Here is a 72,089-nt window from a genome sequence, read left to right as displayed (position 1 = left end):
GTCTACTAGGTTGAGCAGGCATGATCTACCCTTCAGAAAGCAAAATTGCATGGGATCCAGAGTTTGGAGATTCCCTATATCCTTATTTATTAGGTCCATGATAATGCATTCCATAGCCTTACATATCAGACTCGTCAGGCTAATGGAGCGATAGTTCCCAGGGTCTGTAGTCGCTCCCCCTTTAGGGAGACGGATGACCATAGCAGTGCGCCATTTGGCAGGGACAAAGTCTGAGGTGAGGCTGTGATTGAACAGGGTACATAGGTGTGGTGCCAGTTCATTTTGTAGTTCATGTAGAACACAAATAAGAATATTGTCGGGTCCCATGGAAGCTGTATTCTTGTCCTTGCACAATGCAGTCTTAACCTGTGCAGCAGTAATACTGGGTGCCTGGGAATCTGATGGTATTGTGATAGGTCCTTTAGGGGGGACGAGAGGGGTAAAGTTGGGACTGAATCTGTTGGCCAGTATATTGGCAATATCTGTTGGCTCGGTATAAGAGGTAAAATTGTGCAGCAGCTCGGAACAAACCTGGGTATTGCTGTGGAGATTCTTGACATGACCATAGAAGGTCTTGTGATTATCTTTAGTATCTGTTGTAATCTTGTTTTCATAGCTATCTTTAGAGGATTAAATGAGGTATCTCAACTTTTTGTTCATGCTAATAAGAGAGTTTTTCCAATCTTGGGACTTCACCTTTTTCTGCAACAGTTTTTCTTCTGTTGTAGAGTTTGTTTATGACAGGGGACCACCAGATTGGCTTCCTTTTTTTGGAGCAGAGCATCTTGATTCTGTTGGTTATGACCAGCTCTATGCATTTGTGTAGGTGTTTGTACAGTGCATCGGTGTATGATTCAGCAGTCATGCACCCATTCTCCATCTGCATGGGTGTTTTGAAGTTTGCCACCTCTTTTTTTAGGAATCCAAAGTTAGTTTTGTAGAAGTTTTTCACTTCTGGCAAAAGCAAGTCAAAGATGGCGCTCATACTTTTATGACTTTAACATTTCTGCTGAAGATACATAAGGTGTTGCATGTAGAACAAGTCTGTAACAAAGCAAGAAAGAAGAAACTAGTGTTTTAATTTTCTTCACCCCCCCCCCCCCATTTCTTAAAGATATATGCAGTCTAGTCTGCAGGTCTTCTAGTGAAAGGATGAACTGATGCAGTAGTTATATGATAAATTCCATCTTTTCATAAAATAAACAGATTCCAGGTTAAAGATCTACTGTCTGGTGCTAGCATTTCCAGAACAAAGTATTTTCTCAGGTTTTGTCCCAGTTTTTCAGCACATGCACACAGTATAGCAAAGCTAAAAACATAAAAAAATTATCCACTTTGAAGAAGTGCCTAGTTACATGAAAGGGACCATTATAATCCACACACAAACTAGGACACAGTATCATGCATTATACTGTTTTTTGATATTTAAAACAGATGTTTGGTTGCTTTTCCATATTCCCATCAATGCCATGCTACCATACATATGCTATGGCTCAGCACTTCATTGTAAAACATTCCAGTATGAGCATGTTGCAACATGTTTTAGTATTAAAATTACCTTGCAAAAGGACTATGACTGTAGACTACCATAGCACATGACCATCTTTAACGCTCGATGCTTATCTTCTAGAAGAGTATGGTATATCTTCTACAATATTATTGCATAAACTTGAAAAACCTATTTTAGGCCAGATTTTCCACACATATTCATGCACTTATGATAAAGTTACATCTCTGGCAGTCCACCTTTTGACTTTCTCTGTTTGTGTGTATGTATTCTTCACAACAGCTAACATCAGTACTTGATCTTATATGAATAGATTTGTAGTCTTTCAAGAAACAGGTAATCAAATTACAGAGGGAAAAGTAGTGACCTAACAGCTTCCTAGTCCAAAAACAATTATGATAATATGTAGCCAGCTCCATGACTTAGAGGGATGAAAACCAGACTTTGATTCAAGTGACAGCAATTCACTTAGGGCCACAGGTTCCTACAGGAGCTTACATGCGGAAAAACATAATAGTGCTTTATCTGTTTTCCTCTCTTTTTGGGAAAGGATGTTAAGTTACATGGTGGCCATTATTGTAATCATACGGGAGTCTGAGTTTCAGAAGTGCATCTGTATTAAGGAAAGAGCATGGCATGTATATTGTCACTGCTTAGTCGGTGGCAAAGAAACATCCAGACCACATTTCATAGATCACAGTACCTTATATAAGCATGTCCTAGCATATAAGGGAGAAGTTACTTCACTCCTAAAGATACTGGCCTTGTATAAGCTTTTGTGTCAGCTTTCTATCCCTCTCACTTTCCACTGCATTCATGTCATAAAGTGATAAAGAAACATCAGAAAAAAACTTCAAAACAATATATAGTGCACCATCACAAACAAGTCACCTCAAATGGACATCTATAATCATGTGATAGCTGTGCACAATGAACAAGCACCATTTTCAAATGAAATTATTATGTGTAGTCAATATGGGATTAATTCTAAGGTATATTTAAACAAGAAGATGCATTATGCATATTACAAATCCATATAACAAAGTTTCTTGGTTTCAATGTACTTTTTTTTCTTTTCAGATGTGGAATAGGTTTGCTTATTCTCTATTTTACATTTTATGGCTAATAGTCGAAATATAATTTGGAGGCCTCAATATAATTCCTTCAACACAGATCAGTAAAGATCATTGGCTTGAATATGATTGTGTAAATTAATATTGATTGCTTTGAATTGTCCTTTGAAATAAACTTATTGCACTGCCTCACATATTTGTGATGGACTGGCTGACACATACCCGTGTTAGTGATGTCATGTATGTTCATCTCTCCCAGTCTTTACCAGAACAAACAAGAAGGATAATGACTGAACTACACATATATGGTACTTTTGGTATAAATGTGCTCTCTGTCACTTTTTTGAAAATGTCACATTACTCTGTTGCTCTCTTTGTTAAATATAAACATTCAGTGACTTATCAAATTTTACCTCTTATATGGGAAATGTCTGTGGTTACCCCTGTACAGAAATTAGAACCTTTAAACCTGCAAGCAATTACTGGTCATTGTCTCTTGTTCTAACTTTTCAGTCTCTTGCATTTCATTCTGGATAAGCACATTGAAAATGTTGCATGCTTATCATTTGAAGGAATGCACATCTAATGCACCACTTGCATGTGATGTTAGTACAGGTTAAAACACATCTATAGCACAGGTTCTAAGACAGGTTAAAACATTTATTACCATTGTTTAGCTCAACAACTCACTCCTCAGGAATATGGATAACATGTCCCTGTGAGACACGTACGTCTGGAGAGAAGCAAATTACAGAGTGTTAGCTACTGTGAAGCCAGTGGTGCTACTGGCTAAGACCACATTATTGTTTTAAGATGTGACGGAAGGATGGGATGGTAGTTAGTGTCAGTAGCACAATAGCTGGTGCACTCACCTTTGTTGCTGGAAGATTAGAAAGCTGTGGGATCTATTCTCAAACCAGGTAATTGGACTGACACTGCAGTACAGCATAAGTAGAGTGCTACACTCCTGAGTGTTCCATCCTTCAAAACTGAGGTTCCATCTACCTATGTTGGTGGTAGCTCAGGTGTACTTTTTGGGAAAAAGAGAAGAGATTGCTTTATTGCATTTATACGTTTCCAGTTTTCTTTCATTATTTACAAATTCATCATATTTACACTTTATATGACACTTTATACATTTTATAAGACACTTAACATATATTCACTTTCCTACATGTATTACACAACATTTTCACCCCACCCCTTTTACTATAACAATTTTATCACATATTACTTCTTCATCATATCTTCTCTTATCATGTAGCAGTTCTTCACATATTTTTCCCAGAAACAACAATAAATAAGATTTTATCCAATTCTTCAATTTCTTTTTCAGTTCCAACCTTATCTTTCTACATAGCAATGAGGCCATATCAATGTTTTAACTACTTTCCAGACAAACATTTTTTTAATAATTTCAAAAACCCTTCATTTTTAACAATCCACAAAACAATGTTGGGATGTCTCTTCAATATTACAGCATTTTATATTTAATGTTGCTTTTTACTAGCAGTTTTTTCTAGAAATAAATGTAAAAAAATATTTAAATCTTTCCTGCCTGTTCCTTATTACTTTCTTGTGTACAACTCCATCTTTCCCAAAGATCGGCATAGTTCTGTTCTGCTATTTTTATACCATTATTTTCATTTCTAGTTTTACTTCCTTTATATCAATTTCTATGTCTTTGTTTTTCTTTCATATTCTTTCTCTTTCAAACTTTTAGTTTCTTTTTTCTTTTCTTACTCCCACCCACCCCCATACCATTAATACCTTTTAAGTAACAAATTTCCCAACGTTGTCTTTTTTAGACACATTTCAACACTTAAAACATATTTATTAATGCTAAGAAAATTATTAGATTTATTAAGTTCACACCCTTCTTCCTTTTTCCATTAGAAACTATTCCACTTTTGATTGGCTTCAACTTTGACCTACACAAAAAGTAAAAGAAAAATGCCAACAATCTGCTTTCCATGTAATTTGGAAAAATATATGTGCTACTTACATATGCTAGCTTTCCTAAAATGTATGTGTTCAGCATATATACCTTTTTTCTTAGGGACAACTGGAATGTCTTCCTCAAAATGCCACCCTTCTTATCTTTTACAACCTTTCTTCATTTTTTTATTATTGTTTATCCCTTCTCAAATATACCCCCAACAACTTCAATCTCACTTCAAGTAAAATTCCTGCCATTTTTACCACTTTCTGAAATCCTTACTTTTTGAGTTATTTAACAATAATTTAACAATATCTAGAATATAACAATAAAAATAAAAACATAGTGGTGAAAACCAAGTGGTAAGCCCTCCGTTGCTAAAATAAAAATAAAATACTAATCAAATACTATAATATAATATAATACGATACTAAATAATAATAATAATAATAATAATAATAATAATAATAAAATTAAAATACTAAAATACTAAAAGAATAAAAAATAAAATACTAAAAAACTACTAAAAATAAAATACTAAACTAAAAAAAAAAAAATAAAATACTAAAATATGTTCTGTTCTGAAAATTATCTTTCATCCAATGTTTGTTCTTGACTACTAAGACCAAAACCAAATCATCTGCACAAAGTAACACTGGCCTTTATTTTGTTTAATCTTCAGTGATCCATCCTCTAGTTCTAATCAACATGTTTGTATAACTACATTCATTGCAATCACAAAGAACGACATGCTCAGTGGACTTCCCTGCTTTATCCCTTTTATCCTGTCTTAATATTTTCCTACTTGTCCATTTACTATTACAGATCACAGGTATTTTCATAAATCATCCTCATGGTGCTTATTACACCTCCTAATTCATACCTTTGTAAAATATTAAGCATTTTCCTATGATCATTGTTGTCAAATGCCTTAGCCACATCACACATTACTTTTTCTTTTCCTCCACTCTTAGCTATATACACAACTACTTTTAACATCGTTAGCATTTTGTTTACTCATTTCCATTAAATCACAAATACGCCCTTCATCCAGCCCTTCTTTCATAACATCCACCATTCTTTTCTGAATAGTGTTTATGAACATTTTATAGTCAGTATTTCACAATCTACTTGGTTTCCATTTTTTTATTTACTTTCCTTTTTTTCCATATAAATTTTATAACGCCTTTTACAAATCTTTTATTTTATAACCCTCCAACCATTCATTCAATATTTATATAAAAACATTAATTTTTATCTGGCATTTCTTTATAAAAATATATAGCTTAATCAATCTATACCTTCTGCAGTTTTTTTTTTCTTTCCCTTATAGGACCCTCTAGTTCTTTTCTTTCAATTGTTTTGTTTTTCCCATTTCTTTCACTATCTCCCTTTTCATCTTCTTTACTTTCCCTACACTCTCTCTTCTTGACATAATCTGTACATTCCTTTTAAATCTGTTTGTAAAGATTGGGGAAAGATGGGCGAAGGCTGCCAGCCTAGTCAAATAGAATTTGATACATAATTCTATTATTTTGTATAAATGTAAAATACAGGCTTGTGTTCTTAAATGAAAGAAAACACTGTACAATGTGAACTTCAAGATTGTTGTAACATTGCCATCTGCTGTGAGGAAAATCAAGCCAAGCATTTCAAATGTACTTTGAAGTTACAATTATCTAAAAAGTGGTGCAGAAGTGGATGGCTGAATACATTTTTTCTATTGTCTTAACTTTGTCTTAACTTAAGGAATAATTGTTAGAGTATACAATCGAAATGTCTTTTATTGTTGTAGTTTCCTGAGCAAGTGTTAGCTTGCTAAATAATGCAGTTTGTTTGCCTGGGAACTCCAGACAAAGTGTCAAAATGATGTAATGTGAATACTGGGAAAACCTAAGTGTTAAAATTATGTAATTTGGGAGGGCCTTAGCAGAGCTGTTTGTTAGTGAGTTTAAAAACTATTGTTGAGAGAGAGAGACTGAAAGCATTTTGTCTTGAACCATTAACCCCAGCACTGCTTATGCTCTTTATATCTGTAAGTAGAATTGTAGCACTGTGATTTCTCTTAAGAATAGCTAAAGATTAGAAAGTTAGATTTAGTGTTTTACTTTGATATCAGACCTGTCCTACTGTATTATTTTAAGTTCCTGTGTGATCTCTGAACTCTTAGATATCTCTGTGATGTAGTAGTATTGTCTTGTGCTTTTAATTATTTATTTTTAACTATTTTTAAAACTTTTACCTGTCTGGTTTATGTAGAGACAAAGTAAGCTCTAGAGTACATTGCATAATTGTAGATTATTGTAATAGGCCACTCTAATAATCCTTAGATTGAATAGTCACATTACCAATTGGATAATAATATTGCACAGTAATAAATGGACACCCTTTTAAGAGCCTTTGGGTAGCTGATAAATATTAGCTGGTGGTGGCAGGAATTACTACGGTATAGTCTGGGTAAAGGGGCACAGCTAGATAATCTGTGTCAGTCTTTCCCAGGAGTGTCTGTAAAGTTGTATAAATAGTTATCCCAAAGTGTGGGTGTGTGTCAGCTACCTGGGCAGGGACACAAAGCACTGGTTGGACAGAGAGGGTACTGGAGGTTAGCTTGCCAGCTAGGCTGTGATCTGGACCCTCTAGCTGTGTAAGTGGGGAGTCTTATTGGGGACCTGGAGAGCAAGGGAACAACCAGCCCCAGACTGACTGTGACCTCTGTGTGCACTTAAGGGAAATGGACTTTATTGTGTGCAGTTGTTATCCTTTCCTCTTCTATGAGACAACCTCCCTGGTGTTAGTGGTGAGGATTGAGGCTCCTTGATTGCTGGGCCAGGGCACGGTCATCACATATCTGGTGGCAGTGGTTGGGATAAGATATCCTTGCATATCTGTTTGGCAGTGGTGGGGGTAGAGTGAATCCTGTACCTTATGTACAGTGATCTCTAAAGGTGTTTTGTACTCTAAATCAGCCACGCAGTGTATACTCAGAGTTCAGATCACAATTGTTTTATTTCTTTTGTTAGCTTAGTTAGTCAGGGTGAGCAGGCAGCATGTCAGCACAGGAGTATGTAAAGTTGACAAGGAGCCAGCTGGTGGATATGTGCCAGGCTAGGGGACTGGTGCATGAAAACCTGACTATGGCAGACCTGATTGCAGCCTTGGTTACAGCTGCATCTGAAAACAGCATCCAGGAGGAGAATCAGACTGGCAGTGGAGATACAATACCCTCGGAGAATGGACAGCTCAACCTTTCTGCAGTGGACTTAAAAATCCAGCTGGAGCTAAAGAGACTTGAGTTGTAGGTGAGACGTTAGGAGATAGAAGCCAAAGAAAAGGAGTGTCAGAGGAAGCATGAGAGGGAAATGCTGACTCTTCACCAAAGTCATGGTGGTAATGGGGAAGGGAGTAACTGGACCCCAGAAGCACAAAATGTCAGTAAATTCTGCAATTTAAAGAGTGGGATAATTTTGATAGTTTCATTCACATGTTTGAAAGGGGTATGCAAACAGTATAGTGTTGACCAAAGGCTCTGGGTATGGTTCCTGACCCCCTTACGCCATGGGAGAGCTGTAACTTGTATAACACAAATGCCTGATTCTGTCTGTTTTGATTATACTGCTGTAAAAAAAGTCTGTTAAAATGTTTTAAGCTAACACCTGAAATGTATAGGAAAAAGTTTTGTGAGCATAGACGCAAGGCAGATGAAAATGCATGTGACTATGTTGCTGAACTGAGCACTTATTTTCATAGCTGGTTGAGTGGATGTCAGGTCACCACTTTTAAAGTGCTGGCAGACCTTTTGGTGAGGGAATAAGCCTTTAGCACTTTGCCTGAGGACATGAGGATCGGGTTAGCTGATGGACAATGTGCTACTTCAGAAGAGTTGGGGAAGAAGGGAGACCTATACCTGGCCAGCAGGCAGCTCTGCACAGGAAAGGGGCCCCCAGTACTGCTCATGGGTATAAAGGAACCCATTGTGGGAAGCACAGACTGCCCCAACAGAATCTGCCAGTAGCAGGGGAAGCCACTAGTCCAGGTACACGTTCAGGAGCTAGGGTTAAATGTTTTGAATGCAACCATTGGGATCATGTGGCATACAGGTGTTCACGGAGGCAAGGTGGGGAACCAAAGGTGAGGGAGCCAGTAAGTGGGAAAGACAAAAAGACAGCGGATTGTCATGAGACAGCAGGGGTATGGAACTACCATCCTGCAGATGTCCTGAGAGGGAAGGATTCAGATGAGGTAGTACCATGTAACTATGCAGTTATACACAGTGAGAATAGTTGACAAGCATGTGGGTCTGGTAGCCTGGAGGAGACCCAGACAGACTGCATATTTGCAACCAGAATTGGTAAGGTGGTTACTTCAGGGAGTGAGCTATGCTGTAGCAGTGAAACTGAAGGTGAGCCACAGCTGCTTGTGGGTACTGATGTTCCCTTGGACAGGGTAACTGCAAAGGTAGAGGTGAGTAATAGTCCCCTGACTGACAGTGAGGCACCACTGTCAGAGGATGCCAGACTTCCAATGGAAGGGGAGCTAGGAAGGGTTACAAGGAGAGAGTTGAGACAGGCTCGGCTCTCAGACCCTACATTGCAAGGCCTGAAGCAGGTAGCTAAGGAGGCACCTGATTCTCAAGGGAAGGGGGAATCTGTATACTGGGACAAAGGGTGACTATACAGAGAGTGGACCCCTGAAGGAGGGCTAGAAGGTGAGAGAGTACAGCAGTTGGTAGTGCCTAGAACCTACCATCTGGCGCTTCTAGCCGTAGCCCATGATATTCCCTTTGCAGGTCATATGGGCATAAAACATACAAAGAGGCATATTATGCAAAACTTCTATTGGCCTGGAATTTCCAGAGATGTAACAGGGTACTGCAGGACCTGTGAGCAGTGCCAAAATGTAGGCAAGGTGGGAGACAAGGTGAGAGCTTCTTTGATGCCTTTGAATGTGATTGAGGAGCCATTTCAGAGGGTAGCTATGGATATTGTGGGTCCTCTGAGTACCCCAAGTTCCACAAGGAAAAAGTATATCCTAGTGGTAGTGGATTATGCAACATGATACCCTGAGGCAGTGGCTTTGTCCTCCATTGAGGCAGAGAAGGTGGCAAATGCTTTGTTAGAGATTTTCAGCAGGGCATGTTTCCCAAAAGAAATACTGACTGACTGAGGTGCCAATTTAATGTCAGACCTGCTGGCTTGTCTGTGGTAGTCCTGTGTGGTGAAGCACATAAAGACCACCCCCTACCATCCCCAGACGAATGGTCTTGTTGAGAGGTTAAACTCTACAATCAAGTCCATGCTACGGGCATTTGCAGATCAGTTTAAGAGGGAGTGGGACAAATATTTGCCCCATCTGTTTGCTTACAGAGAGGTTCCTCAGGAATCCACAGAGTTGCTGTATGGGCATAGGGTGAGGGGACCTCTAGATTTAATTTGAGATGAGTGGGAAGGTGAGTGTGAGTCACATAAGGAGTCTGTTGTGGCATACATCCTAAACCTCAGGACAAGGCTCAGGGAACTCATGGGCTTGGCTCAGGAGAACCTGGCAGAATCCCAACAACAGAAAAAGGTGTGGTATGACAGGAATGTTTGAGCTAGAGAATATGCTGTGGGGCAGTAGGTAATGGTTCTCATTCCAGTCAGACACAACAAGCTGCAAGCAGCTTGGGAGGGACTCTACAAGGTGGTAAGAAAGTTAAGTGATGTTAACTACAAGGTGGAAGTGCTAGGCAGATGGCAGAGGCACAAAAGTGTACCATGCTAACATGATGAAACCTTACCATGATAGGGAGGCCCTTGTGCTGAGCATTTTCAGTGGATTGCAGGAGGAGTCTGAGGGAGATCTGGGGACTGATCTCCTCAGTGAAGCTCGGGCTGACACCTCGGTGGAAGAGGTAGCAATATCCCAGCAGCTATCTCCTACCCAGGTTCAAGAAATCTGAGCAGTGTTGCAGGAATTTGGGGACATGTTCACTGGGAAACCAGGGAGCATCCACATGCTGCAGCACCAGGTGGATACAGGACCCTAAAGGCCTATTAGGCAGGCCTCATATAGGGTGCTTGAGAGAGTCAGACAGACTCTGAGGGAGGAGGTACAGGAGACATTGGAACTAGGGGTGATTCAAGAGTCCAACAGTCCTCGCCAGTGGTGTTGGTGCCAAAGAAGGATGGCAGCACCAGGTTCTGTGTGGATTACAGGAAATTAAATAGTCACACAGAGTCAGATGCTTACCCCATGCCTAGGACAGATGAGGTCCTAGAGCAGCTGGGTGGGGCTAAGTATCTTACAACTATTGATCTTACCAAGGCTTACTGGCAGGTGCCCTTGAATCCCAGTGCTAGAGAGAAGTCAGCCTTTGACTCCTCTTGGCTTGTATGAGTTCACAAAGATGCCCTTTGGGATGAAGAATGCCCCAGCGACTTTCCAGAGGCTGGTGGATAATATCCTAGCAGGAGCAGGAGGGTTTGCCCTTGCTTACCTAGATGATATTGCCATCTACAGCCATTCCTGGCCAGAGCACCTTTAGCACGTCAGGGAGGTGCTAGACAGACTACAGAGTGCAGGGTTGACCATTAAGCCGAGCAAATGTCAGGTGGGTATGGCAGAGGTCTCCTACCTAGGACATAGATTGGGGAGTGGTAAGACAAGGCCAGAACCTGCAAAAGTGGAGGCTATTCAGGCATGGCCTGCACCTGTTATCAAAACGCAGGTGAGGGCATTCATAGGGACAGCAGGGTACTACAGAAGGTTTGCCCCCAGTTATAGTACCATAGCTGCTCCTCTTACAGACCTGATGAGGAATAACAGGCCAGATAAGGTAGTGTGGACCCCAGCATGTAAGCAGGCATTTCAGAAGCTTAAAGAAGTTTTGGGAGGACCCCCTGTGTTAGCCAGTCCAGATTACAACAAAGAATTTGTTGTGCAAGTGGATGCTTTGAACCATGGAGTGGGGGCTGTACAGATTTCTTCAGAGGGAGAAGAGCACCCAGTGGTTTATCTCAGTCATAGGCTCCAACCCAGGAAGGAATGCTATGCAGCTATAGAAAAATAATGTCTAGCCATAGTGTGGGCACTGCAAAAACTTCAGCCTTATCTGTATGGAAGAACATTCAGTGAAACAACAGATCACAACCCTCTAATATGGTTAAACAGAGCCAGTCATCAAAATACCAAATTGCTAAGATGGAGCCTATGATTACAAGCATACGATATGTCAGTGCAGCACCGCAGTGGGATTAGCAATGCCAATGCAGATGGGCTCTCAAGACAGGGAATGGGATGAGATATACCCAGATAGACCTAACCCTCTCAAGCAGCATTTTCCAAGGGTCACTTGAAAAACTAGCTTGAGTTCTCCAGGGGGGAAGAGATGTGAAGATTGGGGAAAGATGGACGAAGGCTGCCAGTCTAGTCAAATAGAATTTGATACATAATTCTATCATTTGTATAAATAAATATAAAATACAGGCTTGTATTCTTAAATGAAAGAAAACATTGTAAAATGTGAACTTCAAGATTGTTGCAACATTGCTACCTGCTGTAAGAAAAATCAAGCAAAGCATTTCAAATGTTCTTTGAAGTTACAATTATCTAAAAAGTGGTGCCGGAGTGGCTGGCTGAACACATTATTTTTACTGTCTTAACATAAGGAATAAGTATGCATGTGAAATGTCTTTTATTGTTGCAGTTTCTTGAGCAGGTGCTAACTTGCTAAATAATGCAGTTTGTTTGCCTGGGAACTCCAGACTAAGTGTCAAAATAATATAATGTGAATACTGGGAAAACCTAAGTGTCAAAATGATGTAATTTGGGAGGGCCTGAGCAGAGCTGTTTGTTAGTGAGTTTAAAAACTATTGAAAGAGAGACTGAAAGCATTTTGTCTTGAACCATCAACCCCAGCACTGCTTATGCTCTTTATATGTGTAAGTAGGATTGTAGTACTGTGATTTCTCTTAAGAATAGCCAAATATTGGAAAGTTTGAACTCTGAACCCAGATAACTATAGACCTATATCTCTCCTAAATATTGACACAAAAATTCTGACATCTATTTTGGCCAACAGACTGAAGAAAATTTCTAATATAATTATATCTAATGAACAAGCTGGCTTTTTAACATCTAGGCAAGCCAGTGATAATACTCTAACACTACACACATTAATATCATATGCTATTCAAAAGAATCTAAACATGTATGCACTCATTATAGATGTACAGAAGGCCTTTGATAGAGTCAATATAAAATTCTTATTTCAGATCTTACCCTACTTTAATATACCTCAAGAATTTATCCTAACTTTACAAACATTATACACAAACCCTTATACAACATTATATATAAATAAAACATGGTCTAACAGAATTCAAATCAGAAATGGTACCCGACAAGGATGTCCTCTATCTCCTCTATTATTTAACCTATATCTAGAACCCCTATTCTTAAACATTAAGCAAAATATATATCATAATGTCCCAATAATTTATGACACAAGAATATCTATGTCAGCTTTTGCTGATGACCTTAACATATATTGTACTACACCAATCTCAGACACCAAAAAAATACTATCTGCTATGGAAGACTTTGCAGCAATATCAAACTATAAAATAAACCTTAAAAAAAAAAACATTTTTCCTCTGAGAACCCCAAAACCTTTCTCACTTCTACCATTGATAGGACATCTAAAATCAGAGGAAAAAATCAAATACTTAGGAATCACATTTTCTACAGATAACAAAAACTTTTATCTTAATAATATTAAACAAATTTGGGAACACATTGTATGTGACCTAATGAGATGGGTAAATCTGAAATTACCACCACTAGCAAAAGTGTCGATCATTAAAATGAATATCTTGCCCAGATTATTATACATTTTTACGTCTTCACAGGTGCTAATACCCCAAAATTTTTTTAAACAAATCCACACTGAACTCGCTAAATTTATATGGAAACCAAAAAAAAGTAGACTATCATATGATAAACTGATGACCCCGAAAAACAAAGGTGGGTTAGATCTACCTAACTTTGAAAACTACTATTTAATCATAAATGCCAACAGAATTCTAAGAATTGCAAATTACGATGCACAAAGCAATAACTGGTCCCCACACTGGTTAAGATTAGGCTTTAAACACATTGAAAGCCAGAATATAAATCCCAAATCACTACCCTTTTTAAATAGAGACAACTATAAAACATTAATGGAACCTATCAGAAATCAGATAACACTAACACAAAATCTTTTTAGATTAGTAAATCTATTCCAACACATGATGATTCTACAACCCTTCCACAAAAATCCTAACTTCAAAATTAATAACCAGCTAATAGACCTGAGTAGATTCCCACTCATAATTAACTTAATAATACAAGATATATATCCATATCTAAACTTCTCCGCTCATGAAATAAGACATCAACTGGGCCTTCCCAAATCATATCTACTGATCTTAAGACAAATTAAGGAAATCTCTACAAGCTACCTTCAAAATATATCCATTAATAAAGATGATTTATTGAAATGTACCTCACTAACTCAAGCCCTTCTACAAAGTAGCAAATTTATAACATGTTCATACAAATTGATAAAAGACATGCAATATCAAGACCATTTACTCCTATCTAATTATTGGAAAAAAAAATACCATTGATTGAGGAAAATAAAATAACACAAGCATTTAACTTAACGGTAAAATCCATTTCCCTCCAAAAATTAACATTTACCCAACTTATGATATACAATAATGCATACTATACTCGCCTTAGCTTGCATAAATTCAATCCTAAAAATTCTCCCAAATGCCCACATTGTAAAGATGAAATTGTTGACCTTTTGCATATGTTCTGGAGCTGCAAATGTATATTTAAACTATGGAACTCCCTGAAACTACAACTACAAAAAATGGGCTATCAGACATCAACACTTACTTGGGAATTTACGATATTACATATCCCCCCAAATAACCTATCCAAAACCCAAATAACCATCCTCATCAATATTTTTCTACTAATGAAACTTTACATAGCTACTAACTGGTTGACCCCATATAAAACTTCATGGGGAAATTTCAAGATCTTAGCGATAAAACATATATTAGCCCACAGAAACATAATAAACAAACAAAACAAGAATCCCTATAACCTGAAATTATGGGAACACATTTTCAATATCATACTGGCATAAAACCTTGAATCTGTAATAAATCAACAAGATACGCAACAAAAACATAGCATTATTTGGAAATATACTATTTTAAGATATGAACCCTGGAGAAAACAACCTCATCTTCTATTTTTAAGAGAGAATATGGAAGCATTCATGTAAATAATGTAAATAGGTTTTAAAAACACTGCTACAAATATTGTATGAGCATCACCTATGTTTTTCTTTGTAAATGTTTGTAATAGAGTAAGTAAAACAATAAAAAATACTATTGAAAAAAAAAGTGAAATTGTACTTTACTGTGTATATTTGTTATCCTTTCCTCTTCTATGAGACAACCTCCCTGGTGTTAGTGGTGAGGATTGAGGCTCCTTGATTGCTGAGCAAAGGCACGGTCGTCACACTGTTCATAATTTCTTCTTGTTTATATCTTAAATGTCCTTTATCACCTTTCATTGCATTCATTTTTCTCTCAGTATCTCAGTTCCTTACATAAAAATTGGGAAGTTTATTTTCTTCTCACTTTCAAATAATATTTTCTCTAAATGTCATTCTTTCCATTTTTTTACTTAATTGCATTCATATAATTACCTTTCTTTTTCAAGACTCCCCCTTTCTTCACTATTCTTTCACGTTTTTTTTAATTTTTCTTATGTCACATTTTTTCCTTCCATTGGTCCCTGCCTATTTTAAGTATTTTAAAACTGTTCTTTATACACCATCTACCACTGTACCAAACTTCCACAAAATGGTCTTCCCACAATTCCCATCATATGTTTTAAGACATTCCATTACTGTAATTTTGGCTGTTAACCTTTTTAACCATTTTCTACTTTTATTACATTTTTATTCTCTTCTGTTATTGACTTCACCACCCTGTGTTCTGAAAGCATTATTTCTTTAATTCTGTTCCTTATTTCTGTTGTGTTAAGAAAGCAATATGTAATCAAGCTCTGTTTTATGTCAACAGTTCTTATAAGTATATTCTCTACCTTTACCTATTGTTATCCTTGCATTATGTACATCTCATCAATTTTGCATCCTGTGCTATTTTCTTAATCCTTCCTTAAATTACAATTAATGTTTCCAACTACCATAACACAATTAGTATCATATGATTTTGATTTTCTTCAAACATTTTTTGTTTCATGTACATTTGTATATGCATACTATAACAGACATTCAATAATATTATATTTATATTAACTTTCTTCTTTTTTACATTTTCAGACAATATTTTTTGGCCTCTTTTTCTTCATTTTCATCCCCCAATAAAATCTTCCATTTTTTTACCTATCTGCTGTTTATTCTTTGTTTTCACCCTTGCCACTGGCTTTTTCCTCGAACTTTACACAACTCCAGTCTGTCTCTGCTGCAGATGTACATCTATATCTTTTTGAGTTGTTTCACAAGGACCTGCCACTGGTGCTGCATATGTTTTTTTCCCTGGTAACACTGCTCTCATTCTCTTTGCTTACCACTCTGTACTTTATCTTCCACTAGCCCAACTCAGAATATGCCTTACAAACAGTTACTGCAGTAGCCAGTTTCACTCTTTCCTTGTCCATACAATTATTTACAACATCCTTCTGTTTTTCTGTTGTCTCCTTGTAAACAAATATTTTGTCTATCACCACACTCCAGTGCATGGCTTCTTATTCATTTGTTTTTCATTTAGCTATAAGATCTCTCATGATACCAAAACATTCACTTCAAGTCCATCATTTTCCTTCTGAATCCCACTTTCCATTCTCTCCTTCTCAATCTCAACCCCACTCACCATCTCCATCTTGGATTCAGGGATCACCAGTAACAGCACTCCAGATGTTCCTGAGATTCCCACCTCCATCTTGGATTCAGAAATAAGCAGTAATGGCCCCCCAGATGTTCACCAGTTCCCCACCTTCATCTTGGATTCGGAGATCAGCAATGGCCCTCTGGATGTTCCCAGTTCCCCATCTCTTCTTGGATTTAGGATATCATCAGTAACAGCCCTCCAGATGTTCCATAGTTCCCCACCTTCATTTTGGATTCAGGGATCAGCAATAATGGCCCTCCAGATATTCCCCCAGTTTCCCACTTCCATCTCGGATTCAGGGATCAGCAGTAATACTCTGGATATTACCCACTTCCCCACCTCCATCTTGGATTTAATGATCAGACATAACAGCCGTACAGATGTTGTTCAGTTCTCTGGCCAAACTTCCCCTAATAAGTATGAATGTCATCTTAGGTCTCTCCTGAATAGATGACACTGGCTTAGTGAACAAAACCTGACCAACAAATAGTAAATGAATGATTAGATAAATAAATAAATAGTCATGGCAGTAGGAGATGGTATGAGAAATAACATACCATGAACAGCAGACTGCACTATTTTATTCTCTAACTGTACAGAAAAGCAATAGTCAGTGGCACAAAAAAGAAGTAACATTAGACTGATTTTAAATAATTTATATGTATTTACTGTGTCAGAGGAAAATACCATCCTCTAATACTTAATACACACAATGAGCAGGCAGTAATGCAGATAAAAATACTCAGGTGACTTGCTTTTGAAGTCACTTTTCTGGATGTAACAAGCAGTTCAGTATTTGGCTAGAATTTGTCACTATTAACAGCACTGCAACTGAGTTACTTACCATTTCTTTGTGTTTAATTTCTCCAAGTATTTTGGGTTTCTAATACCATGATGGGAATGGACTCCATTCATAAGTCAAAGTATGATTAAAGTTCATGAAATTAATGTTTCAATCTTTGATGTTAGCCAGAAGTGCTCTTCACAGTACCCACAATGTGCCCAGTAAGATTCCTTCTACAGTTTGTATGGAGTTACATATATCAGTAACATATGATTGTAAATTCTTTTTATAAGACCCATTGCTCCTACTACTATTGGACATGTCTGGGTATCCTTCTTCCACATCACACTTGTTTCTGTCTGGAAATCCTGAAATTTTATGACTTTGTGTGTCTCTGTACATAAGACGCTGTAGTCATTGGGTGCAGCAATTTCAATGATCAATGTCACTTTTGTCTTCTTTTCATGGACCACTATATCAGGTTTTCTCCCATCTATTTTTGAACTGTTGGGTATGGGTGATCCCATGTAATATAAACGTCATCATTTTTCTCTAATGCTTTGTGGCTCATGTCTCCAATGCTTTTCAACTATTTCAATATTATAATGTTTGTACAATCCCCAATGCAACAGTCTTGCCACATATTTATGCCTTTCAGTATGCAGTATCTGCCATTAGTAGATCACAATCAGCAGCAAGATGTGCAACTGTTTCCAATTCTGTTTTACAAAACCTACATCTGTCTGTTTCTCCCACATGTTCAATGGACTTTGCAAACCAGCATGTATGTAGTCCACTATCCTGGGCCACCAATATTAAATTTTCATCTTTTGTTTTAAATTCACCTCTCTAACTATTCCTACATTTGATCCTGATCAATATGAGGTTGTTCCAAGAGTGTTCTGTACTTACAACTATATTTATGCATTTTCCACATTTCTTACCTTCTCATCTGATGCCTCACCTTATATTCTTTCTTTTGTTTTTTGCCGTATTCAGTTGCTGCCTGACTTTTATCTTCTTCTGGATTGATTTCCATTCCCACTTAACACCATTATGCTTCTACTAAACTAAGCAAGGGAGTCATCTTAGACCTATTCTCCTAAAGTTTTAAAATTTTCACTACGTTTGGGTTTTGTGAAGCCAACAGATATTTATGCAGTCTTACTTTTGCAGATCTATACATATAATCAATTTTGAGAAGGTCCATACCTCCTCTAGAATGGGGAATATATAATCTTGGTATACACTGATTTTTATAAATCATTTGATAAACATGAATCTGCACTGTAAATGAGTTACTAACCATTTCTTTTATGTGAGATGAGCTCATGTTACATTAGATTCTTTAGCTTAGTAGTACTTCTGTGATGCCCCAGCATTCGCCCAGCAATATCAAGGAGCCTTAGTCCTCACCACTGGCAACAGTGGGGGACGTACACACTGGGAGGATAAGTACACAGTAAAGTGCAATTTCTCTTAAAAACACACAGAGACTACCGTCAGTCTGAGGCTGGTTTCTCCCTCTTTCTCAAGATCCCCAATAAGACTCCCCACTGACACAGCTATAGAGTTGAGATCTCAGCTGAGTGATCAAGCAATGACCTCCAGCACCCTCTCTGTCCAACCAGTGCTTTGTACCCCTGTCCAGGTAGTTGACACACACACACACACACACACACACACACACACACACACACACACACATACACACACACACACACACACTTAGAGGTTTAATTTATACACATTCACACACCTGGGAAAGTCTGGCACATAGTTACTAGCTATGCCCCCTTCTGTCCAGACTATAAGCTAGTTTAAAGCCCTAAACAAAAGGTGTCCAATTGTACTGTGTAATGTTACTATTAATCCAAACGGTAGTTTGACCAAGAGCAAGGGTATTAAGAGTGGCCCACAGTGTCGCCAAATAGATATGCAAGTACTCTATGAGCTTAAATATGTTTCACAAATAGCTACAAAGATAAGTTTAAATATATTTAATAACAAACAATAAAAGTTCAAGACAATACTAAATATGCATTCACAGTTACTTCTATATCTGTACAATATGACACACAGTTCTAATACATTTGTAACACAGGCATATGAATCATGCTGATATACACAAATGACGCATAACCATTTACAAAATTCCAGATAGCTGGGCTGGCAGCATCTCCTTTTGTCACATTTCTATTTAAATCATATTAATATTCACAAATGACATATAATTATTTATAAAATTCCGGATAGCTGGGCTGACAAGATATCCTTTTGAGACAACTTCAAGCAGAGCTTTTGAAAGCAGTGAGTTTTAACTTTCCCATTTCATAGGTGCCCGTTTAGAGTGCAAGGATTGCATTGCAACTGCAGAACTATAAGTGAGAATGAAGTGGATTCATGATAATTCAAGGCTTGGTGGATTTCAGAGTATTCAGTGACTATCCAACTAACTAATTAACTAAAAATGAGCAAGTCATTTGAGAAACCCATTTACTGAAATGTAATAAAAATTTCAATAACACCTCAGCTACTTTTTTAATGCTAAAGTTTGAGTTATGGATAAACTGTATTTAGGAAATGAAGACAGCCTATATAAAATTATCCTAGTATCAGAAGAATATGCTTTTTCAAATTAAATTACCATCTCTTTTAATGGAGAATTTGAAGAATTTTTTCATGTTAAATAAGTATCACTTTGATCACCTATCAGAACAATATCACTCATAACATGATTTATATTACATTTTCTGAGAATCATTTTTAAATTAATGAATATGTATCCGAGGTTCACTCTCCTGAGTGGAACAAAAGGGAGCCTAAGATCTTATTTACTATGTTACTGAGGGGAGGTTGGTGTTAATGAGTGCATCAGCATGTAAGACAGCTGTGTTTCGACACTTGTCTGATGAGACCACTTATAAAGATGTCTGTAAAGAATACCGGTCTTGACAGTCAATGTCTTCTATGGTAATGTACATGCCTAAGGAATGTTGTTATATTTAGTCCGAGTGCCCAAAAAAAATATCTTATTTGAGATCCCCAAAATGCATAGACATCTTATGTCCCTTGTTTAGTTCTATAGTTGCTGCTAGATGCTATAAGACTGGAACTCTATTCGTGTTTGTTGTTGACAAAATATATGATTGTTCAACTAATTCCCTCTTTGGGTAGTAAGTCATGGTATTTTCTAGAAAATAAAACTGATATCAATTAATTTTGATGCACTTTAAAGCATGTGACACATGGTGTTACTTACCTGTATGCATGCATAGTTCTGAAAGAGTGTATTTATATGAGGAGGGGCTTTGTTATGCAAATGCTTGGATTATGTGACATTTGACATTAATCTAATCTGTGCATCATTGGACTTGATTTTTTCTAACATTTTTTTTTTGGTTTAGCAATAAATATTTTCAACAACTAAAAGGGGTTGCTAGAGAATCAGTAATGATCCCAGCTTCTGTGACTATAGTTTTAGCTCAAATAAGGTAAACTTTTTTTTAAATCACCATATTTTAAATTTATGACATTTTATGTTAGATTTATCAGTGCTTCTTGTTTTGCATAGCCTGGTCAGTGCAAGAATTGATGAACTTTGTAGCCTACATAAATTCTACCACTAACGTTTTAATATTCACATGCTACTGTTCTGTTGGCAGTACTGTATCTTTTAATATTAAAATTACTAAAAGCAAAGAAAAAGATAGTTTTCAATCTGCTATGTATCAAAAGCCTACTTTTGCAAGTAAGTATCTCCATGCTCAGTGAACAGCTTCAACACATTAAAGCTAATATTATGAAAAATCAACTTTTTTGAATAGTTAGGTTCATGTGATGAAGTGTCTTAGGACAAAATGAAATATTCAAAACAGATGTTTATACAGTGAGGAGACAAGGCAGAGCTCATTTATAATATTTTAATTAGGTAAAGGAGGAAAGACAAACATTCCTCAGATAATCAAAAGGGCAGAGAATGCAGTGCTAGAGAAACTGTGATATTATCAAAGTAATCATTTTTGCTGTGGAGGTATTATTTATTATAATGAGGATGCATTTCAAATTAAAGTGTATATTACTGTGAATTGGTTGAGTCTTACTGGGGTATGAACAGAGAGATGAGGGGTCCAAATTGAGAGATGATAACATCAGCATGAAAAGGAGAATAGTATGGTCATCCTAAAGCCTTGTTGAGTGCCTTCATGTGGTGGACCCTGTTTTTACAAAATCGTACCAAGACAACACTGATATATAGAATACATTTTATATGGCATATATCACAGAGAGGTAGGTTAAAAAATAAAAAGACAGCTGGGTGCACAAATCCCACGATAGAAAAGCGTCCAGTCCCGGTGTACCAGGACTGGAAAGAAATATCACTGTAGAATCCTTAAGGCATGGAAAGATTCCTACAATGGGATTAGGCAAGACTAGGGGGAAGATAACTCAAGGGTTGTAGAAGGAAGTAGTAGTCCACAAAAATCACAAAAAATGATAGCCCAAAAAAGAGCCATTCCCACCCACACCCAGTACCCTTACACTTATACTTAGTTAGCCACTCCCACCACTTCCACCATCCAATCCAACCTACCCATCATACCCCCAAAATCTCCTCCCACAATTCACCCATTATAGTAAGCCTACCTTTCAGAGTTTACTGCCAAACACAACTTATCCTGATAAACTACTAAACAATTAACCTAAACCATAATCTCTTACTCAAACTAACTTCACAGCTTAACTCACCTCCTACTTCTACTCTAATAACCAACATCATGACCCTCAAATCTCTATCCCTATTACCTCAACTTACCTAAATTATATCACCTAATCTACTAATGCAAACCACTCCCATCATTTCACACCACTACCCCATCCTCTACAAGGTACACATCTACTGTTACTCGTACATCTCCCAGTCTTTACCCTCTCAACACTAGCATGTTCTTCCCCTATAGACTCCTACCTAACTCTAAAAACACTGTTCCCAACTACACTAGTCTAATGTCCACAAAACTCTCTACCCGTATACTACACCCCAAACAAACCAAGTACCTCATCCATCATCTTACCTCTATCCTCTCCGGGGACATCCACCCAAACCCAGACCCCTCTACCACACTGCATCCAACCCCCCAAGCAACAGGCAAACCCCTCCACTTCTCAACTCTAAATGCTCAGAGCCTATGTAACAAAATTCCAAATCTTCATGTCTGGCTTCTACATAACCAGCCCAGTATTCTCTCCATCTCAGAAACCTGGCTTAAGCCCCACATACAAGATTCTAAAATAACTCTTCCCAACAACCGCATGTTAAGGAATGACAGAATACAAAAAAGGGAGGTGGTGTAGCACTTCTTTACTCGGCATCCCTATTAGTCACCCTCTATGCCAAACTCTTTTCCAAATTTGGCAAGGCAGAAATAATACCAGCCCTACTCCCCCTAAACAAGCATAAACTCATATTTGTTCTCTCCCTCTATATTCCCCCTGGTGACAATATCTCATCCCCTGAAGATATTCTCTCCTGGGTCTCTACCAACATTACTAAAAAAAACATAATCCTGGGGGACATGAATATAAACTGGGCCACAATCTAATCCCCCACTAACTCACTCAATATTAACTTATATAACTTTGCACAACTAATCAATTCCACTGCCAGACCTTCCAAGAACTCCATCACTGGAGCTACAATAGACTGGATTCTAGTATCCCATCCTCACTATATCTCCGATAGTGGTATTCTCCCAGACCCACTAGCTGACCATTTCCCCACTTTTGCCCACCATCTCCCCTCTTCTATACAACTAACTCACACCTATATTTCCACTCATTGCCTAAAGAACTTAAATGCTGAAACCTTCTTAAATGCACTAAAAAACACAATCTGGAACCCATTAAAAACTCTTTCCCTAGATAATGCTCTATCCTACTTTAACTCTACTTTCACAAACCTGATGAACTCCTTTGCCCCTCTAAAAACAAAACATATAAAAAGTAACCCTGTACCCTGTTTAACCAAAGCACCTTAGCTACTATGCATCTCTTTGACAATGCCTGGACACATTACCATAAAAATAAAACCACTATCACCCTAAACAAATATAAAACACTACAAAATAAAGTAAAAAAAACTTATTACCTTAGACAGCAAAGCCTATTTCTCCACTCTCCAAACCAACCACACCACCAATCCCAAACTATTTTGGAAAGGAATCTCAACTCTCCTCAACCCGGAAAAAAAAAGAAAACCCTTGCCACAACCCAGATGCCTCTGACATGGACTTGGCCAGCCAGTTTAACTCTTTCTTCATCGAGTCCATAAGTAAGCTAACATCATCCTTCAACACCTCTACAACCCCTCCTTAGCATGCTCCCATCCCTTCCTCCCCTAGCATCCCTTGACCCCAACCTCCACCTTTCGCTACCAATCCCATCTCTATATCCACCATAAAAAAACTTCTCCTAAAATTAAAACCTGGTTCCAATGCCCCTGATGAAATTCGCTCCTACTTCCTAAATGTAGCCACAGAAGCCATTGCTCTCCCTATCAGCATACTAATTAATCAGTCTATCTCAAAAATCCAGGTCCCCCACCTCTGGAAGAAGGCCTTTATTATTCCACTCCATAAAGGTGGCAATAATAATGACATCCCAAACTTTTGCCCCATCGCCATCCTATCCCCTATTTCTAAGCGACTTGAAAAGTGTGTACACCAACAACTCTTACCCTACCTTATCAATAATCAGCTTCATACCCCCACACAACATGGCTTTAGACAAGGTCATAGTACCTCCACTGCCCTCCTCTCCTTCCTAGAAACAATCAACAAAGCCCATGACTCTGGCCACTTTGTATCCACTCTTTTCCTCAACCTCTCTAAGGCATTTGACACTATTTCCCACAACCTCCTTCTTAGCAAACTCTCTAAACTTAACCTATCCCCTTCCTGTACTCAGTGGTTCTCAAGCTATCTCACAAACAGGCAACAAGCAGTTAAATGGAAAAAAGCTACCTCACCCTTCCTTAATACATCCACAGGCATCCCGCAAGGTTCCATTCTAGGCCCCCTACTATTCAACATATTCATAAATGATTTCTTCCAAGCCATTCCTAACTCCAGTCTCATCCAATATGCTGATGATTCTACTATAATCTGTTCCTCCCCTTCCATCACAACTCTTAACAATATAACATAAGCTGCCTTCTCCTCCACTGAACATTGGATGCTCAACCATCTTGCCCTTAATGCATGCATCCAAAACTTCTTTCCTAGACAAACAATCCTTCATAATTACCAGCAATAATAATACCCCCCTAGAACTAGTCTCTGACACAAAATTACTAGGAATTACCATTGACAATCAACTAAAATTTGATAAGCTTCTACAAGCAAATATCAAAAAAAAAAACCCATAAAAAAATTAAGTATGCTTTACCGCCACAGTTGCTTTATCTCTCCCACCACCAGGATTACATTAGCTAATACATACTCATCCCATCCCTTTTATATGGTGCATCTATCCTAACCAGCCTACAATCTTCCCTCAAAACAAAACTCTCTTCTTGTTAAAATATCCAAATTTGTGGCAGGTCATGGAATTCACCACTGTAATTCCCTTCACCAACTAAGTTGGCTAGAATTACCAAACTTTCTCACATATACCCAGCTCATCCAAGCACACAGACTCATTCATAACCCGTCTCTCTGCCCTTCCCTAGCAAATACCTTTGAAATGCATAAACCATATAGACTCCCAAGATCTAGTTTCCAAAACTTAATTAAATTGCATAAACCAACACATCCTGCTGGGAATCAATTGATGTCTTTCTCTCTTGCACACCTCTGGAACTCTCTCTCTTCTTCCAACTGCGCCACCAGCAGTCTCTCCTTGTTTAAAACCTCACTGCACCCGCACCTTACTTCACAATGGAAATGCTCTTCCTCTCATCCAACCTAATTCTACCACACTTTCTTCCTAACTTTCCAAACTTTGTTGCCTGTCACTACCTCCTAAAGTTTTACATCCTTTGAGACATATTCGACCAATGACTAAACAATTACCTCATTGTAATTCCCTAAAAAAAAATAAAAAAAAAAATACTACTTACTGAATTAACCTGATGTAATTTTTCTAATGAAAATCTTTTTTTATTTCTGCATTATGTAACCTCTATTTGAATTGTGCAATATGGGTTTGTCCTATACAAAATATGTATTTCACATTTAATTGAAATGTATATTATGGATTTGTGCTCTTTCTGTACTATGTATTTGTGTTTCTCTGGAGCTTTTCTCCCCAGGGCTCCATTGAAAATGGGCTCCTTGTAACCTAATGGAACTGCACATAAATAAATAAATAAATAAGTTGAGAATAAGAAAGAAATTATGTATTGTTACTATTATGCAAGAAGACCAGTATTTCTAGATAGAAGATATTCAAAAAGATTAAGAGAGAAGCTGGAGGAAAAGAAATACTTGCATCAGAAAAACTGTCAAGATTCAAATAATTTATGTTCATTAGTACAGAAGATCCATGAAAAAGCAATGCTTAGACAAAAAAAAAAAAAAAAAAAAAAAAAAAAACTTTGGACTGCTTGGAAAAAGAAGTGACATTGGAAGTGCAAAACTATAAAGAACAAATTCTAGAGATTTTTGAAATGTATAAAAAAGAAATATGGACCTGGGATTTAAAAAAAAAGATCTGGTATGGTGTAATATGTATGCAAAGAAGAAAAACAAACTAATCAATACAAAAAAGTAGCACCAAAGATATTTGAAGAGAAATACTGGCAAAGCCACCCGGATATAGAAAATTTCACAATGCAAAAAATAATAATGCAAGGAAGAAAGAAGAAAAGAGGATTAATAATGAAGTAAAAAAAAAATAGAAATTGAAGTTATGCATTACCTGTGAAGTCAAGTGCCAAAAATCCAACTCGGGTAACATCACAGTATGATGGAACAATGAGCCCCCAATTTAAGGAGAAACAGGTGGAACAGAAAGCAGCTGATCACTTGCCACATGATGATACTCTGTAAGGATACCAATATAGAAGTTCAGCTGGAGTTGCACAGCAGGGGAAAGAGCAGGAAACAAAGGGAATTTCACAGACTGATGGGGTCAATGAATTCCTATATGAAGGAGCAACAGATGACACAGGATGCAGCTGAATAGGATATGTCACAGGAAGATGTTCTGGAACATTCCATAGAATTCTCACAGGAAACATGATTTAATGGACATGCATAGACATGCTAAGATCAATGAAAGAAACAGATTACAGAAAGTAGACAAAATGCCAGAAGTCTAATAAAAAGGATGTGCACAGAAATCAAGACTATTAACAGAAATTCAAGTGATATAACAAGTAAAGAAGATATATTCCTGTGCAGCTAATAACAGATAAAGTCTTACCACAAAAATACAAAGCAAGAAGGGAAAGAAAGGGAAGAAATAAAATGTCATCATGGAAGTATCAAATAGAGAAAACTCTAAAGTAATTAAGACAAGAAGTGCCACTGTTAGAATAGTACAGTAAGGAAACAGATCAACAAAAATACTTAGAAAGATAGATGTGATAAAATTATTGCACAACATCAGAACAGACCAGGACCTATCATACACTATTGCAAATAATACATTTAAAAATATTAGTACTGGCATAAAATTATAAAATATGCAGATGAATATAAAGGAACAGATGAAAATAAGCAATTCATTGATGACTCAAAAAAGTTTTATAGACAAATAGGAAACAAAACAAAAGGAATAGGAACACCACACAAAAAAGAATAGGCACATTTTATGGAAATATTTATGAAGACCCTGTGGAATATAGCAAAGATACTGAATGGAGAGAAACATTAAAAGAAATGGTAAGGAGTTCAAAATACAGGATATTAAATACGATGAAGTAACAGCCAGAAAATTTGTAACAATGGGCAGTATTCACAGTCTGGGGCTTTGCATTTCACAGCAGTGATCCACAAAGGGCTGATCTGTGTGGATATGCAAATCCTGGACTCTCAGCATGCATACAGAGATGCAAAGAGTTGTTATAAACACCCCCCATCACAAAAGTGTAACATAATTAATGCATAAACAATAGGGGGCAGCTACTATGCTGTTAAGGGGCTTTACATGCAAACATACAGTATGAGTTTTATTCATAGACCTAAATCTATAATGAAATCATTTACATAAGAAAGGTGCAAATAGCCCTAAACTTACGCCATTAAGTAGCAATTTTCTTAGAGAATATGGAGATGTGAGGAAAGATAAGCTGATGCTTCTGCATACCTGGATATTTTTACTGAAGGGGTTGCTTGGGGAAATGTTTCATTTTGGTGCTTATGCAAACCTGGACATATTTCTGAAGGATTGGGAAAATAATTCATTTGTGTATCAGGGAAGTATTTGTGCATACTTGGAAAAATAAGCTTGTGTATTGCTTCTCCTTTGCATCACTTTTAAAAATGGATGTGTGCACAGCAGGGATGTCAGACTATGAATTGTAAAATAGTTTCATTAGCAGGGTCTATATCACCATTTAAAATGGTGAAAACTCCAAACGCTGTTTAATCAAACTCAGTTTGAAATCCATAAACAGCGAACTCATGGAACATCAATTTTTTCCCAGGGAAAAAAATCAGTGGGTCGTCTTCGGGGCTTTGCTATTTCCTCCATTGTGGTGTGATCTTAGAGTTGGCATTTTTAAGTAGGGGTGGTGTGGAGTGCACAGCCCCCCACATTGGGGGTGTGGGGGCAAAGCCCCCCACTTTGTGTGTTTAAAGTGGCTATTTTTTTTTTTTTTTCATGGAGCAGCAATTTTTTTTTCCCTGGGAAAAAATTGGTGTTCCATGAGTTCTCTGTTTATGGATTTTGACCTGCTGAGTTCGATTAAATGGCGTTCAGAGTTTTCACCATTCAAAATGGTGATATAGACCCTCATTAGCATTTTATACTTTTCAGCATTTCTCATTTTCATCTCAATATTTTTAAACATTTTTGCATTAGTGTAAATGGCATCTATGAATCTCACCATTGCTAAGCACATTTGTAAGCATAAGGAATACTCCTATCACTTTGAACTTTAAACATATCCTGCTATAGGAATGGATTCCATTCCCTTCATGGTATTAGAAACCCAAAAGACTTGGAGAAATTAAGCTGAGGAATGACAGTGTATTAACGGTTCTAGATCATGGTCCAAAGGTTTAAACAAGTGGTTACAATTTGAAATTGGTGTTAGAAGATCATAATTATACTCATATGAAAAGTATATTTACAAATAAACCTTTTGGCAGATAAACCTGGAGATTTTAATTCTAAAGGTTAACTTTTGTTGCTGTCACATTGTAATAAACTTTTAGAGACAGAAAAAATATACTATGAATGTTCTTTATAGATATACTTTGTAGTGTGCAAAATTTAAGATGTTTACTTTCTTTTCATAGACAATGCCAAATCTGAACCAGGAATGGTAATGCTAACTTTACCACTGGAAGTAAAAAAAAATATGATGGCAGTTGAATTTAAATGATGAAAAAAGTTGGAAATTAATGGCAATATTAATTCGAAATGTGTTTTAAAGGCACATTGCTAAATTACAAGAATGTTATTACAAATTTATTTTGATTTTAGTACTAAATTCTAAACATGTCAGTGTCAGTAGTCCAGCAGGTAGCACACTCAGCTTTGGTGCAAAAGGCTGTGGGTTCTATTCCCACACCAAACAGACTAATTGCTGATATTGTAGTGTAGCATAAGGGGATTGGCATACTCCTTCATGTGGTGTCCTTTAGATGATATGCTAAACATAGGCATCAAGAGATTGGTGTACTCTTTCATGTGTTGTCCTATGGATGAGATGCTAAACATAGGCCTCATCTGCCTGAATTGGTGGTAGCTCTGGTGGATGTAAAAGATGACATGGCACCTTTTGAAAAGAGTAGGGATTCTTTATTTATATACCAAAATAACTCTTATTTAGATAATATTTACATATTTACAAATTTACAAATATATAGATATACAAATCTGTTTATATAGTCATGATTTCCTTTACATTCATACTAAATTTTCATCCATATTAGAACCCCCAACTCCTTTTTCCATAACCACCATCTGATTTTACTTAATATTGTAGTTAAAATCCATTTACCATTCTTTTATTCTTTCATTCCATATAACCCATATAACATAAAATAACTTTCTATCCATTATTTTAACAGTTTCTTAACTTCTATTAATATAATATCCATATTTAATCATATCCATGTTCATTTTATCCACTTCTTGTATATCATTTAAAAACATCTTTTTTTTTTGCATAGTTTTCTCCATAACTTTTTTACTCTTTTACATTTCAAAAACACAAGTTCAGTAGTTTTCTAGTTATTGTCAATGTAAACTTATTCTTTAGCATATTTCCTTTCACTGGCAATTTATCTATTACCAGTTTCCATAAAAAAAAAAAAAAAAAAAAAAAAAAAAAAAATCTCGACATTCTACTTTCTGATTATTCCATTTGCTTCTTATTTTTATAGGTTTAATTTTTTTTCATGTCTTAGATTTTCCCATGGTTTTATGTAGCAATAATTGATCATTACATTCTTATACCATACTTTTCTATCTTTTTTCTATATCAATTTTTATTTTCCACAAGAATATATGTTCTTGATAACATTTTATTTCTTCATGTATATACTCTTTTTCTTTTAGTCTTTTTTACCACCTTAAAATTTATCATGCTTATATTTATACTGTTTTTACTACAAACCTTTTATATTTTTCATTTATCCACTTTTAACACTTTGTACAAATTTACTGAAGCAGCATATGCATTTATTATTTATTTATTTATTTTACATTTGTTAACAGGGGGTGTCTGAGCCGAAAAGGCCCTTTTTCAGCAGATGCCCGGGGAGAAAAGCTACACAAAGAAAAATTACAGACAGATTTAGTTATTTAGACATGATCAGTATACACACAAATTACAAGAGACATGTTTTTACAGTGGTATGCGGCACATTAACAGTTACAGTGGAGAGAACAAACAAAAAAAATATTAATTTTAAAAATAAAGGTAATTAATAGATTTGTGGTGTACAGCTGAAATTTGGAACATAGGTAGAATACATACATAGTACACAGGTACAGTACATACATTGTAGATTATCCAGTGTTTGTGAGTAAGATTTAAAACTATTTTGAAAGTGCTCTAGATTTAGTATGTATATGTTATCCACTTTCACTAGCCTGGGGAGTAATCATGGCACTGCCAACTTTGCTTGAGATGTTGCCTGATGAGGTCTTTAAAGGAGGCTTTGGATGATGTGTTTTGAATGCTAGTAGGGACATAATTCCATTTTTTAGCCACTGAACTACTATATAGTGCATCTCCAAAGCTATTGTAGCTGTTGGTGACTTCTAGTAGTAGTTTGCTTGATGATCTAAGAGGCCTTTTGGCTGAGTGATGTACTAGGTTTTTGAGGGCAGGATACTTATTGGGGAGGTAATAGATAGAATGACAGAGGCAGAGCTGATTGTAGGTTAGGAGGTTGGGCAGTTCAAGCTAGTGGAGCTGTCTCAAAGCAGTACAGTGATGAGTTCTTAATGAGCAATTTGCAGCAAAGCAGGCAATTCTGTTATAGCAGGCTTCCATTTTGCTTAGTTCAGTTTTGTTGAGATTAGTCAGAATGGCAGACGCATAGAGTATGGTGGATAGAAGTTGGGAGCGAGCAATGGCTGATCTTGTGTTAAGAAATGGTTTGGTACGGTAGAGTGATCCCAGTTTGGCATGTACTTTTTTAATAGTTAAGTTGAGATGACTATCAAATTTTAGGTGGGATTCTATGGTTATTCCCAATAGCTTAGCCTGTGCCACTGGAGCAATTGGAGTAGCATTTGTGGAGTAGCTAGTGAATTGACTGTTAGTGTTTTTGTTAGAACTGGTTATAATCATAACCTGAGTTTTCTTTGGATTGAGGATAAGTTGAGCTTTAGTAAGGTAGTTTTCAACATCAGAGAATGCTAGTTGAGTTGTTTGCAGGAGGGTGGGAATGTTTTGTGCAGCACAGATTAAGGTAGTGTCATCTGCATACTGAAATATAGATGCATGCTGTGTGGAGGTATGGAAGTCATTTGTGAAGACTGTGAATAGTAGTGGTCCTAAGAAAGAACCCTGTGGGACTCCTATAGTTATGGGCAGCTGAGAAGAGAGAGAATTTTCCCATTTCACAGCTTAGTACCTGTCAGTTAAGTAGCTTTGGAACCAGGTAAGAGTGGAATTTGATAGATGACACTGGTTTAGTTTGTTTAGCAGGATTTGGTGTGAGACTGTGTCAAATGCTTTTGAAATATCCAAAAATAGTTGACACTTGTAGGCCTTCATTTTTGAGATGGTTTACTGTGTCTGTGAAGCAGAGGAGGGCTGTAGTGGTACTATGGGTTGCTGTAGTGGTACTATATATTACTGGGTTGATTAATCCTAAACCACCTTCTTCTTTATTTATATACAACACTCCTCTTTTTACCGGTTTTACTCTAGAACCCATATGAATGAAAAAAAACTACCTTCAGTAATTCCTTTTCATATACTGTTGGCAACATAAATCCACCAGCTAAGTATGCTAATTTCCCCATCAGGACTGTATTTATCAAATAAGCTTTCTTTTCTGAATGATAATTTATATGTTCTACAGAAAAGACATGCTTGTTTTATTTCTTCTGTTTTTCCTATTGAATTCTGCTTACAGCTTTACTCCCAAATGTCATACCTAATATGGAAATTGCATTAATTGTAAAATATATATCCCTTGTCTTCACTACATCACCTAAATTTTACTTTTCTCCTGATTTAAGGCCATACCTGTCACCTCTAGAGACTCATGTGTGCAAATTATTACTTGTTTTATCCAAATTTTGTTTCCTGCAGTTATTAAAATATCATCTGCATGTGTTAACAGAACTGGAATTATGAACCCTTCAGGTGTTCTATGCCCCATCTCCTTTATTTTGTAATTTATTTCACATACTATCTCTTTCATAACTAACGCTATACAACTCATTGGACATCCCTGTCTTGCACCACTCTTCAAATGTACCTCTTGGATTAACCAGCCATGTATAAGTATTTTTTACTTTATTTGCATACAAAATGTCCTAACTTTCTCACCTATATTCTTTCACTATTCCTCATACAATTTCATGTATAATTGTATAAAATGCCTTAAGGTCTCTCATCATAAATTTTGCTTCTACTTTTCTATTCATAAAATCATCCACAATTTCTCTATTAATAATTCTTGACAACCCTTCCCCTTTATATATTATCTATCATATTATTTTCCATTTCAGTTTAAAATCTCTTTTGTATTTTCATAAAGATCTTATAATCATTATTATTCAATATCATGGTCACCATTTTTTTAATTGTCCTCTGTCTTTCTTCTTCCATATGAATTTAAGTACTCCACTACATAATTCTTTATATTTAACCATTCATTCAAAGTCTTTTTTTTTTTTTTTTTTGGCCAATCCCTCAACTTTTTATACAGGGTATTCCATCTGGTGCTGCAGACAAATCTATATTTACTTGTCCTAATACTTTATCTAGCTCATTTAAAGAAATCTTGTTTTCCAACTCTCTATTTTCTTTTTTTGTTAAGTTTTTTATTTTCCATGCTTTTTTCAGCACCTTAATTTTTCTTTAAACACTTCTTGTATGTATTGTATTACACTATTCATACTATTTCCCTGAGTTCTTAACATTTCTCCTTTCACATTTTTTCTTAATTATACTTCCATTTTCCTTTACTAATTTGCTTAAGTTGCTCAATACTTCTCTTTTTCCTTGTAAAAAAAAATATATGCTAATATAACAACTCTTGTATTTTCTCTTAATGTCTTTCATATAATTCTTTTTCATTGTCAGAGTGCTTTCTATCATTATGCTTGAAATCTTCTAATGCATCATTATATGTTCTTTTATTTTTCTCTGTCTGCTTTTTCATGTCATATTGCCATTGTAAAAACATTTTTTTATTTCTCTTTAAAATCATCCACCATTCAAACCAGTTTTTATAAAACGTTGTCATAGTAATATGATCTTTCCATAACTGTTTATTTTTTTCCTTCTTCATTCCATGCCTTCTCATTTATTCATGTTATTCCTTTGCCTACTTTTATATATTCATTCTTTTCCTTTATCTCTAGCCATATTGCAAGATTATCAGAAAATCCTATTTCAACTACTTCCCCTTTTCCTGTAAATAAACCTTGTGATACTATAAAAATTATCTATTTTAGTAAGTCCGTGAATTTTTGTCCAAAGTTTTAACTTACCACATCTTATAACTTCTAACATGTTTCTTATATCATTTCCTTTCTTTTTATGCTTACCTCTTAAATCACAATTAGTCTCCTGTTATTATAATATTCATATTTATCACTACATAGTCTAAAACTTATGAATTAAGTTTTCCCTTTCTTTACAGTTAGTATAAACACATAATGTTATAATTTTATATACCTTTTCTTTCCATTTTAAATCTACAATGATTAATCTTCCCATTTTTGCTAAACTTACATCTAATATCTTCACTGTTTTTGTACAGAATGTGGCTCTTCCAGAACATCTCTCATTTCCTAAATTCCAGATTATTGTTCCACCCCATAGTTTCTCTGTTTATAATCTTTCTTTGTTTGTTAAAAATCTTGTGTCTTCTAATATAATTGTATCAACATCACATGTCTTGCACCACTCCAAAATCCCTATTCTTCTTACTATATTTTTAGTACTGTTCTCATTTACAGAAAGCACTCTAAAATTTTCACTTTCCCTTAAATTAATGGCTCCATAATTTCATAGCTAATTACTAGGCTAGCTTTCTTAATAGGCTATTCTAAGCCTAGACAATTTCCCTCCCAAAGATGAGAAGCAAACACTGTGGCTGGGATTCAATAAAGCCGATTCTCCATGTCAGAAAAGTGTAACAGCTATTGTATGGAATATGGCTGCTGAGCAATCTGGTAAACAAGGCTGGGGGCATGCATGAGCCTCCCAGCACTATTCTGACATGGACACCACTGAATAATGCTAATTACCTCATTTGCTGGTGAAAACCATGCAAATGATGTGAATTAGCAATTCAGTAAGCAGACAGACATCCATGTCAGAACAAAGGTCTTTCTTTTATACCTGCTACAAAAATGGACCTTGTGGAGACTATTTTAGATCTTAAAGTTTTTGCCAGGAATATTATGTTGAAGACTATTTTTTCAGGTAGTGATACTGGAGTCTGCAGCACTTTTAAGAAACCTGGCACATTTACACCAGTTAACTCTCCAGCTATGGAGTCTTTTGTTAAGTTATGTCAGGATGACTAGCTAGAGACCGTAAAGCATATGGTGAGGGGCATGCTTACCCCCCACCCCCAAGTTCACAAGTAGCAAAATCCAGCAATGCTGCTATGAATGTATTTGTGTGTAACACAACAAACAGAAATGAATTAACACATGGTCGATCTGTCTCAAATGATAGTAGTGCACTTCCATCAGGTGAGGGACCTATGTTACCCCAACAGTCAATTGTGAATAATACATCAGCTAACGCCCAAAATTTTCAGCATCAAGCCAACCAATACAATCTGAGATCAAAGAACAAGAAATCTCATTCCAAGAACAACTACAAAGGGAAGAATTGGAAACGCAGGAGATGATACCACCTCTTATTGCACCAGCTTCCCCAACAACTAATGCTGCAGATTTTGGACTAAGGAACATCTTTATGAATAATGATAAAGATTTTAAAATTTACAATTTTTCTGATGTTACTATAGATCAACCATTGGTGGAACTATTAGCCAAGGGGTACACTTTCGTCCCCACAAGAAAAGCAGACTTAGTTAAAACTTTAATTGATTTAAAATTATTTGTGCATAAACTCAATTTGTCTATGCTTTTTGTTGACAATATTATGGTTCAGTCTAGTGCATTACATCCTTCAATTACTTTTTGTCCCCCTTTACACCCAACTTTACAATGTTTTGAACTCATTTGTGAGTTGGATTTATATAATGTTTTAGGGTTGGGTAGTAATCATAAGCAGAACAAAAGTAAGAATGCTTCATCTGTAAATGTTACTAGTGAACGATAGTATTTATTACAACTAATTCAAGAAGCCTCAGTCCGTATTATGGCCCCAGATAAGGGAGGGGGGCTTGTTGTTATGAATGTGGAGGACTATGTCAATAAAATGGACCAAATAGTCCGAAGTTCCACATATCAGTTGGTTTCACGTAATGAGTTAAATCAAGCATATAGTAAAATAAAGTCTCATTTATATGAAATGTTGTTAGAAACCAGGATTACTACTGACTTGTTAAGATATTTATCTATGCCTTCCCCAAGTATACCTGTTTTGTTTGGTATCCCTAAGTTACATAAAAATGTGAATAATCCACCTATGCGACCTTTGGTGGATGCTAGGGCAAGTATAACTTCCCTTGGGCAAAATGGGTAGACCAAAAGTTGAAGTATGTAACTCAAGAGAAATATATATGTAAAGATTCTTGGTCGTTCTTGTCACAAATCAAGAATTTAGAATTCAATGCTAACTTCAGTTTTTTAACAGTGGATGTGGTAGATTTATACTCTTCTATCCCCCATGTGGAAGGCATCGAATGAGTCAGTAGTTACCTGAGAGCTAAAGCAGTAGCCTCTGATGAGGTGGCTTTAATAGAGGAAATGCTTGACATAATTTTGTATAATAATTTCATTTTATGTAATGATAAGTTATATGTTCGAAAGACTAGCTATGGGGTCACCCTGTGGGGCAAGTTATGCCAATTTGGTAATGGCCTCATGAGAACAAGAATTTATCTTTGGTAAACAAGAAGTGAAACAGTACATCCAGTTCTACACACGGTTTTTGGACGATATTTTTATCATTTTTGAAGGAAATAAGGAAGCCGCTAGTAAACTAGTAGATTATTTTAACAATACTACAGATTTCCTTTCCTTTACTTATGTATTTGAAATGACCAGAATTTCATACTTGGATGTGGATCTTAGTAAAGATATGGAAAGGAATGCATATGTAGCAAAAATTTATAGAAAGGCCACATATTCAAACTCTTTATTACATTTTAGCAGTTGCCATCCATGGCACCAAAAGAAATCAGTGGTGAAGGGATAACTCATGAGAGTTGCCCGTATGGTCACGTTGGACCAGGATTTCATGGATGAATGTAATAATTTGAGGTCAATGTTTGTTAGGAGAAGTTACCCAGTGGACTTTTTTGAGTGTCTACTGGAAGAAGTAAAATACAAGAGAGAACAGGGGTTGTATAAACCCATTTTGTCCATTGGTTTACAAAGTGTTATAATAAGTGACAGATAATTACACAAAAAGTATGGAATTTAAGTTTAATAACGCCCTATAGTAGTAATACAAGGGAAATAATGTCAATTTTGAACAAAAATTGGGAAATAATTAGGAGAGATCCTCACCTTTCCTACAAGGTCAAAAGCAAACCCCGGATTATTTACAAGAGGGGGACTAATTTAAAGGAATTATTACAACATAAAAAAAACACCCCACAGTGGAAGTGTGGTATATACAAATGCCAAATGTGTAACTACTGTAAATACATGAGTACAGGACAAGACATTGAAGTTAAAATTATTAGTTTTAAAATCAAATTGAAGTACACTTGTCAGTCCAAGTTTGTGGTTTATGTAGCTCAGTGTCAATGCTGTGCAGCGTTTTACATAGGTAAAACAGATAGAAGGTTAAAAGAACGAGTATATGAACATCTATATAAAATAAAGACCCTTAACAGAGACAATGCACTGGCTAGACACATTATTTCCTATCCACAACATTTATTTTTGTTCAAAGCAATTGATTCAGTTGCTAATGATAGTCGGGGGGGGGGCGCTCACACTTTTACTTGAGCAACTTGAGTTAAGTTGGCAAATACGCACTGGGGCAATGTTTTACCCGGGTTTGAATGAGACAATATCTTTAAACAGTATATTGAAGTTGAAAAATCTTAAACGTTAATATGTGTGCATTTTTATAAAATGCGTTCATATTTGTGATATCTGACTTTATTTGACTCAGATATGTAAGTTTCTGACTTCTTAGTTAACTAAGTAATATCATATTTTAAAAGTCAACACAATAATTTGATATAGTATTGTTAGTATATGTATGTTTGTGTATATATATTTATATCACCATTACAGGTAAAAATTCTGAAGCAAGGGAAGGGTTGAGATGTTCTAAAATATTGTCAGTCATATTTGTTTTTAAAAAATGTTTTAAGTAGCAATAATGTGGATGTGCCTTTAAGACACAAGATTTTAATTAGAAGTGTCATGTGGCAAAAAGGGTGTGTATATATTGCTTGTGTTGAAGTTTGTTCAGTTTCTGATGAAGTCTTGCCACATGTGCAAGAAGAAAAAGTGCTTCATTAAACTGAGAGAGAATTAAATTGAGAGAGAATTTGCTTTGGTGTTTCCAAGCTGTCTTTTTGTTCACTAGTTTGTCTTATTTTGGTTCCTGTTTGATGTGAGGATGACTTAAGAAGGTCCTTTAATGACAAAAATAATAAAAGTTTTTTAATCTAAGACCTAATGAGCATGAGGCACTGAATCAATTGGTTAGAGCAGAGCACCTAGTTATTAGACCAGCCGACAAAGGAGGTGGAGTTGTAGTGTTAGATAAGTCTGTCTACCTGGACAAAATGCATGATATGTTGTATGACAATACAGTGTATGTGTTACTGCAGAAATTCCAAGTTAATGGTATAATTAACAGGCTGAATTTCTTTTTGTATGACTTATTAATGACAGAGCAGATAGACTATTCTCTCTACACTTATTTTTCTATAGAGCACCCCACTATACCACAGATCTATGGATTGCCAAAAGTGCAAAAAGACACCAAGGATCCTCCCTATTGCCCCATAGTTTCAGGAAGGGGATGGCTCACTGAGCCAATGTCGATATATGTCGACAAACAACTAAGAGGCATATTGGGCAAAGTTGATACAGTTTTGAGAGATAGTAAACAGTTTCTAGAGCATTTATACAACTGGGCTAGGGGTAGATCTAGTAATGACATCAAAAGAATGTTTGTTACTCTAGATGTGAAATCACTGTTTACTGCGATACACAATGAGGATGGGATTGAGCAGGTAAGGCGATTCTTGATTAAGGAAGGTGGCTTCTCTAACTCTAAGATTAGCATGATCTGTGCCCTGCTAGAGCTGATATTAGAGAATAATTTGTTTCTCTTTGAGTCAGAATACTTTCTACAAGTTGTAGGTGTAGCAATGGGCACAGCATGTGCCAACACGTATGCAAACTTGGTTTTAGCCAATTGGGAGCTAGAATGTGTCTTCAGCAAAGATCTATATAAAACACATGTCATGTTTTATAACTGATTTATGGATGACATCTTTTTTGTTTGGGATGGTATTATGGATGAGGTTCAAGCCTTTGTGGCCTTGTTAGAGACTTCAACTAATTATTTGTCTTTTTCTCTGCACTACTCTGACATCATTGATTTTTTAGACATTACTGTGAGCAAAGATATGTTAGGTAACATGTCCACTAAAATGTATAAGAAACCATGCAGGAAAAATAACATCTTACATTGTTCTAGTATGCATCCATCCCACGTTACTAGGAACGTGGTTAAAATCAGGTTCTTAGGTGCATGAGATTGCATACTAGTGCTGACTCTTTAGAGCAAGCTTTAACAGTGCTATACACAGATCTATTGAAGAGGGGCTATAAGAGCAGTGAGATAGGTAAGGAAATTAGAGAACTGAATACATAGGTTGGTGTCAAAGTAAAACCTTACTTCTCTGACAGCTCCTTGAGTATAGTGAGGGACACAGAGGCTAACAGCAACAAGGGTGTATATAGTGTTTGTTTGACCTATTCAGCAGAGGTTAATAAAGTGTGTGAAGTCATAAAGAAAAATTGGTCTATCCTGTTTGATCCCTCTGTCAGTGAACATATAGAACAATTTCCTAAGTTTTGTTTTAAAAATACCAGGAACTTAAAACAGCGACTCTGTTATACACACACTGAACCATATAGGCACCTCACCTCCCAGTGTCAGGGCACTCATGCATGCCGGTCTTGCAAGGCATGCAGTTATATATGGTCTACACGCTTGATTATGCATCCATTAAGTATGGAACCTATGCAACTGTCCTTTTATGCAGATTGTTGTACAAAAAAATTGGTCTATATGGCTAAGTGTAATGTATGTGATTCGTATTACATAGGAAAGACAAATCGTATGTTTAAGGACAGGATTCTGCAGCATCAGAGTGATATACGAAATAATAAATTAACAAATGTATTAACGAAACATGTATCTGAAGCTGGGATGAGTCACAGCTTTAAGTTCTTGGTACTACAGGAATTAATTGAAAGTTTAAGGGAAGGGGATTTGAGTAATGAGACTGAATTTGCTGAGTTAAAATGGATTGTCAACTTTAAAGCATATGTGCCACCTGGTTTGAATAGTGCTGTTGCTTTAAAGCCTCTCGTAAAGGAGAGGCTTAGTTCACTGATAAGTGTTAACACGCAACAGTTTTAATTGGTTTTAATTTAACTGGAAGTTTTTTGTATTTAAAGGCCTGTTTTTTCATACTGTTTGTTAAGGTCTGAAGAAGCGAGCAATCATGAAAGTGCTTACCTGTTTTTATTTGTTTTATCTGTTTTTTGGAATTAAGTGTTCTTACTCATAGCACTGGGCATCTTTTTGTTTGCTTCCAGTTACTAACCATGTACATTTCTGCAAAAATCAAAACGCGGGCATGGCAGCTCAAAGTAAAGCATGTATTATGACTATTAGGCATGCCAATGGCCAAACATATGGCCATTGGCATGGAAAACTGTTTAAAAGTTATAAAAAAAATCAATGTTTATATTTTTTTGGCCAATTTCAGCCATTTAAGCGTAGCACAGTGGCATGTAAATGAGATTGTGCAGAAAATAAAAAAATGTAAAAAGACAATTTAATGTGAAATATGAATTTTGCCATTATAGTGGGTAGCATGCAGAACCAAAACAATGGCAGGGAACACTGGTAGCTAAGGAGATAGGCTCCTGTGTAGTGGTGTAACAAGGGCTAAGTCAGTGGGGTATGAAAATGAGCTAAATTTATTGAATAGCGAAATGGGAGACTGTGTCTACCTGCACCCAACCATGTAGGAGCTATAATGCTGTAGTGTAAGCAGGAGAAGTAGCTGACATTAAAAGGAGGTGTGTCATGCTTGGTATAAGCACATTGTATCTCCACAGCCTCTATTTGAGCTCAGCTAAGCACAGCTAAGCAAGGGTGCGTGTCTTTTCTAGTTCAAGAAATGCTGTGTGTGTTCGTGTCCCTGGGAGGGCCCTTTCTGCTCAATACTGTTAACTATACCTACAGGGGTTTGCGTGGCATGCACTGGGGCTTAAATACAATGGAAATAAAATAAAAACAACAGGGACTAGCAGAAGTGTTTACATTTGAGCAGCAGGTTTGCACGATATGCTGTGGGGCTTAGAAAGGTTGGAAACGGGAAGAAAAAAATGGGAAATAGCAGAATAAAGGCACTCAAGTACAAATAATATAGCTGGCAGGTGGAATGTATCATAGTCAGCCAATCACACAGGTAGCATATGCCGCACACTAGTGCAAACTATGCAAACACCTTTCAGTCTGTTTCTTTCCCACAAACTCTGCACCATTGGTGTACACACTTGGGGAATTTTAACTGACAAAAGAATGTTAGGGGCTGCTGTCACTCTGACATATCAGTATGTGCTACAGACTGAGGGCGGTGAGGAAGATAATGCTGACAATTGACCAACACTGAGGAGAAGTGTTCAGACCCAGGGTGACCTACCGGGGGCTACATGATCTGGAGATACTAGATCACTAAAGGGTGGACAGGGACTTACTTCTGCAAATCAGCAAGCTGTGCCAGCCTCACCTCATACCCAGAGGCACAAGAGGGGTACCCATACCAGTTGAAACCAAGGTATGTGTAGCCTTAGGAATACTAGCTACAGATGCCATCCAAAGACCTTCAACATCATGGGGTCTCACCGGCATCTGCATCCTAGGTACTCCACCAGTTCCTGGCATGTCATGAAAACACATGCTGGTGAGCACATATATTTCCCCAGCACCCATGAGGAGAGGACCAGCAATATGCATCTCTTCCACCATGTAGCACACTACCCAGAGGTATTTGGTGCCATAGACTGCACTCACATCCACATCAAGGCACCACCAAGTGAAAAGGGTAGAGTATGTCAACCGCAAGGGTTATTACTCCAACTGCCAGGTCATTTGCAATGCCCAGGGCATTATCATGAATGTGTGTGCTGGCAGCTCTGGTAGTTATCACAACTCCCATATCTGGTATGCCTCACAGTTGTACCAGGCATTTGCCAGAAGGAACATCCCATATGGCCATCTGGTGGGGGATGCTGGCTATGCACTGCAGCCGTGGATGATGACACCTATCAGAAATACACACGTGCACATGCACACACGCACACACATGCACACCATAATGAGGTACATGCACAAACCAGGAACATTATAGAGCATGTGTTTGGGATGCTCAAGTCATGTTTCCGCTGCCTTAACATATCTGGTGGAGCCATGCAGTACTCTCCAGCCATATGTGCACATATGTTCACGGTATGCGCCATGCTGCATAATATAATCCTGCAGAAACAGCTGCAGCAGGAACATCAAAGGTAAGGCCCACACAGCCCCCACAGGCACAGGGGGACTCTGAGGAGGAACCCCCCGGAGCCTGCTCCTGTAGGCAGACAGAGACATGCCCAGTATGCCCAGACATTGGAAAAGAGGCAATGCATAGTACACACACACTGTAGGGACCCAGGGGCTGACACCTCTCTCTGACTTCCACACACAGTAAAATGTATGCCACACACATCACACTACTTGTATCTTGCCATGTATAGACTGTGTCCTGGGTGCATCCGACAGAGCCAGGCCTCAAGCATTGTTCTCACAACTGCTGCAGGCACAAGGTAAGTCAGTCTTAACAATAAAGGAATGGAGTAATATGTTGTGGTAGCATAGCTATGGTATTGCTGCATATATGCAAGGGAATGGAGTGGGCTACTGGGATAGCAGCAGTCAAGTGACAGCTATGCGGGACAACAGGAAATGTCCACCCAATGCTGGCTTCTCCAGAGTATGTAGTAGTCCCCTAGGTGACAAATCCCACTGCAGTATAAGTAGGGGGCTAACTAACTGGGGGTTCATAGGTCACATGCATGGATATCAATGTGGGGGTCCCATATTCACCCCTCAGCCTCACCCAGCAAGTCAGCCATAGAAAAACATAAATGTCTGGCAAAGGCCCAAAAATGGGGACAATTAAGAAATATTCCCTTACACAGTGATATCACAGCAGGTCTTGCAGTTGCAGTAAGGCTCTGAAGGGTAAGTAGTCTGAAGCCCAAATGTTTGCCATTACAGTCTAACCTGTGGTCTTTAGTGATATGCCTGTAGTCCCCAAGACAGGCACAATACTATGCTAAATGGAACCCAAATGTAAAGGGAACATTAGCACAGTCTGTGCAAATGTGGACAGTTGACAGGTGTGCCCCCCAAACACACAGAGCCAGGCCTCAGGCACTGTCATCAAAACTGCCACAGGCCTCCCCCACACACGCACCCATGTTCCCATAGAAATGTAGTAACAGTACTGTTTGTAGGGTATTAGCAGCAGAGCAATATTCCCACAGGGCTGTCCCAATCAACTTGATAACTTGTTGCATGTCTACAATATGCAGGGGTCAATGAGCTATGTGTATGTGTGGTCAATACTGTCAGTATGTGGCCTACACTTACTGCTTGTGTCATGTCTTAGTGGCCTACGTACAGTACTGTGGATGACGGTCCATGTTCCAAGAACTGCAGTGCCAACTATTCTGCATGTCAAGTACAACTATGGTAGGAGTTGTACACACTGTCCAGGCATCAATATCTGTTACTGCAGGAAAGCTGGACAGGTCAGGGACAGGGGCCACACATATTGACAGTTCACAGCTCAGAGTAAACTACACAGTGCCTAGCATACCCCTCAACTGTACATACTTTTTGCAGATTGTCCAAAGGTTTACATCATATTTATGGTCTCTTTATCATGAAATTATGGTTTTCGGGCAAATCACTGGCAAATCACAAAAGACTAACATCAGAAAATAATGACAGATTGTAGTTTCAGACTTAATACCCTTTAGGAAAATGCATGCTATTGCAAAACCTGTTATTGTATCACCTTTCTAGGTTTGTAAGGCCAATAGTTAACAATGGTCCCTATATGTAGGCCTTTGTCCACAAATTACTCATGGCTTTGTCCAGATGTCTGGCTCTAAAAAGTCAGTAGGTATGGTGCCTAGTAGGACAGCAGGTAACTGAAGGTCAGTGTACTGCCAGGTTATAAAAGGCTGGCAACATACTGGGTCAGTACTGACAACATGTCACTGGCCAACATCCATACCACTGGAATGACAGGTTGTCACAGAAGAAGCACAAGTATGCCTTGTATATCTGTTCTGCTTGTCCTAACATTGCATTTGCCTGCCAACTATTTGCAAAATAAGAAAGGGTCATGTCAAAACATCAATGGCAGACAGTGGGGAAGCAGATGTCATACCCATAAGAGAAAGCAAGCAAATACCAAACTGGTCTCCCAACTGTCTATGTTTTGCAGAACAGTATTAACACCCTGTCCCCATGTGTGGGCCTTTGTCTGACTGTCATATATGGGCCTGTCCAGATGTCAAGTCTATGATGGTTTGACAGCTAGGCCAATATGTAGCCCGATAATAACATAGCAACACAAACCGTCTGAGGACCACAGCAAATGTAATGGTGCAATGATGGACAACCTGCTAAATAGGTGCACTCAGAGGTTTGAAGTCCATAACCTTGTGTGTAATGTTACAGTATTTACCCCACTCACATCAGAATTACAAATGCATAACAGCAGCCACTGTGAGCAAAGTCTGTGACTGGACTACAGAAGGACAAAGAGATACACATAAGGGGAAGCGGAACCACGGGCCAGACAAATGGAGAATGTGCACACCAGAACAAACTGTGCAGTAACATAGCTGCCATGTAGTGTATGGAGTCAGTAAACATCACCTGCAAATACATAACACACACTCATGTAATTGGAGGTCTGCAGCAAAACAAAAACCCAAACAAAGGGCACATCAGAGGCAAAAACACAAAAACTCCACAAAACTACACACCACAGGCCATGCAAACTCTACACACCAGGTTCTTGCAAACATTAAGGTCTTACCCCAAACACCTACCCTACACAGATAGGCTAACAGCACAATCCCTCTACCTCATTCTATACAGACTTTGCTGAGGTGACCCCTGTCTGGCATACAAAGCAATCTAGACCCTACCTTGATGGGAATGTTGCACATCTGGAAGTCAAGGCCCACTCGATCAACCTGGAGACGCAGCATCAACCTGGTCTGTGATATTAGTATGGCTTGTGGTGTGACAGATGTGTCCCACACACTTCCTCATTTGTAGAATACACTGCCTGTCCACATCAAGCTAAGTCCCTCAATACCCCTAGTGATGCGCTCCCTGTATAAGTGCATGGGAAACAGAAAATACAGTCCTGTGATTCCACCTGTGTCCCTGCTGGACAGGGGATCTGTGTGCTGACATGTCTTAACAAGAGCTACACTCTCTCATCTGCATGGGTTATAAGGACTTCAGGGCCAATACCCCACTAACATCATATCAACCTATCAGCCTATACACAACTGTCTGTCATTGCTTCACCACATTACTCTGCACTGCTATGACACTGACGTACTTGGAAGTCACAGTGCTATGTGGAATAAACTACACATATAATGGACAATTCTGCTCAGTAGAATGCACTCTGTACCCACACTCATACGTCTCAACCTCTGACAGCAAGACATCTGGACAAGGTCATACATAAAAGTGGGACAAAGGCCATAGGCATGTCTTGTAAATATTGCTTTTACAGATTGAGAACATTGGTAGAATAATGGGTTTTGCATTAGGAAGAACTGATTGAAGGTTATGAAGTCTGAAACACTAATGTCTGTCATTATTTTGTAAAGTCAGTTTTTAATTATTTGCAACTAACTTGCCATATGCAGACTGGATGAAACGTCTAAACAGACATCTGGACAATCTGCCAAAAACTGTACAGTTGAGAGGTATGGACCAGGATATGGTAAGGAGAATACAACATAAGCAGGAGATCCCCAGCCAGTATATCACAAAGTTGCTGGACTGTTTACACAGCTTCATCAGTCAATCAGGTGTAGACACACCTCTCAACTAGCTGTTTTGGGCAAGAATGTCTATAGTTGGGCTAATAATATTGGTCTGTGCATCATACATCTTGCATTCCTCTGGTAAAGCACTGTGATGATCTGAGGATGTCTGTCACTAGGTAATGACACAATACATTCCAGTGCCAGACATCAGGTATGGCAGAAAATATCCTCTAAAAAAAACCCTGTGCCTCTAGCAACTTCCTGTTTACTTCTGAGAGGTATGGCTGTAGCACACAAAACCCCAGACCTGAGTACAACTATCTCAGGAATGGAGTCCCACTCTTACTATAGAAGGTCATACTGGGCATGCTCCTACACTTAAAGAATCACAGCCCATGTCAGAACCCGAATCACAGCCCATGTCAGAACCCACATCAGCCTATATAACTGTATTGTGCATATATGTCTTTGCATACGGACAGCTATGTACACCTTAACTTCTCTAAACACACCCATCAGGCAGGATTACCCTCAGCTAGCTGTAGGTAGCCCATATGTGATGTATCTCCATCTGTTGTGCATGATACACAGACATATATATGGGCAACATATATATGGGCAACATAAAACAATGTGTCAAGCATATACACACACACATAGACATTGTGAAGAGAGAGATGGACAGTGATAGAGAGAGAGAGACACACACACAGGGAGGTATACACAGAGAGTGAGTCATACACAGGGATACCCAGAATGGCATAGAGTGATGTCATGCTGCAGACAGTGGCATATTGTAACCAGTCGCATATGCCAGCATGAAGGTGAGCTCCATTGTGTAATAGTACTAAGGTGGGGGTTGTAATATCACATCACCTGCCTTTGTGTGTGTGTCTGTAGGTTTAAGTGTTAAGAGGCCATTCCCACTCAGTACAGTTCCCATTGCCCTACTTCACAAGATCTGCTGATGGTCATTCACCTTAGAAGTACCATTGGACACTTATCAGTGCTATAAACTCTCTGTAGTGTGTGTGTGATAACTGTGCAACACTATAGTACAAATAACTAGCTGGGTTGGGGTTCTAATCTCAGTTCTGGCAAATGTAAGTGTGTGTGTGTTTAGGCCATTCTCAGCCACTACATTTTCTAGTGCCCTACTTTAGCAGTCCTGCTGTTGTCATTCTCCCTTAGTAGCTTTGGAGAGCCCTTTGCCCTATAAGCTCCGTGGCACGTGTAATAACTAAGTAACAGTAAAGTATAAATAACTAGATAGGTAGGGGTTCTACTCTCAGTTCTGACAAATGTGTGTGTGTGTGTGTGTGTGTGTGTGTGTGTGTGTGTGTGTGTGTGTGTGTGTGTGTGTGTGTGTGTGTTTGTGAAGGTGTTTGTATGGTAATGTGTTTTGATGCCCTTCCCACCTAGTACATTTCCCATTGCCATACTTTATAAGTGTTCTTGATATAATTCACCTTAGACATACCTTGGGACATTGATAAATTCTATAACCTCCGTGGAGTGTGTGATAACTGCATAACACTGTAGCACACCTAACTAAGTAGGTAGGGTTCCTAAATCAATACTGGCAACTATATATGTGCATATGAATCATAACCTCCATCTGTGTTTGGGTGAGAAACATATCCTCTGGGGGTGTGGGTTATACCATTTTGAGGCATGTACCACCCAGTACACTTTCCAGTGCCCTACTTTACAAGGCCAGCTGATGTCATTCACCTTAGAAGTATCTATATATACTTGTCAGCCCTCCAAGCTCTGTGGTGTGTGCAATAACTGCGTAATACTATAGTACAAATAATTAGATAGGTAGGGGTTCAAATCTCAGTACTGACAACTGTAGTAGTGTGTGTAAAGCATATCCCCTGTGGTTGTTGGGTGTGTAGGTTATAGCATTTTAAGGCATGTTGACCCCCTACCCATGACATTACTTTAAAGATCCTGTTAATGCCATCTGCCTCACATGCACCATGTAACATTATGCAGTCCATACCAGTCTGTACAGATGTACATGGAATATTCAGATGTCTGCAACCTATACGTGGTCTGTGTCCCCTAACAATGAGCATTCCTGTGATATCATTGCCAAATATGTCAGTGACCATAGTGACACATGCCAGCATCAGAAATCATACCTGAGTGATACATCATCCTGATGCAAAGTCTGTCACTCTATCACTTGTCTAGGTTTGTAGGAGTAGTAGATGAGACCAATTGCTATTTCTGGTGGGTTATCCCACCATCCATGAAGGCATTCACAAGATTATTTGTTGTAAGAGATTGTGTGTTATGTCCCAGGCATATAATCTATGTGGAGCATGCCATGTGTATGTAGCGCTATAGTACATACAAGTGGATATGTAGGGTTACTAATATGTCTATTGGCAACTGTGTATGTGTTTCTGTATGCACATCCCCTGTGGCTGTCTTTACTGTATGTGATGGATATGCCATTTTGTGTACCTCTTCCAACCTGTGAACTCCCCCATTGCCAACCAAGTTTCATCCCATACAGATGTCATCCACCTTAAAAGCACAGGTACACAGTTTCTAACACAAAGCCACTGTGGTGCATTCAATGGTCATATCACTGTGTATTGTACTTAAATAGATGTGTAGGTCATCTACTCTGAGAAGTGTCAACTCCATGTGCATGTGTGTTTCAATGCATGTCCCCATGCAGCAGTGTGTGTGTGTCAGATGACTATACCATCATTGGCAATCCTACCATCCCCTGCAAATGTCACCCACTTAAATAGTGGCAGACACTGCAACACTACATTATCTCTGTACTATTTGTGTTATGTATTTGGCACTACCATTCATAAGACTGTGTAAGTAGGAGCTGTGGTCAGACATTCAACAGCTGCCCCCATGACTATGACTCTGTGTGCACTACCAGCACGAGAGGCCAGACATGCACATGAGTTAGCAGACATGCATGCTGGTGATTGTCAGGTTAGACTAACGCAGGTTGACCTGTGTCAGGAATACATACTCCAAACCTGTCATACATGGTACCAGGCATACACTCAACTGTATGAAGGTTGAGTGGATGGGACAGAAATGGCAGGGGCAACAGGTGCTGATAGGTGAATCTGTTGCAGTTAAAGTAATGGCTAAGCTTGTGAGGGACCTGTTGCCAGTACTCAAGTAACCTCCTCTGTATGTGTGAGCCTGTGGTACTACAGAGCATCCAGGTGACATATATAAAGGCTAGCTGGCTGTGTAAAGGGTATGTATGCAAGGTCACACTGTCTGCCCTAATTGTCCCTCACATACTGTTTCATGTAAACACACCTGGTAAACATGTACATATACAGCTGTACCTTGGCTATGAAAAGGTCACTGCGTTTCCACTCCACCAGACTCATTATTGCTACTGTCAGCAGGCCCACAGCCTGCAGACACACAGACACCTGGAACAGAAACAGAATACAGTACATGACATTAGTCAGTCAGCAGTACTAACAGCAGTAATGCATCATGGCTAAAAAGGTACATGCACCTCACTCTGTACCCATAACTATTGCCACCAGACAGCACCTTACACAGAATTAAGGGATTCATTAAGGGGGGTTGGGAGGGTGGCCTAATGGTTAAGGTGTTTGCCTTACAAACACAAGGTGCAGGGTTTGAGTCTCACAAGGGATAATTGGCAAGGCTTACAATGGCTCACAAGGGCAGTTAGCCTAGTACTAACCTATGAACCTATTATATTACTACACTGTACTATATTCACCCTGTGCATCAGAACCATATAAACATGTCCCAGCATCGATGGTATGGATAACAGGGATGTGGCAAAGGTAGCATCACATACACAGGGTTTGGTGTAGGACTGCCAGAGGCCTAGGCTGGGTCATATCGTTGACGTGTGTGTGTGTGTGTGTGTGTGTGTGTGTGTGTGTGTGTGTGTGTGTGTGTGTGTGTGTGTGTGTGTGTGTGTGTGTGTGTGGAGGGTTGGTGTTCAACTGGGCTGTGCACAGGAGCTGTGCATATCTGGTGGTGACTGACCTGTGATAGAGATGTGTGAGTGGTTGTATAAACACAATCAATCCATGTGAATGCCCGACACTGGGCTATGTTGGACAGCCGTGGACCTTACATGGCAGGATGTATGGTTCACTGTTTTCTGCCAGGGACATGGGAACTGGTTCTTCCAGAAGTCTCACTGGCACCACCAGGCCCATGGAGAGATGCAGTACTACTCCCCAATGGTGACTGCTGTCTGCTGGATCCACGTCCCTGATTGGATTAGCCAGGATGACGTGCCTATGGCCTGTTCCAGTGGGGTGTGGACAGCATCCTCCCTTTGGTAGTTCAGGTGGTACTGCCACTACAGGACTGTGAATGAGCATGGCCTCATGGGCTCTCAGCTGATCTTGTTGCTGACCTACCTCCACCTGGCAGATGCCCTACTCCCACCACATGCTCAAGCACAGACATTGCATGGTCAAACAGTGAGAATGTCTCAATCCACCTTCTATCCACGACTTCAGCAAAATGACGTACGGCATTACAAATGCCGTGGAGGTCATCACGCATGGCAGGAAGTACAGCATTCATGACTCTGGGCGTCTGTAGCTGTGGTCAGTACGTCTCTGTGCCTCCATGACAGACCATAACATGTGTCTGGTGACACCTGCTGTGACACTTGCAACAGGGCCTTGATGGGCAGCAGTCCTCTGTCGAGCACTCCTGTCCATCTGCCTGTGTGTGACCTCACCTGCTCTCTGGCTATGGCTAGTGTCTACACTCACACTTGCCATTGTCACCACACTAGCCTGTTCTATGCCATCACCCTCCAACTGTCCATTATCTCTGGCTGCTGGGGACTAGGTATGTGTGGGCATACTGACTGTGTGCAAGGACATTGTGGATGACAGTGGGATACCAGCCAATGGCACAGATACAGAACCCCAAAAGCCACACCTGTGCACCACTATGATCACCATCATCACTGAGAGTCTGCTAGGACACTGATATCTGGTTGTGAGGGGGAGAAACATCAGTCCCCATTTTCATCTGCGAAGGGAAGACAACATATGTAAATTAATACCATGCAGTATGTTTGCCGATACATGCATACACACACACACTCTCACTCTCCTGGTAACATCTGGCACAGCTTTGCCACCTATAGGCCCTTCAGGGCAGACTTTACGGTAGTTCTGACTGCTACAATCCATCTCTATAACAGCTACTGCAAGGCCCTCAACAAAGGGTGACAAATTCTACTGTGTGATGGGCCTATTAGCAGAATGGCAAGAGTGACCAATACTGAGGCTATTGGAGTGAGCTGTATAGTGTCACCAAGTGCATATGCAAGTACTGTAAGATCTGACTTCCTGCTACACAGACCAGACACAATGACAAGGTTTAACACTATGTGACAATAACTAATGAAGGAACATGAGAATACTCAATGCAGTACCTACACAGTTCAGACTCAGAGATTCATTTTAGACAACATTGCAGGACAGTCTGCAATACACACAGGAAACATGTAAAGTACTAGGTGCATAGGTTCATAAAATGATACCAGGCTATTGGCTCGGATGTCCTCATAAGCCTAGCTCAGACTTTTGCCCATGTCCCTACAAAGCCAGCACCTGTTTCCTCTGTCCAGTTGGGACACATGCAGGATCCCAGGGGTGTCTTTTCCATTTCCCATGCAGTCATCTAGCTTCTTCTTTAAGAGGGCTGTACAGATACTCTGCTAGGCATGGGGAGGGAGTGCATTTTACAAACAGTGTATTGTTTGAGACACTACACTACCCCACCAACAAGTACTGTACATATCACAGACCAGGTGAGGGCCTTGCATGCAGGCTGCATGAGTGGGGTTTGTCTTACGGATATGCAGAAATGCCATCAAGGCTGGTTTGGAAATTTACTTGTATGTCAGACACATGTTGCCTATGATCAGTCTGTATGAGACTGAGTACAGGGACAGGGCTGTAGCCTATCTGTGTAGGATAGGTGTTGCAGACTCTGGGTTTGCCTGTTCAAGAACCTCTGTGGTCTCTGCAACTGCTGCATTTGTTCGGCAAGGTACATGCCAAAGGAGCCTTTGTACTCAGTAATACGTCTGATAAGGGTGGAGTACAGGGATGTTGTGGCCTCCAGGTTCCTAGATGACATACCCATATTTGTGAGGTGGGCCATGTAGACAGCCTTCCATACAATGGTGCCCACATGGTGGGAAACTGTCAGGTTGCTACCAACCTTGGTGCACAAGTCGCCTCACACCTGATTGCATCGCCTCACACCTGATTGCATGATCAGTACATTGTTATTACAATCAAAATTAGTGTGGATGGGAAATAGGGAAAATGATGCATCTCCTGTCACTTAGTTTGAGGCAATGCTTTTGGCACCAGTCATTAATTTGTGTAAGAGCTTCTTGGAGGATGCTCACATAAATAGGGGAATGTAAGACAGTGGCCAGCTTGCAATCATCTGTAAACCTGGTCAGCCACAGACCACTGGTTTTGTCTTGTACCTCAGAAATGTATATCTCAAACAGTAGAGGCCCCCAGACTGATCCTACTACTAGAGGTGGCATCTACTACTTTGACTAAGTGGGTACTATCATTGAGTCAGTTAGCTACCCATCTGGTAACATACAGGTTGATGCCTAGCTGTGTAGACGTATGTATCATGGCCATCTGGGGATTATTGTGAGAGTTTTGGGCTTGGTGAATGTAGGCAGTGTGCACCATCTTTCCCTCATCCTTGTGTTTGAATGCTTCAAAGAAGTTGACCAGCTTTATCAGGCCTGATCTCCCTCTGACAATACCACATTGTGTGGGCTCAAGCATTTTGAGGTTGCCGATGTCCCTGTTTATATGTTCCTTCATATTGGCTTCCATTCCCTTGTAGATTAGGCTAGTTAGGCTGATGTGCATATGATGGCTGGGTCAGTGGATTGCTCAACCTTTGTGTCTAGGGATGACAATGGATGTCCTCTGTGCAGATGGGATGACACTGATGCTTAGGCTTTGGTTGACTACAGTGTGTAATGGAGCTGAGATCTCATGTCTGAGTTCATGTAGGATGCAACCAGGGATGGTATCAGGCCTATGGAGACTTCAGTTTGTTGCCTTTGAGAAGACATTACAGACCTGCTTCCTGATGATTAGGGGAGGGGGTCAGGTGCTGTGCATGTCCATGTGTACTGATGGGGGGACAGGGGGGTGAGGTTTACACTTAACCTGTCTGCAGCATGTTGCCTATATCTATGCCGTATGTGTATGTGGTGTTGTTGACCACCACTGCAGAGCAGATTTGAGTGCTGCCTTTGGGATTGCAGACATATGTGTGGAAGGCCTAGTGATTGGTCTTGGTGGATTTGTCCAATTTGCACTCAAATTTAGCCTTAGGGTAATTCACATGTGACCTTATTTGCTTGTTCAGATAAAGGTGACATTGGTTCCAATTTGGCACCTGCTTTTTCTTGGCCCAGTCCAGCAATTATTTCCACCTGTTATGGAATGTGTATATTACTGCTGTCCACCACATATGTTTACTCTACCTCGAGGAAGATTTTGTCTTGTCAGGTATTGCGGAATCCATACAGCTATGTAGGTGCTCACATAGTATTGTGGTGTAGACTTGGCACTACTGCTTCTTCCAACTGATGGGACGGTGGCTGTAAAGCTAATTATACCTGCTCTGAGGAGATTTATAGTCAGTTTTGGAAAGTGTTCTTTGCTTGACACTAACAGGGTGGGGGCAGGGGAGATGGCGACTTCAATGGTAATGACTATGTGGTCCGATCTTACCAAGGAGGATGACACTGTAGGAGTACTATAGTGGCTACTCATGTTGGTTACAATCAGGTACAGGATATTTCCACCTGTTGTAGGAGTGTTGACCAGCTGATCCAATGCATTGGCATTGACAAAGCCAAGGAATCTCTGTGCATTCATATTCAGGTATAATAGGTCATGCACACTATGGTTGGGTAGTTAGTCACACAGGAGCAGGGTAGACGGTTGAATCTTGACAGATTCAAGCAAGTCCAGATAGGTGTAGTGGGTGTCCAGAGTCATGGATGAAGTCTGTAGCTAGCTGTGGTTTGAGCAGGTGTTTTGTCAACAGTTAACTGCACTAGGGATGTCTCCCATGCATCATACTGTTTGGCCAGCTTGGAGGTGTGTATGTGCAGGATAATGTTTAAAACTCCACCTCCTTTTGCTTTGCAGCCCTCCATTTGGGGTCTAACAGTATGGTGGGATGAGTAACCAAGCAAGGTCAGTGTGCTCTCCACAGCTGCAAACCAGGTGTCAGTGACTGCACACGTCAGCATCCTCTAGAACAACTTACACTTGCAATGACATTAGTTTCACGCTAAGACTCCTAGCTCTTGTTAGAGCAAGACATCTGGACAAAGGCACACCAATGGTGGGCAAAGGCCAGAAAATAGTGACACTTTATAAATCTAGCTGTAACACACTTAGTTGCTAGCATAGACAGTTTCACATTCACAGGAATACTCTGCAGGATATGTCATCTGACATTCAAATGTATGCTATTATGTTATGTCTTCAGTCTTTACTGTGTTGCGAGTGATTTGCCAGACAATACACAACTGTATGAGGCATTGACTACAAATATGAGGCAAACAGTTGGTCAGTCTACAAAACTCTGGACAGCTGAAAGGAATGAGCTTAGTATATAACATACAGTTCAACACATACTTCTGTGCCAGTTGTTTACTATGCACATACTCTATATAGGTCTCTTATATTTGTAAGACAAGCATATATATTATAGTAGCATTCACAGGTGCCTTATGAACATTTACAACATCCCAGGTAGCTGGCCTAGCAGTGTCACTGTCAGTATTGGACAACAGACACTCCAGTAGTAGTCTTATATGAGCTGACCTTTACTTGGGTGACTCAGGGGCTAGAGCTGTGATCTGTCACTGCAGACAGGGCTGGCAGGAATGGCCTTAGGTGCTGAACAGCAACATGTGAGTCCAGTAAGTCTTGTTGAGACCTATTGTTTAACTTCCTATTTCACATTTTGCATCCCCCTTCTGCATTCCATTGCATGCTTAATTGATTGACATACCTGTTGCAGTGCTGAAATTTCCTCAGAATAATGCAAATGTTTAGGTTTGTGTAGTTGCAGTCTGTCTTTGTGTAGACAGGTTCAGACCTGTTTTGCCAAGGCAGAGGCTTGCCTTTTGTAGGTAATGCTCATGAGCAGGTGATGGCCTGTGCACAAATTGGTGTCTCCCACTTGCTACTTGCAACCAGAGCAGCTGTATTCTCTCTCTCAGCCAATGACATAGCAACACAGTGCTATAATTAAGGCCTTCATGTGGGTCTTGCCACATTTCCTTGCCTGTGAGAAGGACATTATGGAGGTGTGGGGGCTACAGCTTCACAGAAGGTAAGTGGAAATACCTCTTAGAACAAGAAATGTGGAGACAGCCCAACAAAATGGGGGACAAAGGTCCAGAAAGAGGTATAGATTGTAAGTATTGCTGTTATGCACATAGAAGATTGCTAGATTAACAGGGTTTGTCTGTACATGCATTTTCAGCGTGACTTGATATCTGACAGTGATATGTCTATGACATACCTCTCAACAGTCTAGATGTCCACAGAATGCCTAGAGGTTTGCATCTTATGTTTGGCCTGTTCCTCAGACAATTTCTGTTTGAGAAACAGTAGGATAATGAGGACTGAAGTCAGTAAATATTGACATCCATTTGTGCCGCCTTATGTTACAACAAACCCTGTAACATCAGCAACTGTTTCAGTTTGTAACACCATTATGTGAGATATGTCCATCTTTCTGGTCCCCTGTCCCCCTTATTAATAAGGAGAAATTAATCATAGGCACTAAACAGCCTCTAATTGCAAAGTACCTTGCTAAGGTAAGGGAAAACAGCTCCTGTACTTAGAAAAAAAAAAAAAAAAAAAAAAAAAAAGGCATGTCCAAGTGTCAGCTTCCATTGATTTCTCCTGTCCACCTGGTGAATCTGGATATACTGGGGCAATGCAGCAATTGCCTCCTGTACACAGACAACCCTCTCCTCCTACCACCCAACACTACAACCTGTGAGAAATGCACTTACATAGCCAAACTGGAAGCAACGTTCTCTCCACCCAAGATTGTGCTAGACAGTCAAGAGGAGAAGGTTAACATTCGCACTACACCTCAAGCAACACATAGCCCTTCTAAACTCACACCACCACCACCCACACATAGCAACACTAAATCCACATATGTGGAGGCCCTTAACTGCAACCTGCCCAAGCAACAAGGACCTTTGAAGCTGAAACGCAAGCAAACAGCAATCACAACCAAAGTGTCACATAGCTCACAACACCAGTGTGCCACCCAGCAAACAGCCCCTAAGGCAAGACAACGTACCTAACACTTTAGTCATAGGTGACTCTATAGTCAGGCACACTGATGTCCCAATCTGCAGGCTGAACAAGGAGAAAATTGCAGTGAGCTGCCTGTCGGGTGCCAGGATCCACCACATAACTCCTGCACTCAAGTCACTCCACAACAAGTACAAATATGACTCTGTCATTGTCCATGTTGGAGTGAATGACTTGAGATGTACCTCCCTGGACTACATGAAAAGAGACATGGAAGAGCTCTTGGATCATGTGGCCCAAGCAGGTATGACCCTAGCCATGAGTAGCATCCTGCCCTCACCCAGAATTATACCACAATATAAGGACGAAATGATTGAATTTAACAATTGGCTAAACTTCTGGTGTCATTCAAAGGGGATTCAGTATCTGATTGCCTGGGACGACATGATCGACAGACCACGATGCTTTGCCAGAGATGGTCTGCACCTGTTGCCCCTGGGATTCAGGTTACTGGCTAAAGCTCTTGCCACCCCTATAGTACCTTTTTTAGGCAAAGTTCAAAGGACAAAACCACCATTGTAACAGGTACAAGCATGCAAAATCTGAAGGTAATGCTACTCAATGCTAGAAGTCTAAATGTCAAAATGCACTCTTTCGAGGCACTCATAAAAATGGAGAACATTGATATCTGTGCAGTAACTGAGACCTGGTTCAAGGCTCCAAAGAGCACCCCTGCAATACCAGGCTACAACTCTTACCACTCTTTTCAGCTTCCAAACCAGGATTGAAACACTAAAGGTGGAGGAGTGTCCATATTCATCAAGGATATTCACACCACCAGGTTAGTTGCCCAACATAATGCGTCTGAAATTCTCCAGGTGCAACTAACACTAGGTAAGACTGCAATCCAAATTGTAGCCTGCTACAGATCCCCCACCATGCCTCAAGATTCTCACTACACCTTTCTAAACATACTGGAAAATATTAATATGCAACCAAACACCCTAATACTGAGTGATTTCAACTACCCTGCCATTAACTGGGAAAACTACTCGTGCACCAACACCTTTGCCCAATGGTTCTTGGGATTCATAAATTCCACTGCCCTGGATCAACTAATCCATAGTCCCACCAGGGGCTCCAATATCCTAGACCTGGTCATTACCAACATGGGAAATCAATGCTCCACACCTATGGTCACCCCCTCATTAGTCAGGTCAGACCATAAGCTAATCAACCTAAACATCCACATCCCACCCCCACCCCCAGTAAGGAAACCTCCATAAAAACTTCTCCAAGCCCAACGTCATGCTACTCAAGTCAGAAGTTACAAACTTCATGACACTCATGCAGACGGGAACTGAAAGTTTGACTGCTGAGTCCTACACTAAGGCATTGTACGAGCACAGCCACTCATGCATGAATTGTGCCATCCCAAATAGAACCAAGATGCTCTCCTCCAAAAAAAGGAAGCCAATCTGGTGGTCCCCTGCCATAAACAAACTTTACAACAAAAGGAAAAAACTGTTGCAAAAAAGAGGAAAATCCCAGGATGCAAAAATCTCCCTTACCAGCCACAGTAAGAAGCTGAGATCCCTCATAAAATCCTCCAAAGCTAGTTACGAAAATAAAATTGCCAAAGATTTCAAAGACAACCACAGGGCATTCTATAACTGTCAAGAATCTAAATGGCAATGCTCAGATCTGCTTTGAGCAACAACAGAATGGCATTAAATATACTGATCCCAAGGATATTGCCAATATCCTGGCAGATTGATTCAGTGCCAACTTCACCCCTTCTCACCCCCTAAATACAATAACATTAGGAAAATCAGCGAGGGATATGCAGGATGGGTGTAGGGAAGCACCATAGCTTTACATTTCTTCTGCAGCAACAGCTGTGACTGACATGGCAAATTTGGAATTTACAGCCTCACACCCCACAGGGAGGGGTGCTGGCAACATACATTTGTAGAGTAAGTTGGTTGCAGATTGATTTACGTCACTGGACATGGTGGCAAAATGTAGAGCTATGTATGGGGCAATGATCTTTTTGCGGGACAGATGCCCTTTTTTTAAGGTGAGAGTGGGATGTTGGGGAAGAGCTGTTGGTATGTTTGGGGAGGTAGGTTGGGTAGGATAGGTTGCATTTGCAGACAGACAATACACGCAAGATAGCAGACAGGGCTGGTATATGACACACGAGGGGGGTAAACACCTTGGACAGGGAGGGTGGTTGGGAATCAGAGGCCCATGAACTCCCAAATAGATACAGTGAGACTGAGGTCCCCCCCCCCATAGACGGTCACCACTGCACCTTTACAGCCCTGAAGGTGGCTGTGCTGGGGCTGGACAACAGGGGCAGCCTGGTTCTCCAGTTGTGCCAGATGGCCCTCCATTTTTTACAGCCTTCCATCCAACTCTGACCGGATGACCCTGCGCACCATACCCAGGAACATGTGTGTGACAGGCTCCTCTTATTGCTCATGCCTGGGGGGGACAGGCCCCATACCCTGAGGCAGTTCCACTCAAAGGTGGTGCAGGACCAGCAGAGGAGGATGTTCCAGGTTGGGTCCCAGATGTGCTTGGGCCCAGTCCCACTGCCAGATGAGGCTGGACAGGCATATCTGCCAGGATTGGCCTTCCCAAATATGCTATGGTGTTGTGGTTTTCCAAGATATATTAGTCATGAACAAAATATTTCAAAATTCGTTATAACAGCATGCGTGGGTGTTCCTATTAACCCAAACCAACAGATTTGAAACAGTTGCATAGCAAACAGAACACATGTATAAATGGAACAACAGTAAGCATTTTAACAGCATGCAAGTTGCACTGAAGGCAACAGGCCACCAATAATGGTATTTGAACAAGGTATATTAATATGCAACCAATTAAATATATGAACAATAATAGAACACATGTTCCAACAGCAGGTTTTGACGTAGTATATGAATAATAATAATTATTGATGCAGATGAGGGGTGGGGGAGAGAAAACAGTCTATTTGAACTGTATTGGCTTCTATTTTTCAAAACAGTACTGCTCAATACTCTACACATCTGCCCTCACTGTACATCTACCTATGGCCCATAGCTTCTGTAGTACATACATACCTGTTAGACTGTCTTCCTGTAATGGTATGGAGCAGACTGGGAGAACTATGGCTATATTAATGAAAGGGGCTTGTACATATCAGGGTTACGTACTTGACAAAAAGGAGTACCCTGCACTGATGTTGTGAGAGTCTGCTACTGGCATACTTAACCTGGATTCCTATCTGTGTCCAAGGTGATTGGCAGCAATGGCCACTAGCCGTGACAGTGTGACACTTGAGACATGTATCGGGAAGAGTGTATGGTGTATGTACCTATCCTGCTGTCACTTGCCGGCATGGGGTTGGACAGTGGGGCAGTTGTAAATGATGTATTGGTATACCCTTCATACAGCTACTACAAACATTTCTTTACCTGTATGACCTGCGAATAAAATATCTGATACCACTATCTGACTGTTTCTACAAATATATGCATACATCTCAGTACTACTCCCTGGATTCGAACCATGTCTGGGTGTGCTAAAATGAACAATGCTATTTCTCATCACACTGAGCTACTGCAGAACTGCTGTCTCTTTTTTGGCTGTTGTCTGCCTATGACTCTGTGGGTTAGACAATCTGACCTTGTCATCCTGAGATTCATGCATGACAGTGTACTGTGTATTAATACATTGAAATAATACAATCTGGAAAGCAAAGGTTAACACAAGGCAATGCTGCAGGGGACACACTATAATACATTAGACATTACTATTCAGGGTTCAGATCTTAGTGCATAGCATATTTCAGTTTTCATTTATATCTTGTTTTATAGCTCCACAATCTACTGTTTTGCATAATAGCTGTTTCTCAGAACTACCTCAGTTAATTCCTGCTGTCAAAGCCATATTTGCAGTGAAGAACCTGCACACATTTTATTTCTGCAACAACATGCCAGAGTAAACACAACAGTTGGTGGCTTAGGTCTTTATTGCACTTATATGACACAGTGCTTTACTACTGTATATCCTGTAGATCAATATTAGTCTGGCAAATTTTTATTTAATCATTCGACACAGAACACACTACACCTACTGGCAGTAAACAATTTACTCCTTCTTATTTATTTCACTATATACTGCAAGGTAGATCTGTACTCACCAGCCTGTCAGCGCAGCCTTGTTAGTCTTTCAGCATGGGCCTTGGCATTGATAGCCCTCTCATCTGCAGCTGTAGGGGGAGAAAACAACCATTATGCATACCTGTCTATCACATAGCCTAGGATTTGGTACAGCTATGGATGAGATACTTACAAACTACTGGAGCATTCCGTGCCCATGCATCTTGGATCCACTGGGCCAAGAGCTCCCCCTTCCTCCACTTTAGGTTGGCATAATGATGCCGTACCTGCTCACCAGTCCGGCGGATTCCAGTGGCCTGGTGAGGTCACGTGCCAGATGGTCCCACCCCTCCACTTTGTTCTGAGATCCCTGATACTGGCCCAGCAGCAGTCTGTTATCATGGTTTTCTATGAGGAGCCCAACCATGACCTTGGACTCCTGAATACCACACTGCTGTGCCTGAAAGCATGCCCCCTCTCCAATGCCAGACATGGTTCCTGCAGAGATCAGACTACAACAGGTTATAGCTATATTCCCACCTGTGTGGTTTAAATAAGGCCATATTCCCACCCTTTGCTGTCATTGGACCATTTTTAAAATGCTAAACTCTGCTAAATGGTGTGCAAAACTACTAAGATGAGTTTTACAGTGCTTAAAGGGGTAAATGCTGATCACTGCTTAACAGTCTGCAAATCCGCTTAGCTGAGCTGACTGCTGCTTAGAATTTGTCTAAGCAATGCTTAAACTGGCAAAGCATAGCTGTGCACTGCTTAGCATTACTCAGTTTTCATTAAAAATATCAGAATTGTAGATTAATTCATCATTATTGACATATTGTTAAGTGTATATGATTTACTTCACATGATGTCCCACTATGTGCTTTCATTACATTACCTTGGGGTATGACTATACTGTATGAGGCACTTGTGTATACATGGGTGATTTCACATGTTATATGCACTCACACTTCTGTTTTGAACCAGCTACACTACCCTGGGTAAAAATATCAATTACTACATAATTTAACATAAAATTAATTTTAACACTGCTTTTCCATGTAAAAATAAAAGTGCCTGTCCTGGTACCCAAGCCGTGAACTCCTGCATGCAAAGCTGGAACTCTAACCACTGCACTATTTCATCATTAAGGATTTTAGTTATACATTTACAGTTAGCTCCTATGAGATGTTTAAGCAATGCTGAGCAGAGGGCCCTAATGCATAAACCCACTCAGCTATGCTTACACTTAACTTAGAATAGAAGAAACAATTAATAAAAGCACGTTAATTACATGTATCAGTACTACTTGTAAGTCATATTTGGTAATGCATTACCTGTCATTCTGTCAACTAAGTCTGTATTGGACATATCAGGATTGAAGTCACTACATAATGGCATACAATTCATTTTCAGACTTCTAATCCTTCTCTACATGTTCTGTTAATACAAACCCCATTCCTCTATCAGGTTTATAAGTTTATAAGGGCAATATTTATGATTTGTTCCTATTTGTCCCCCCATCATTTTAGGCTTTGCCCAGTTTTTTGCTCTAAGAGGTTGAGACATGCTAAAGGTGCCGTATGGCACTTTTGGATTGCAGGGAGTGTGTGAGAGTAGCTGTTACACACCCCCTGCATTGCTTCCAATTTAAACTCCTGCTTTCATCTGCGGACACTGAAAGCAGTTAGAAAGTGCCATACGACACTGACAATGCAGGGGGTGTGTGACAGTACTTGTCACACATCCTCCATTGCTTCCTATTTAGGGTACTTTTCCGTTATCGGGGCAAGAGTTCTCAGATGTAACTCTTACATAAACACAACTATCTTACATTCCCTCTACAAAATGTGGAACACTTACAGCTTCAATTTGAAGGTGATGCTTATAAAAATATTTTTGCTGCATATGACTCAGATTTGTTTACCACAGACAGTTACATTCATAGCACCAAATGTGTGACAAGCCATTTCAGTGTGGGTGGGAAGAGTGTGGAACTGTCAAAATTAAAAATATTTCTCACAATGAGGCACACTCAACAGGTATGAGCATAAAATAAAGCATACTTAACCTCTGAGTGCAGCAAATCTGAAAATAATGGGAGGACAAAGACCCAAAATAGGGGATTTAATTATTACACTTACAAACTTATAAAGTTGCTAGAATAACAGGTTTTGTGTTAGTATTCTTTTCTGAAAAATGTAATTGTGTAGTAACGTCAATCCTTTGTGATTTTCCAGAAAACCCCACATTTTATGAGGATAAACAAAGAATATGAGGCGAAAATGAGAGGTATGGTCTAGTACAGTCTAGAAATTGCTTCAAAATGATCTTTCTATCAGGAACTCTGCCACACAATGCTCGCTAAACGATCACATTTAGTAATAACCGTTTTAACGCTGCTTTCACTTCTCTTGGAGGCTCATCTTAAATGAAAAGCAAATATCTGATACAGAGCCTGTTTCTCCAGTGTTGGCAGTTTATATACAGTATAGGTGATGTAAGTACACACAATGACACTCCCAAAAAGCTCAAACATTATCACCTAAGTAATGTACGTTTACTAAAAAATGAACGCACTCTAGCTGCATTTTTAATGTAAATGTATTTGTCATTTTTTTATTGCTTCTGATCCATCCTTCATTAATAAAAAAAAAACCAAAGTAAATAATATGCAAGACTCATTTTCAGTCAGTGCCCACAATTCCACTTCCAGATAAATGTGCTGTCAATAATCAAACCACTAGTACAACTTAATGTCACGTATTTGCTGAGGAGGAAAGTGTTTACAAAAAATGATGGGCAACAGCTTTTAGTTTACAGTCATTACCACGCGGTAATGTCGCCATGAGGCCGAAATGCAAAACAGAAGTTTCTGACATCCCTGGCTACAGAGCTTTGATACCTGCAAGCATACACAACTGTCACTTTGTTAGGAAAGAAGCAGATGTCCACAAATTAAATCTGCAGTCATTTGGCTACAATATTCAGTGCGCCTTAGAATTGTTGCCCTGATAACAGAAAAGTACCCTATTTAGATTTCCTGTTTTCAGTGTCCACAGATGGCACTTTCAGAGTGCAGGGGGCATGTTGGATTGCGAGTACTACTAAAACATGTCCCTGCACGCAGTAGTGTTTGTGTCCGCTTAGTCTGATCAGTAGCACACCTTCATAAATATGTAAGATGCACTGCTGTTAAGGCTATGTGGAAACATACACCATTCACTCCATGCAGAAATAACACTATTCCTGCACAGAGTTTATTGAATCCTGGGGTGTATCTTGTGTCTGTCAGTTAAACATCTTAACCATTATATCAACTCCCCCCATTATTAGCTATATATATTCTTTTCCATCCATTTCCTTTCATTTTTCTTTTGTAATTATCCCTTAAAATTTTCATTTTCTGTCTTTTATCCTTTTACTTATTTTTTACTACTTCCAAATTTATGTCTTTCATCACTTATTCCACAACCTACTTTGATGTCTTCTTTATTACATTTTTATCATCTAATTTTTCTTCTGTTTTTACTACTTCTAAAATGTGTTCTCTTTTGCATTTCCTTCTCTTTCTTTTTCCTTTTCCTTAATCTTATTTTCATTTTTGTAATCCATCCATAAATGTCCAATTTTGTTACATTTATAAAATTTCAATTCACATTTTTACATCTTGTCACAATTCCCCACAAATATAACATTTTCTTTTTTTCACAGTTACATATAAATATCATTCTTTTCTACAATAAATGTTTTGGGTTGACTCCAATAGTTTACAGCACTTCTATTTCCCTCCACATTTATTATACTTGATATATGTGCAATTTTTCCTTTCTATTTCTAACAGAATATTACAGCAGCAGCCACCAGTTCATAAACTCCTTTTGTTATGAACTTTTGCAATAACCAGTACTACTTTATATAACGTTTTCAAATAACCTTTTAAAGTTTCTCTTTCAATCCCTGTTTGAAATTGCAAACTAATTTTCTTTTTTGTTTGCCTGTTAAACGCTTTTATCACATAAAGATTGCATGAGCTACCATCTTTCTTTTTTCATATTATCCAATAAAAATTTCCATTGAAAAACATTCTTAGTATCATAGGAAGTCACTAGGCTAATAGCCCTTGGGCCGTTACAAGCCTAGCCAAGGTCCACCCCTATTTCCAATTGCCCCTGTCCAAAAGGAACACAGGTGGAACCTCCAGGGTGAATTTATGGTTGCTCATCCAATCATCCAGATTGCATTTGAAGAGAGCCAATGAGGTACTCTATTTGACATGAAGTGCGAGTCTGTTCCAAAGATGTGGTAGCATCTGGGAGACAAATCTGTCCCTCCAGCAGGTTCTATTAATATCACATACTGGGTTAAGGTCTTTAGAGTGAGTAACCCATGTACTGTTTGACTTGCAGATATTAGCATTTGCAATAAAGTAGGGTCAGATATTACCTTATATGCAAGGAAGAGGTTGCTTCTCAGAAGTCTGTATGAAACAGAATAAAGTGACAGTGATATCAGATGATCCACAAAGGACAGATGCTGAATACCGTGAAGTTTCTTTGTGAGGAACCTTTGTGGCTCTCCAACTGCTACATGTGCTTGGAAGGTAAATACCAAAAGGGGCGTTTTACTCAATTATTGGCTTAATAGGGTCTATATTAGAAGATTGAATGTTTAGGTGATCGAATACCTAAACATCGACCTTCGAATATGTCCCAGGGAAACACGTCCTTTGGCCACAAAAAAAAAAAAATAAATAACTTTACATCTAAAGTAAGTGGGGGGCTGTGCCCCCCACACCCCCCAACTAAATATACCAACTCCGAGATCGCTCTACAGTATGGGAAATGGCAAAATCCGGCGAACGGCCAAGGGAAATCTTTCCCTGCGTTAAATCGTCCATTTGCTGTTTTTTGCTTTCGATATTAGAAGATCAATGTTTAGGTGTTCGATCACCTAAACATTGGATCTTCTAATAAAGACCCGGTCTGAGGAAGGAATAGCACAGAGAGGTTATAACTTCTTTTTTTCCTGAATGCAATGCCCTTATGTATGAGATGATCAATATAGAATACCCTTCTTACCACTGTGGAGACATGGTTATCAAAAGTAAGGTTGCTGTCAACCTGAGTGCCTTGATCTCTCACTACTTTGTGCATACTTAAGGTGTTGATATTGATACAGTAGTTAGCAGGAACATCGCACTTACCGAAAGGGATGATAATACTTTTTCTACATTGCCAAAGTTATGCCCTTAAACTCAATCATTTGTTTCTGTAACACCATCTTGTAGGGTGTTTACATCATTTAGAGATTCTAACAGCTCCGTTTGCAGTAATTTGCAAACTTTGTCAGCCACAGACCTTTAGTTTTAGCTTTTACTTCAGAGAAATAGATTCCAAACAGTAGAGGTCCTAGAACTTATCCCTATGGAACACCACTGGTAATAGGTCTGCTGTTGGAGGTGGATTCCCCTATTTTGACTAATGGGTTCTATCAGTGAGCCAGTTAATGATAAAAGGGTTGGTACCTAGCTGGGTGAGTTTATCAATGATGCCTGAGTAGCAGATAGTGTCAAAAGCCTTGGCTAAGTCTAGGTAGACTATATGCAGGGATTTCCCCTCATCCAGGGCCTTGATGACTGTCTCAAAGAAGTCCACCAGGTTTAACAGGCATGATCATCCTTTGACAAATCCAAAATGAATAGGGTCAAGTGTTTGGAGATTACCTATATTTTTGTTGATAAGGTCCATGAGGATTCACTCTATTGTCTTGCAGATAAGGCTAGTCAGGCTAATAAGTCTACATTTCCTTGGGTCAGTGGAAGCACTACCTTTGTGTAAGAGGATAACAGTGGCCATTTTCCATTCAGCTGGGATGAAGCCAGAGATTAGACTATGATTGAAAATACTACCCAGTGGTGTTGCTAATTCTTATTTGAGCCTATGTAGGATGCAACCTGAGATGTTATCTGGTTTCATAGATGCTGTTTTTGGCCTTAGAGAGGGCATTTATGACCAGCTCTTTAGCCATACAAGGTAGAGGACAGATGGTAAGGATGTCATGAGGTACTTGTGGTAGGGAGAGGGGAGTGACGTTTTCACAAAACTTGTCAGCTAACAGGTTAGTTATGTCCACAGGCTTAGTATATGTGATATCATTAACTACCAGTATGGCAGAAATCTGGGCCTTTCCTTTTAAGTTATGGATGCCTTATGTTTGTCCTTAATTGAGGAAGCTAATTTGGATTCATAGTTTGCTTTGGAGCACTTCACAAGAAGTATTTGCTTGTTTATGCTGAGGAGGGAGTGTTTCCAGTTCAGGGCTCACTCCCTCTTACCCTTAGACAGCAATTTCTTCCTCTTATTGCAAAGCCTGTTAATGGAAGTTGTCCACCAGGCAGGTTTGCTCTTCCTTGAGGAGCTTGATTTGGTCCTATCAGGTAGGTCTGAGTCAATGCAGTTATACAGGTGTTTATATAAAGCATTGGTGTAGAACTCAACATAATTGCCTATTCCATCTGAGAGGGGAGGTGCGATAAAGATATTTATGCCATGCTGTAAGAGGTTATAATCTGCTTTGGAGAAGTTTTTTAGTTTAGTTGCTGCTGGGATCACGTGTGATAGTTACTTCAAATGAGATTGATTTGTGGTCAGCTCTCACTAGGGATGACCTCACAGTGGGAGTGCTACAGTGGTCCCCCATATTGGTAAGCACCAGATCCAGGATGCTGGCATCCCTTGTGAGGGTGCCAACCAGCTGCACCAGTGCATTGGAGTTAACAAAGCTGATGAACCTTTGGGAAAGTGAGTTAGAGCATGAGTAATTTATCCAGTCAATGAATGGGTAGTTAAAGTTGCCCAAAACCAAGGTGTTCAGATGTATCTTGATAGGCTCAAGTAGATCCAAATAGGCAAAGTGCATGTCCTGATTCATGGATGGGGTCCTGTAGCTGGCAATGACTTGAATATGTGTCTTACCAACAGTTAATTGCACCTGAAGTATCTCCAGGAAATCATACTGTTTAACCAATCTGGGGGTGTATTTATCTTTAATGAATATCGATACACTGCCTCCTTTAGTTTTTATGCCTTCAGTTTGTGATCTGAACGTGTGGAAGGAAGTGAAGCCCAGTATGGTTGGAGTGCTCTCCACAGCCTTGAATTAGGTCTCTGTCACTGCAAAAATGTGTAAGTCTTCCAAGGTGAGGACTGCTTCCAGTGAGTGCAGTTTCATGTTAAGACTCCTAGTGTTTAACATCATAAACTTGAGGTTGTTTTTAGATGGAGTTTTTACATCGGAAATATTGTCCTTGAGACACTGCCTAAAAAAGGCACTATGGGGATGGCAAGATCCTTAGCCAGTAGCTGAAATCCCAGGGGTGACAGATGAAGACCATCTCTGGCAAAGCATCGAGTTCTGTCGATCATGTCCTCCCAGGTTGACAGATACTTTATTCCCTTAGAATGACACAAGAAACTAAGCCAATTATTGAAGTTAATCATTTTCTGTTTGTTTTGAGGCATCATCCTAGGTGGAGATAAAATGCTGCTTAAGGCTAGGGACATACCTGGCTGAGACACATAGTCTGACAGCTCAGTCATGTATCTCTTCATATATTCCAGAGAGGTGCATCTCAAGTCATTCACACCAACATGGACTATGACAGAGTCATAACAGTACCTGTTTTTGAGAGACTTGCATGCATGTGTGATACGGCGGAGCCTAGCATCTGACAGACAGCTGACTGACCTTCTCCTTATCCAGCCTGGTGAGAGCAACATCTGTGACTAATGTTTGGTTTTGTGTTTTGCCATAAGGACTTGACAGGTGAAACACTGGTGCGAGAGCGTATTGTGTATTGTGTAGCGTGCTTGTGTTTGTGTTTGGGAGGTCTCTGGTGTTTAGGTATATTGCTGGTGAGAATCTCTATACATTTAGGTATGTGTGATGTGGGCTTGGGTGGAGTAGGGGGAAAGGTGTGTATGCTGACAACCCCACAATTGTCATATGTACTGACTGGTGTATGAGAGAGCATGGATTTAAGGTTGTCAATATTGTTGCATTTCTCACATGTAGAGGGTTGTTGTTGAACATGAGTCAGTTGCTATACTGCCTCAGGATGCCCATGTTGACCAAGCTGGCTGGAGAAATTGTGGGAAATTGTCTCTCCATAATGTTAGGTAAATGTATATGGATAGGAAAGGAGGTCACACTTAAGAATGGTTAGTGTATGAGAGGTGGGTTGATACCTCCTGAGGCTAGGCTTAGTGTTCCACCTGACAGTAGAGCAGGGCCAAGGAAAACCTTTGGAGGACCACAAGCAACATACTAAGGGAAAATTTAACAAGAAAAATGTCTGTCTGTAATCACCAATGGTAACCACTGCTGTGCAGCAGTGCACAATGATGTACTAAATGCAAATAAGTGCAAATGCACGACTTAACTAAAACAAGAAATAACCATTTTAACTCAACCTAGCCAATAAGGATGCTCTCTGAGATCTAGTCCAGTCACCCTATTTAACAAGCAAAATGTCTGTCAGTAATCACCAATGGTAACCACTGCTGTGCAGCAGTGCACAATGATGTACTACATGCAAATAAGTGCAAATGCACGACTTAACTAAAACAAGAAATAACCATTTTAACTCAACCTAGCCAATAAGGATGCTCTCCCTGAGATCTAGTCCAGTCACCCTTGATTAAATGGAACAAAGACAGCACTCTATTCTGACAAGGGTGTAGAAGGGCCCTCTGCAACAAAGATGGCTTGAAGTTGATGCTCAGAAGTTACAAAACAGACCCAGAAACAGCAAATCTGGAACTGAGCTATCCTGCAGCTGAACTATTACAGTTTACAGTAAAATGTGGCAAAAAAAAAGTTCAGACAATTCAGACAGACAGTAGAATGTGCAAATACAATGAAACGTGCTATACAAGAACTAAAGCAGGCACTTAAAGTTAGCTGGGAGCAATGGATGCCTCAGATCATTCAGTATCTCAGTGAAGAGCTGGATTTAGTGGTCAAGTGATACAAAATAGTCTAGATTCAGGAAGTCTGAATCCAGCTTATGCTACAAAATGCAGGAGCACCAGAAATCCAAAGTGCATAAGATCAGAATCACAACAGTAAAAAAAAAGTTGAAATAAAGCAGCAATTCAGTAGAATACCATCCTGAATTTAATCAGGCTACAGAGAAGCAGTAATAAATGTGGCAGAATAAATGCAGTTGAATACTTTTAAGTACAAGCAGCAAAATAAAGTAGGAAGAGGCAAAAGTACAGTAGGAGTAGCTGAATAAAGTGTATGTTTTTAAGTAGGCACAGCTAGACAGCACAGCTAGGCCTCTACAGATAAAAGATTAACCATACTATAAGCTCCAAAGGTCACAAATAGTATTAGATTCAGAAGACCATGAACCTAGACTATGCTAGTGTTTTTCAAGTGCAGCAAGTAAAATGAACAGAATAGGCAGACAAACAGTAATTACAGTTGTAAGAGGAATTCAATTAGCAGACAATGCAAAAAAATGCAGTAAAATGGTTGCATAGTTTAAACAAACAGATATGCATCAAATATTGTTTTAGTTAATTAGAAGTGGAGAAAACTGTTGAAATAAGCACTTCTCTTTTGTAGTCTCACAGCAGGTTTTTGGAAACCAGCAGAGCAAGGGCAGAATATAACTTCTCAAAATGTCTCTTTGTTAACAAGAATAAATGTTTTTATAAACTGTGGTGGTGGTGCTGCGGTAGCGTTGTCGCCTCACAATACGTTGTCCTGTTTGATTCTCAGCTAGAGCATCTTCTGTGTTGAGACATGAGTGAATGGGCGTACCTTCGTTGAAGGTTGTGCGTCAGGGCTGGCAACTCTGCACGTAAAAATCTACTGCCAATCAGCGGACTGGAGTTCCGCTGTGGCAACCCCTAACCAGGAATAGCCAAAAGACACAACAACCTCATGTGTTTTTATACCTAAAGGAACTATTAAATTGTCCCACACTGTATACCTCTCCATTTTCTTTTTATTCTGCCTTGTTTTCTGCTACTCAGCTTTTGCCTTCTTTTACTTTCTCTGCATATGTTTTCTTTTCCCTCTCACCACTATCCTTCAGGATTGTCTCTGCATCCTCCATTTGTTTTCTCCATAATGTCACATAATGAAACATCTTCATTTTTTGGCTCACTCTATAGAAAGTTTCTTTAATAAATCACCCCACGACCCTCCAGACTGGAGGGTTGTAATTATGCATTCATCATTTGTTGACTCATCACCATCTAACAGATTTCTTTGAAACATTCCCTCAGAATCCTGCACACAGTCTCTGGTCTGATTATTTGCTTTCTGCTTCTTTTCTTTCACCACATCATCATCTCCTTCTCTTTTGATCTTCCTCCCTGTTTCTCTGGACTGCTTCTACACCTTGAATGGAGACAGGAATTGCACCTCCAAAATGGGTCCCACTCACAGCAATGATGAGTAGGGGGCCTTTATTAAAATCCACAATATACCTTATATACACTCTATATATAAGCTTTTACATCATGTTTACAATTATTTACAATTAACATACATATTTTCAAAAAAAAACAAACTTTTTTTCTTTTAAACTTTTGATTTCCCCTCGCTCCTTCTACAACCAGGACCTAATTTTCTTCAAAATTTCTGACAGTATCCATTTCCCATTAAATTTGATCTCATTCATCCTTTCATTCCAGACAATCCATATTATATAAAACAAATTTTCATCTAATCGATCTACATAATTTTGTTTCATATTTTCATAAAATCCATAGTCTAGCATGTCCATATTTATATGTTTGACACTTTTCAATCATTTTATGTTATCTTTTCCACATATCTCTTCACATAATTGATTTACGCTCTTACATTTCAGAAAAAACATGTTCAGTTGTCTCTGTTTCCCCAGAATATGTACAAACCCTTTCTTTTATTTTCTTACATGACATGTTGCCTTAACTGGAAGCCTATTTATGGACAATCTCCACAGGAACTCTATACAGTCTACATATATTTCACATTTTCATTCTTGCTTTTATAACTTTTATTTTCCTTTCTCTCAAATGCTTCCAATAATATAATTTTTCATTATATTTTCATACCATTCTTTCCTATTTTTCTATATTACTTAAATCAATTGTCCATTAATAACATTTTCTCCTGATATATTTTCATTTCCATGCAAATAAATCATTTACTTATTTTGAAACATTTACTCTTTCCCCAAATTGCTTTATATTTTACTTCTGTTATTTTATTAGCATTTTTCTTTTTTGTTTATTCCTGTTAATTCTTTGTATAAAGTCAATGAAGCTATGTGCACAAATTGGATTTATTAATCCCAAACCTCCTTCCTTTTTTGTAACATAAAGAATTCCTCTTTTAATGGGATTCAGTCTAGATACCCATATAAAAGAAAATAACACAAATAATAATTCATTTTTACATTCCACTGGTATCATAAATGCAATGGCTAGATGTGCCATCTTACCTAATTTTACTGAATTGAATACACATACTTTGTTCTTATATTTAAGTTTAGATGTTCTCCAAAACATACAATGTTCTTTATTTTATGTATCAAGTTCTTCTATTGGGTCAATCTCTGTTGCTTGCTACCACATCTTATTCCGAAAATTTATATTTCTTCTTTATTAAACTGAAAACCCACTATTTTCCTGAAAATCCCAGTCCTTTTCCTCTTTTCCTCATTAATACTCAAACCTAATATTTCTAATTATTTATTGAGTGTTTCAATAGCTATTCTCATCCATTCTTCATTTTTCATGACTATTACTAGATCATCTGCATAAGAAAACATTACTGGGATCTGAAGTCCTTGTTGTGTGCAATATTTAGTTTCCTCCAATGCTAAATTTATCTTACTAACAACTGCATTCAAAATTAATGCAA

The sequence above is a fragment of the Protopterus annectens genome, chromosome 1.part0, assembly GCF_019279795.1.
Source record: "Protopterus annectens isolate FY-2018-M chromosome 1.part0, PAN1.0, whole genome shotgun sequence".
In the NCBI taxonomy this organism is placed as follows: domain Eukaryota; kingdom Metazoa; phylum Chordata; order Ceratodontiformes; family Protopteridae; genus Protopterus; species Protopterus annectens.
Note: the sequence above shows the minus strand (reverse complement) of the source record.